The sequence below is a fragment of the Ictalurus furcatus genome, chromosome 10, assembly GCF_023375685.1.
Source record: "Ictalurus furcatus strain D&B chromosome 10, Billie_1.0, whole genome shotgun sequence".
Classification (NCBI taxonomy): domain Eukaryota; kingdom Metazoa; phylum Chordata; class Actinopteri; order Siluriformes; family Ictaluridae; genus Ictalurus; species Ictalurus furcatus.
Window position 1 is genome coordinate 2,595,020 of NC_071264.1, and position 51,503 is coordinate 2,646,522.

The window sequence follows — 51,503 nt, forward strand, 5'->3', positions numbered from 1 at the left end:
CAAAAGACACAACAGACATTACATTAGAGATCTATATGGAGATATATGACTGACTAGAAGCTACTTGGTATTAATATTTTTGAAATACTTTTTTTTTTTTTTATCTATAAGGCTGTTTGACCTGAACATACATCAGTGAGCACTACATGGAAAATGAGTGGCAGTATCTCTGTCTCCTAAACACATAGCTTAATATTGTCTTCTTCATATATACGTAGGCTATTTATATAGTTTATATGTAGATATTATCTTTTATTTAATAAATATTTCACAAAATTCTCCTTCTTTGGTTACCTACTGGTCCTTGTTGGACCATAGGCATTTATTATTTAATTTTTTGTTTTGTTTTAGTTTTTTTTTGTTGTTGTTTTTTTTAAGAAGGGGAAAAAAATAAGCCAGCTCGTCCAGATGTGAGGAATTCATGCAAAGGAGAGAAAGAAGGAGAACAGGAGAGGAGATAAAGAAGAGGAGAAAAGAACACTGGAATAACACAGATAAACACAAACAGCGCATGCAAGTCAGTCAGCTAGCTATTTATTTAGTGTCCGCGTGTTTTTATTTTTCAGGTCGAGAATGGAGAGATGTTAGGCCTAGAGAGCGCGAAATTTTTATGCTGGATATTACATCACTGCTCAACAAAACTATTACAAGTCATAGTCTCCATTCTAAGCTCTTCATTATCATGCAGGCTATAACAATATTTTCTAATTTCTCTTCTTTCTATGTATGCATCTTAACCCTAGCCTATTATTAGCCAACTATTAGAAGGCTATTAGCTAGCTACTTAATAGGCTACAGTACATTCTCTACTGTACAGTAAGAGACAATGTTTATATTATCTGCTAGTATTTGGAACACTATATATTATATGGAGATGAATATTATGAGCCATTTGTATTTGCTTTCTGCACTGTGTAAATACTGTTGTGTTTGGCTATGGTATTCAGACACTTTAAATGAATTTATGAAATAACTGAAGTTTGGGAGAAAGTGAGAAGCTGTAGTTAACGAGTAAGAGTTCTTTGTAGTTAACCAGCTATACATTTCCATTAGTCCCTTTCTCTACATGTGGCAGAGTTTCTGCACCCCCTACCTCCTCCATACTATTCAACAACTCCTACCCAAGACTTTTCATTGGCAGGGAGCCTGACTATCTAGCTCAAATCTGAAGCTGTCCAAAACTCCAGCTCACATTCCCCGAGTTCTCCTTCATTATCGCAGTTCCACAGTGACTCTCTGTGCCATTTAATTGACAACATGCTCTGCCCTTGAAAATATAGAGCCGTAAATATATGCAGAGATTCTCATTCAGTCTCCTGTGTCTCTAGTCACCTACCAAAAAGTGGTTGCTACTGTAACTAACCTGAACTTTGTGTTCTGAAGGAGGAACAGACATTTAAACATGGCATTTTTGCACTATATAGGTTACTCAGTACACACCGATTGTCATCATAGATATTCTTCATTTTCAGAATGTTGTATTTTAATATTTCATAATTTTATACAGATTTCAGGACTCTCTTCATAGTCATACTGTTAACATAGGGCAATCAAGTTACAGCTTGTCCATCATCATTTGTTTTTATATTAATACATCTGGAAGATAAGTGATATTGTTAGGACTATAGGGGCAGGACATTGCATTAAATTCCACAGGTTGTGATTTAATCGATCATTGACCTTGATTACATTGATCTTGTTTTCACTATATTCAGTATAACGATCCATAATTAATGACTAGCCAATGTCTACAAGTAGAATTTTTCCAACATCTTGCTTTTGATGCAGTGTCCAGGGTTAACCTTGGGTAAAGCTTGCTTGTTACTGTCCAATTTAAACTTTGCTGGATGTTTAACTCAAGTTTGGTATCATACTAATATTTGTAACTCTATTGCCACATACAGCCACGTATAGCATTGTTTTACACTGCATTTTCACTTGATTTAATCCACTCTGTTTTCCTAAAGTCACATATCTAGACATATTAACATACAAGACATGGCTGGATCATGACAAAACCCTCCACAGTTCACGTGAATAATATACAGTACTAATGTTGGATGTTAACTAACTTCCTTTTACTTAATTCTGATAAAACAGAAATACTATTATTAGGACCACGTGTAGCTAGAAATAATCCTTCTGATCACATGGTTACTCTGGATGGTCTTTCTGTTTCATCATGTACAGCAGTTAAAGACCTTGGAGTGATTATTGACTCCAGCCTATCATTTGATGCTCATGTAGATAATATTACTAGGATAACTTTCTTTCATCTCAGAAATATTTCTAAGATAAGAAATATATTGTCACTACATGATGCAGAAATACTAGTTCATGCATTCGTCACCTCTAGACTAGATTACTGTAATGTCTTACTGTCTGGATGTTCCAGTAGGAATATAAACAAACTCCAGTTAGTCCAGAATGCAGCTGCTAGAGTCCTAACTAGAACCAGAAGATACGACCACATCACCCCGATCTTATCAACACTGCATTGGCTCCCAGTGGAATCTCGCATTAACTATAAAATACTTTTATTAACCTATAAAGCACTAAACGGTCTCGTGCCACAATATCTAAGCGACCTTTTGGTTTTCTATGATCCGCCACGCCTACTTAGATCAAAAGATGCAGGCTATCTGACGGTACCTCGAATAGTGAAGGCTACAGCAGGGGGAGAGCTTTCGCTTATAGAGCCCCACAGTTATGGAACAGTCTTCCAATTAGTGTTCGGGACTCAGACACAGTCTCAGTGTTTAAGTCTAGGCTTAAAACGTATTTGTTTACTCAAGCCTACCCTGACTAGACTTTCTATTATACTAATTCCCAGTCCTAATAATCTTTTCTCTCCCTCTCTCCTTCTGCCGAGCCATACACGATTTTATGGAGATACTAGAGATCCAGATCCTTTCTGCCTCTGGATGGAGCTCAAATCTTTTCCAATTCCAGACTGGTGGGACTACGGCTGCTTCTATGGCCATACAGACTTCATATAAGTCAATAATGAACTTTTTCACACTATCTGTTGTTACCCAGATGAGGATGGGTTCCCTTCTGAGTCTGGTTCCTCTCAAGGTTTTTTCCTCTTAAAACATCTTAAGGAGTTTTTCCTCGCCACCGTCGCCACTCAGTGGCTTGCTCAGTTGGGATAAATTCGCACCTTTAATATCTGTATACCATGTTGATATTTCTGTAAAGCTGCTTTGAGACAATGTCTATTGTAAAAAGCGCTATACAAATAAAATTGAATTGAACTGAATAATGTACAGCAACATGGAATCTATATCTGATTTTATACATTCAAACAAACTATATTTTACTGTTTTTTCTTCTTCCTATTGTAAGCATGATACAATGGTACAATATTTCCACAGCATTGTGTAGTGATAAATATATCAAAGAGGCCATTTGACTCGTCTGTCCAGTTTCATGAAGATTTCTAACAAACCTGCTTTTTTTCCTGAGGGGGAGAAAATCAGATATTTAAAACAAGATATTTTTGCACTATATAGACACTACGCTGACTGCCAGATATTTTTCATTATCTGCCGTCTATCCCAGGCTGCTAACACTAGATGGCTATTTAGGAACACAGTTACTAAGGAATGCACTTTTATACACACACTCACACACACACAAATTTTGTGGTACTAAATACTGAAAGGAATTCATATACATAGAATATTTATATATATAAATATATATATATATATATATAAGGAGGAAGGAATATACTATTTTTTTTTTTTTCTCATGACACCTCATCTATGACATAATGAGAAAGCATGCAGCAAATCCGGACGCACTCGAAAATCTCAGTGTTATACTTCAGCTTTTGTAGCATTTCGAGCAACTCACTCAACGCACCTAAAGAGGTCTGTGTGATTATTAAGAGCCAATAATATTTGATTGCTTTAGAATTCATTACTTTGATTGGTCACTATCACACATACATTTAATTTAAACAAAAAGATATATTTATATGTTAAACCTCTGAGTTGTAGTAGAAGATAATTTTCCTCATGGCTTCAAATGTTTAGGAATTGTTCAGGAAAAGGAAAAGTCATGGATGTGAGTTATGAATTATGAAGTGCAAGTTGCCTGCTATATCTGTAACATAGACATAGACGTCATATGTCTTTATTGTCCCTGCGTCAGGCTTTAGTATAGTGTGCTGATTAATTTGATCACTAATTGACCTATTTTTTTAGTGAGCATGCTACAAGCTAGCTACTTAATAGGCTACAGTACAGTACTATGTACACTGTCTGTATACCATACTTTTGATTATTGTACACTAACAACAATTGACGACAGGCATGCTGTTCTCATTTGTAGCAACTCTTCTGCATTGAAATAATATTAAATAAAATATGGGTCTGAATAATCCAAATCTGCCCTTCCGGTATTCAATGAGGAAAAGCACATAATCATCTCACTAGAAATTTGATTGTAGAAATATAAAGGGTCATTATCCATCTCTGAAACCTGTATTTGAAAGTCCAAAAGTAATTTAGAGGGTTTTTTTTTTTTTTGCAAATAAAAAGGATAAATGAATCGACTTCTTCGGAAGAAAAAATAAATAAATAAGGCCAATGACAATTATACCTGAGACCCTGTTTCATGGCATGACTTCGACAACAGATGTAAAAGAAAAAGAGAAATATCTACAAACATCTTAGTCCGAGACAAATAACTATTTTTGTAATCTACTGACGTTGAAGGAAGGCGATGACATTTAACACAGAGCTTAACTAACTACAACTCTCTAAAATATATAAATATCATATTTATCAGCCACACAGCTAACGACACACAAGTTAGCACACATGCCACACTGCCAGTGTAAATTTGATACACACACACACACACACACACACACACACACACACACATATATATATATATATATATATATATATATATATATATATATATATAATATGGATTTATATCATAAAGATTCTCCTTCTTGCATAAAAGACACAAGTAAAGATCACGAACATGTAGCGTTAAATATATATGTTTTCACACATAAATGCTACCTGGCCACTGAGTAGTGTTCTAAACATTATGGCTGCAATCGTCTGCTTATTAACGTGAGAGGTTAATGTGCATACAGTTTTGAGAGATTACGTAATTGAAAGAAATCAACAACTAGCTTTGTGCTTCTTGTAATGCAGGAATATAGGATTTAGCAGCTAGCATAATGCTGTCCTTCTAGCTTCATATTTATTCTGAATTGTACAGCAACAAAGAAGAGGTCAGAGGCACAAATTTACGGATTTAAAGAGCAGGTAAAGAGCAGGAATTAGCCTTAAAAAAGAAATAAATAATTGTTCATCTCCCGTACGTGATTTGGGTCTTTCAGGATATGTTTGTGTATGAGAGGGAGAAAAAGTATGCAGAAAGGTGTATACAAGATGTCCACCATTGAAATGATAGCGGCTTTGCAGCCAAGAAGAAAGAAAAAGAAGTTTTTAGAGAAGAGGGAACAGTGAAGACAAAGGAAAGGGTGGACAGTTATAAGAGAAAGAGGTCTTTCCTTCTAGGAGGAAGGAATAAGAAGAACTTGAAGGTAGAAAATTGAAGTTGAAGTGGCTGGAAGAGTTTAAACAGAGTTTAAGCCCCTGGTGTGTTGATAAGTCTGTCGATTAGTGCGTACTAAGGTATTAATAGAAATTGAGGGTAGACAAATGAAGTCAAAAAGTCAGTGGGCGACAGTCATGAGGTCAAGGGCCAGATAGCTGGAAGTCCTTAGGAGGAAGTTTGAGCCCCAATGAATTTGTTCCAAGTGGGTCAATCATGTTTTTATAGCGCTCACCACGATGCTTCATCAAGAAAGGACCCCAATCAGGCTGAGGAGAACATACAAGCTTCAATCGCTGCAGGGAAAGAGAGAGAGAGAGAGAGAGAGAGAGAGAGAGAGAGAGAAGGGAGGAAAGGAGTGTAGTGTTGTTAGTTACTTTTAAAATGCTGAATTGCAAAATTCAGTTGTTCCTTAATTATTATTTCCATCCTATAAAACTGGGTTTACAAATTGTATTGGCAATACAGTCAAAAGCTGAAATTGAAATTGACAGAAAGGGAAATAATATGGGGATACAACCTTAAAGACTACCTGTTTTGGTTCACGCCCATGATTATATCTGTATGATTCATCAATACTGAATATTTCAATATGAACATAAAAGTTCACATGACTTTAACCTGGCTCTAAATATCCTCTGATGTTTGAATACATCTTCAACACAAAAATAACTAAGAATATCCTTTCAGCAAAAACATGTCATATTTCTGAGTCAAACAGTACATTATAGTTACTCGTACATTCAACTTGAATAAACTGTATAACAGGTTAATTCTGTATTATTGTACTCATATTATTACTGATATTATGAATACGATTATTAGTACCTCGATGATGGTTCCTGGAGCAAGGTACATCTTAATGACGAACATGATGGGGATCCAGATAACAGAGCAGATGACCATGAGCCAGCCGAGCACCATGGACCAGGTGGGGTAGGTGTAGTCCTCGTAGGTCATCACCTTCCACTGGTACAAACTCAGCACCAAAATAAACTACAACACAAAACAGAATAAAAAAATAGAATCAATCTAAATTACAACACAGCAGTGAATAAATCTGAACTACATCCAAGTATTAGACTGTCATTCAAGACTGGTCACTCTCCATCTCTACCAGCTTTCTATATAAAATTAATAAATAACAAGATAACAAATAACATTTAAGCAAAAAATGTTTTTGTGCTAAACTGATTTTCTATCCATCCATTTCCGTACCGCTTATCATACACAGAGTTGCAGGGGAGCCTTTAGCCTATCCCAGGGAACTCTGTGCACAAATTTCAGGGAACACCATGGACATTTGCACACACTACAGACAATTTGGAAACACCAATCAGCCTACACCATATGTCTTTGGACTGGGGGAGGAAACCAGAGTGCCCAGAGGAAACCCCCAAAGCACACCTCCTGCCTTTTCCACGTTAAACACGTAAAAATTCAACTGTGTAACTTTTGGATATTCAGAAATGATATCTTCGACAATTTAGACAGAATCAAAATTCATATATCATGCAATTTTAAGTAATCTGGATACTCATATAAATAATTTATGTATGAAAAGGTTCAAGCTGTTGAGCTAGAGAACTCACGCCAAAGTTTTTTGGCAGGCTAGAATACAAAACGCACCAGCCATTATGGTTATGTTCTTTACACTGTATTTCAGCTAGCTAGCTATCATTAAATGACTAGTTTATTCATTAATTTATTATTTGATTCACTTCAGCATTGGTGCCTTTTTTTTTTAAATTTTAGTAATACTACTACATTGTGTGGTTTTAGGACACAGCAATTCATGAAAATGTATGCACTCGCAGCAAACCCACATAATGAAATGTTCTTTCATAAGTCCAGTAGTTAGCATTTTCAAAAATCGTGTATCCTGTAGCTTCAAAAACAGGCTGCTATTGTGTTCAGACTCAAGAGCTGTAATTGTGCCAGCGACATAGTTTTCTCCTAGTCTCAGGCAGTCTGTAACAGTCCATTTCCTGTCTCCAATTTGAGCGTAAATGCTTAGATGTAGGCAGGAAAAAGGGAGGAAAACTGTTATGTATAGAATGAAACATACTGTGAGAATAGTCGGTGTTACAAAAGCCCAACACATCCTCCAGAACCTGTTCGGCTGGAAACCAATCATCATTTCTATGTCCTCGCAGAACCGTTGCAAGCCTGCAGAGAGAGCGAGAGAGAGAAAGAGAAAGGGAAATATTGATTTATTGATGCAGAAGAAAACGAACAACAAAGAACAAAGGAGAAAATAAATTAGGAACCTAAAAAAACTTTCACTTTAGTAAATTAGAGGCACCATGTTTTTGTCCCTCCTGTAGCATGTACTATTTCACACTGCTCCATTTCATTGTCCCAGACTGCCTCTGTATTTTACAGCATAAACATATTTATGTTGCAAATCTCAGAAGATTTGCATTTAATCTATTTTTTCAGTGAGGATGGAAAATACTCCTGATGGTAATGGAGCTCCAGTGATCATCCTCATGCTTATGCCTTCTTCAGATATCAGCTGTGTGCAGTTAAAAGTGGAAACAAGACATGGAATACAGAGAAACCCTCTGTATACCGAATGATCTTCAACGTATACCGAATGATCGTCAATGTATACCGAATGATCGTCAATGTATACCGAATGATTGTCAACGTATAATGAATGATCTTCAATGTATACCGAATGATGTTTAATGTATACCGAATTATGTTCAATGTATACCGAATGATCATCAATGTATACCGAATGATCATCAATGTTTACCGAATGATCTTCAGTGTTTACCGAATGATCTTCAATGTATACCAAATTATCTTCAATGTATACTGAATGATCTTCAATGTTTACCGAATGATCTTCAATTTATACAGAATGATCTTCAATGTATACTGAATGATCTTCAACGTATACCCAATGATCTTCAATGTACACCGAATGATCTTCAACGTATACCCAATGATCTTCAATGTACACCGAATGATCATCAAAGTATACCCAATGATCTTCAATGTACACCGAATGATCATCAAAGTATACCCAATGATCTTCAATGTACACCGAATGATCTTCAACGTATACCCAATGATCTTCAATGTACACCGAATGATCTTCAACGTATACCCAATGATTTTCAATGTACACCGAATGATCTTCAACGTATACCCAATGATCTTCAATGTACACCAAATGATCTTCAACGTATACCGAAAACAATAGAATTGGTCAATATTTTTGGAGGGGACAGTCCAACTTTCATATCCTGATATTTACATCTAGATGTGTTAAACAGCTTAAGTCTTGAAGTAAATTAAAGTAAATAACAATTAATAATTGGTTGCATATCCCTTAATTGGAATAACTGCATTAAGCCGGTGACTTTTGTGGGTTTGTACTGTAGCTTCTTTCAGTTATTGATTGTTTTGCTGCATGTTTTTTTCCCATCAGTCTCCTCTTCAGGAGGTTTAATACATGCTGGACTGGGTTCAAATCTGGAGATTGACTTGCCAGACTAAAACCTTCCACTTTTCCCTCCTGATAAAGTCTTTTGTTGAGTTGGCAGTGCTTTTTGGGTCATTGTCTTGCTGCATTATCTAAGTTCCTCCCAATTAGATTGGATTAATTTCTCTGTAAATTGGAAGACAGGTTGTTTCTCTAAACCTGAGAATTCATTCTGCTGCTACCATCATGAGATCCATTATCGATAAAGATTAGTGAGCCTGTTCCAGAAGCAGCCATGCAACCCCAAGCCATAACACTACCTCCACCATGCTTGACTGATGAGCTTCTATGTTTTGGATTATGAGCAGATCCTTTCTTTCCGCACTTTGGCATTTCCATTGGTAGAGGCTAATCATGGTAACAAAATTTTGTGGCTCATCTCAGTATTTCTATGCAATTTCCAATCTGGCTTCCTCATTCTTATTGTTCATGAGCAGTTTGCATCTTGTTGTGTGGCCTCGATATTTCTGCACTTGAAGTCTTCATCAAATGGTGGATTGTGATACCTTCACCCCTGCCTTGTGACTGTCACTATCTGTTGTTTTGGGGGTTTTTCTTCACAGCTCTCACAATGTTTCTGTCATGTTTTCCTTGGCCGACCCGTTCCATGTCTGGTTGTTAGTACATGAGTAGTTTCTTTCTGTTTCAGGACATTCCAAACTGTTGTATTAGCTATGCCTATGCTTGTGTAATGGGTCTGATAGATTTTTCCTCTTTTCTCAGCTTCAAAATGGCTTGTTTTTCTCCCACAGACAGCACTTTTAGGCTCATCAGAGAAACAGAGTAAACAGATAAAGCTTCATGTTGGAAGCTGTCTAAAACTGCTTATTTCAACCCAATTTGTCATTTCTGCTAAACCGGGAATGACAAAAGCAACATCTAGTGGCCAAAGTAGGTAATGTTCATTCACATCACAATGAAAATACCAACAACAGCAAAAATTTACTAAAACTGAGAGAAAAAATAAGGTGGGAAAAACATTATGGACACTGAGTGAGACCAGTTACAATTGTGGTTAAGTAAAACAAATAAGCAATTATTCAATCAGCCAATCCAATTATGTAGCAGCAACACAATGCATAAAATCATGCAGAAGATGTCAAGAGCTTCAATTAAAGTTCTTCAAACATCAGATAGGGAGGAAATGTGATCTCAGTGACCATGACCACTGCATGGTTTTTGGTGGATTCTTTCCAGATGGGCTGGTCGGAGTATTTCAAAAACTGCTGTGCAAAAAAAACTTAAACATCCAATGAGCAGCAGGAATGAGGAGAATAGCCAAACTGGTTCTAGTTGATAAGAAGGCTACAGTAACTCAAAATACCACACACATTCTCACGATCACCATTGTGAGCAGAAAAGCATCTCAGTATCACAAGTGCTTAGAACAAAACAGGCTAAGTGAAGATTCAATGAAGACCATAAAATAAGGCCAGGATATGAGCCTGTGTCCAATGTAGCCTCAATTTCCTGTTCTGAAAGGAGGGCAACTTGATGTGGTCCTTCTGCTGTTTTAGCCTATCTGCTATTTAAGTTGCTATGTTTTTCTGCTTTTTATGTTTTTTTATAAAGAGTGATGATATTCTTCCTGTCAGATTGAAACTCTTCTCCCCTGATCTCTTTCATCAACAAGACATTTCTGCCCTGCTAAACAACTGGATGTTTTTAGTTTTTCTTGCCGAGAAAAATCCCAAGTGATCGTCAGTTTCTAAAATAATCCACCAGCACCCATGCCAGCATCATCAGTGACATCACCAGAATATCCATAAGTTAAATAATGCACAATAGTTCACCAGTTTAAATGATCTGTCTTACAGACAAATAATAATAATAATAATAATAATAATAATAACAACAACAACAAACAACAACTATTATTATTATTATTATTATTATTATTATTATTATTATTATTAAAGGCTGCATAAAAATGGTTAAAATTACTAATATTTTTCATAAATAGTGAACAGGCTTTTCTTCCATACTGTACTTATATATAAGCTTATATTCTGTGAATTCAAATAAGACTGCTCCTTAGTCATATTATCTGAGGATTTATCATTTGAGCTAAACGCCAACCGAATTAAGTCAATAAAAATACCAAACCAAGCTTTTTGTCTCCAATCTCCATTCTCAGCAGTACAAATGGTCAATGAGTGTTGTGATTGGTAGGATATATTGATGCTGAGTTTAATGCAAAGCCAGTAAATTAATGTCTCTAATATTTGCTTATTAACTTTAGCTCTAGCTAAGTTCACCTCACAATCGCAGTTGATTACGTTTGAGAAAACCACAATTGGTGGTCAAAATTTTTAATCCATATTCATAATAATGGTTCTTGTCTGTTTTTCTTTTTAATCAGCAGGAAGTTAATTCTCCATTCATTCATTCATTCATTCATTCATGTTTTTGAGCCATTAGATTTAGTACCAAACAGTGAAGTTAATGAACTCACCATAGATGTAAGAAATTCCAATTAGCTCAAAGATGGCTATGATGACAAGAGAATACGAGGCTGCATAGGTGTCAACTAGCTGTAGCATGTACATGCCACTCTGTGGGGGTAAAATACACACACACACACACACACACAATGCATAGAGAGAAAATGACTAAGCAAAGTTTATTTTGAATAGAAGGAAAATGTCAGAAAATTCATATTTTTAAACTGCATTATCACATACTTTTCATCATTTTTGACTTTAAACAAAAGCAATGTTTGGTTACTAGCTTATTTTACAAAAAAATTAATAAATAAATAAGGGATTGGAACTTCATTGCTGTGCTTTCTCAATCACTCACTTTAAGTAACCACTTTATCCTGATCAGGTTTGAAGAGGATCCAGAGCCTATTCTGGGAAAACTGGGCTTAAAGTGGGATTACACCCTGGATAGGACACCAATTCATCACAGGGAACAATGCACACACATATTCACACCTAGGGGAAATTTGTTGTAGCCAATCCCACCTACTGGTATGTTTTTAGGAAATGGGATGTAACCGGAAAAAAAAAAACCCATGCAGACATGGGGAGAACATAGAATCTCCATGATGGCCTGAGCCCAGTATCGAACGCAGGACGCTGATACTCACAGAAATGCTACCCACTGCTTCACCTTTCCGCCCTACTTTTCAATTGTGTGTGCCAAGCTGCTTTACATGCCTCGAGTTTAAAAGGAATGCTTACTGAAGATAGCAGAAAGATACATCGGATCTAAGCCATTTAGTGCTTTAAACGTTGAAAGTAATACTTGGTAGTTAGTGCAGCACTTTATAGCTAGCCAGTTAGTTCAAATTAAATAAGAACAGGTTAGATTTTACCCTTATAGCTACGTTAGTTTTATAGCTCCAGTGTAAAATTAAAGTGGTGTTCGCTGATCAACTACATTTGGTATAAGGGGGATATTTAATTTTCCAGTGACCTATTCTTTGAAGCATTTTAAAACATGTACTACTAAGCATTCTCTATTTTAACACACCAACTGTAAGGTGTGCCAATTCAAAAGTCATGATTCCAACCTCAGTTATCATCGGGAAGCCCAGAATATAGAAGCACACACAGCACACGAGGGTGAAGAGAGGCTTGTGCTTTCGCAGATATTTGGGAAATTCATCAGCTACTGATGTCACGATAGTCTCGATGGTCGCGAACTGTAGAGGGGACAAGAGTGTGAGTGTAAATAGAACACACCTGTACCGACATCATTGGCATTTCCGGTTTCTCTCTTTCTCTAATTCTCTCTCTCACAAACACACACACACACACACACACGCACACACACACACACACACACACACACACATTGCATAGTTACCATGGTATCCAGTCCAAGCGTGAGGAGCATGAGGAAGAAGATGATGGCCCAAAATGGAGAGATTGGTAGCCTAGTGAGGGCTTCTGGATAAACCACAAAAGCAATGCCAGGACCTACAGAGAGAGAGAGAAAGAGAGAGAGAGAGAGAGAGAGAGACAGAGACAGAGACAGAGAGAATGTATATAATGCTCAAATTTACATAAACCTTAGGGCAAACCTTTAAGTGAAATTACTTCATTTTAGTTATAATAAGTTGTGCATTAAATATATATATAAAAAATGTTTAATTTTATTAATTAGCTAATAAAGAAAGTTGTGTCACTAAACAGCATCGGTAAAATAAGTAATAGTAGGATTTGAGTAGGAATAGTATCAAAAATAGCTAAAAGGTTCAATTTATAAAGTTTAAATAGTTCTGTAATAATCATATCATTTGAAAGTTAACTTAGAAAAAAACGTAATTCAAAATATAGCCATGCAAAGGCTTTATAATTCTGTATCAAAGCATATTTGTGATAGTGAGGCATTAATAAAGGTTTCATATTTAAGGGTTTTTATAAGAGTTTCATATTGCCAATAAAATTCTGACCACAAACCTGACATCACATTTATGCAGCACTATATTTTTTTTTTAATGACAAAAATACTCTGCTTTCATGGATATCAACAATTGCAAACAAAAAACAGGTTTATCAAAAAATATCTTTGTTAAATATAGGTGTGCAACAATTATTGGCACGCTTTTAGTCAATACTTCGTGCTAGCTCACTTTGCCAGCTCTGAGTCTTCTCCTATAATGCCTGATGAGGTTGGAGAATACACGGAAAGGGATCTGAGGCCGTTCCTCCATACAGAATCTCTCCAGATCCTTCACATTTCGAGGTCCACGCTGGTGGACTCTCCTCTTCAGTTCACCCCACAGGTTTTCTATGGGGTTCAGGTCAGGGGACTGGGGTGGTCATGGCAGGACCTTGATTTTGTGGTCAGTAAACCATTTTTGTGTTGATTTTGATGTATGTTTTGGATCATTGTCCTGCTGGAAGATTCAACCACGGCCCGTTCTAGTCTTTCTGGCAGAGGCAGTCAGGTTTTCATTTAATATCTGTTGATATTTGATAGAGCCCATGATGCCATGTATCCTAATAAAATGTCCAGGTCCTCTGGCAGAAAAACAGCCCGAAAACATTAAAGAGCCACCACCATATTTAACCGTGGGCATGAGGTAATTTCCCATATGTCTACCTCTCTGTGTGCTCCAAAACCACCTCTGGTGTTTATTACCAAAAAGCTCTATTTTGGTTTCATCTGACCATAGAACCCGATCCCATTTGAAGTTCCAGTAGTGTCTGGAAACTGAAGACGCTCGAGTTTGTTTTTGGATGAGAGTAGAGGCTTTTTTCTTGAAACCCTTCCAAACAACTTGTGGTGATGTAGGTGACTTCAGATTGTAGTTTTGGAGACTTTCTGAGTCTCAACTAACCAAGACACAACTAACTTCTGCAATTCTCCAGCTGTGATCCTTGGTGATTTTTTGGCCACTCAAACCGTCCTCTTCACAGTGTGTTGAGACGATATAGACACTCGTCCAATTCCAGGTTGATTCATAACATTTCCAGTTGACTGGAACTTCTTAATAATTTCCCTGATGGTGGAAAGGGGCATTTTCAATGCTTGTGCTATTTTCTTATAGACACTTCCCATTTTGTGAAGCTCAACAACCTTTTGCTGTACATCCCAACTATATTTCTTGGTCTTACCCATTGTCATAAATGACTAAGGGAATTTGGCCTGTGTGTTACCTCATATTTATACTACTGTGAAACAGGTAGTCACGGTTGAACAATTTCCTGTTCCTAGTCACCCAGGTCTACCAAATAAAAATGTAAAATATCAATGGGAATATACTGAAAATTTTAAATATTTTTCTCATATGAATTCACAGGGGTCCAAATAATTCTTGCGCACCTATATTTAACAAAGATATTTTTGATAAACCTGTATTTTGTTTGCAATTGCTTGATATCCATGAGGGCAGAGTATTTTTGTGAATTTTTTTTAACAAAATATCAAAAAGTTAAACAATAAAGAAAATTTTTCACAGCCTTGTTTTCTCATATTTACCAAGGGTGCCAATATTAGTGGAGGGCGCTGTAATTGTTAATCTGAGATTAACATTATTTGTTAGCTGTATGTAGTTCACAACACAAAACTACAGAAAAATGTTTGCATTATTTTTTCGATGTTTTTCCCCCACTAAACTATCCCTTTATTGACCTACCTTCATCTGCCACTTTCTCGATCGGCACCTTAAGCTCATGAGCCATGAAGCCAATGACAGAGAAAATCACAAAACCAGCAAAAATACTGGTAGCGCTGTTTGTACACGTCACTATTATAGTGTCCCTGTTGGGGGAAAAATAAGGATCTATAAGACAAAATGTAATTTTATAAAGCACTTTCCAGAGCTCAAGTCTGTAAAATAATCACAAACGTTATACAAGCATCTCAAGGCAGATGAACAAAGCTTTTGGAACAAACATCAGCAAGTGCTATGTGTGGCAACAAAACCTGATGTGGTACAGAACAAAACCTACAATCAACATCAAAATTATCACACTCACTGATTTCAACTGATTTCAACATGACATTTTGATGGTCCTTAATTTTGTTGCTCCACTTTTGTGCTTCTTGATAATGTTTTTTGTTGTATTCGTATGTTACATGTATAGTAGATTATGCAACATATATAAGTATTTATTCCAAATTTTCTTCTGCTGTGTATTCAAATCAATAATTTATCACATAAGGGCAGAGGCCTTATTCCCCCACTTTGTGCAAGTATCTACATGAAACATACTTGTCTTATATTGTGTTTGTTTTGGGGGTTTTTTGTGTGCTTTTTTAAGTGCTCAATAAAAGTACTAGTTGATTAAACCCTGAGAATAGACTCACGGCATGGTATTGGAAATACCTATACGATTTGTGTGAGTGTGCAAGGCCTTTGCTGAGATACAGCCTCGCTTCCTATTTGGCAGCTTCGCTGGCAGATTTGTTGGCACATTACAGTACATTACAGGCAAACCGTTTGGAATCTCAACATTCTCTTGATAACTTTTTTCCAGGTTGGTCTGATGATTCGTTGGCCCCTTATGGACAAACCATTTGGAGTATTCAAAATTCTTTTGATAATTTTTGTGAAGCTTACTCTGAAGATGATGTGTGCAAATTTGAACAAAATTTGTAGGGGTAGTAGCAAAAAAAAAAAGTTTTTGACAAAAAAAAAGGTTTTGACAAAATCCAAGATGGCAGAAAATCTAATTAGGAAGAAATTGATGGCATAGGGTTCATGCCTTGAAACCTGTCTCAACACAGGGAATTCAGGGATGCCTGGCTTTTAAATTTTGGACATAAGGTTCATGTTCAAGTTATGACCATAGACATTACTTCCAAATTAGGCCCAAATATGACCATATGGTGGCGCTAGAGCATTGGCCACACTTAGCCCAAATTTGGTCAGAATGTTCTTTAGACCCTCTCCAATTAGTGTGTTAAATTTCACAACTTTTTACCGGATGGTTCTATGGGCTGCCATAGACACCCTAGCCACAAGAAGAAGCAGAAGAACAATAATAAGAAAAGGTATAATAATAATAAGGTGCCTACACGCCTTCAGTACCTGGCCCCCTAATAAGAAAAGGAGAATAAAAACAGGGTGCCCACTAATAATAATAATAATAATAATAATAATAATAATAATAATAATAATAATAATATGTGTAATGTATATACTGTATGTGACAGCCTGGGAAAACCCATCTTGTGTCTCTATGGTTCTATTATACCTCTCCTAAACACCAGGGCTAGTGAGAATCACCTACATACACATACTGAAACCTTCTGTTGATAGACCTCTGTCATTTCCTTTATTATTCTGCATTGCTTCAGTGAGTGAATTTTGTACTTTTTGGAAACATTCATACACATTAGGCATACGCATTAGCATAACCGTTCTGTTGCTCAAAAGGTACTCATCTCTCAGTCTGAGCCTGCGCACAGAGTTTTTCACATGGTCCACCATCTGGCCAACTGTTGGCCTATGAAAACATTAGCATGGTTGAGTGTTCTCCCTCACCCTACCTCATTCTCCACCACTGAGCTTGTAAAGTTAACCAGACACCCCTAAAATGCAAAGGGCAGAGTTTGGCTTCCCTCTTTTCCCAATTTCTCTGCTAAGTGGGGCCTCCCTGGGGGCCTCCATCCTTCATTCAGCTTAGCCCCACAGCCTCCACAATCCTCAATATAGATTTCTCTCAATATACTGGCTACTGTTGAGCATGACTGCTACTGCTCTAACTTCCCCACACCCATTAGACCAACCAACTGCCCTGTTAGCATATTGAAACATTGTTCATAGTTAGTTTACTACATTAGCTGGAATGGCATTTCCAATGATAAATCCTCTTTCTCTTCATTGAGGCATTTTCCCTCCCTCTGTAATTCATTTATCACCTCTGATATGCCCTGTCATCCAAAAACTAGCAGGCCCATGGCTATATTCTGCTAGCATGTTCAAGGGTTTTTTGTCTTCTGACATAGCACATGGTTCTCATGGTTGCCCACCAAGTTAGCTGGTTTACACTAGACACAGCTATGGCTCGAAGTGAATAACAAGCCATACTACAGGATTTGTGCACGTGCAGCGAATGCCTAAGTTCCCTGGAAGCCAAGGGTGAACACCAGCTATGTGTCTGCTGTCTTGGCACTGACTATCTTAGAGATGCAGTCTCTGCAATTGGAAGTCCCATACACTGACTGCACAGTGATGCCTATGTTGACTCTGCACCCCTGGCTAGCAGATATAGACCTTGACTTGGAGTCAAATCTGACCAAAACATCTATAAATATCAAAGACCGGTAAGCTAAGTAAGAAGCCAAGAAACAATCAGAATCTTTTTCTAGGATTGTGACTGAGCGAGCATCAGACATTACCCACTTGAACCATTTATCCTGGAAAGGAAGCCATGCAAAGCAAAAAAAAAATCTTTTAACCTTCAGCAGGGTCCTCCTGTATAGCAAAACAACAGTTGAAAGTTACAGGGAAAATATTGCTTACTGGAAAGTGACCACATTAGGCCAGCATTCTAATGATAGTATTGTACGGACAAACTTTAGCTCCACCATCAACCCCAGCAGTTTGGGGGCACACCACACAGTTTACTTTGAAGTTGAAAAGAAGGATGGTGGTTTCCATCTGATTCCAGATTTGAGGTTGCTGAAATGGGGTTTTTTTAAAGCCTTTCTATTTTGCATGTTAAGGGTACCGGATGTTATTCAGACCATGTAGCCCCAGAACACATTCACATAAGTAGATCTGAGCATTAGATGTTTTCATGTTTCATTCATTGTGGAGCACAGATGTTTTTGGAGAGTTGCTTTCCAAGTACATTCAAGTACATCCAAGATTTGCTTTCCAAGGCATTCCTCCTACTCTTTAGCCTCTTTTTAGCAATAAGGGTGTTATAAAGATGCCTGCACTCAACCTAGTCATCTCTGATAGCCAGAGACATAAGAATACTGCCATATTTGGATGAGTGGCTGCTATGTGCCCCCACCAGGAAGCAGGTCATCCAGGACACATCCACCCTGCTCACACACATTATGGTGGTCGATTTTGTATTAATTTAGTAATAAGTGTTCCTAATGTCAAAACAGACCACACAATTAATTACCGTGAAGCTAGAATGCTGGCCATCCTGTCAACCAATATTTGACAGATATTACAAGACGCTTACTAATACTGGGATTCAGGCAGGTTGCTATGTGTGGTACCAGTTCATACTGAAGATGACAGGAGTAACCACAGCTGCAATAGTCCCCTTGGGCCCATTGGAATTCAGTCACTTTTAAAAGTGTAATCTCATTAGGGGGGACACAAGCTCTAACTTGCTGGAAATGCACAGCCTTTCTAACAAAGAGGTCTGTCTTGGAGCAGTACCTCATCAGAGAGAAATTAACCATGGACACGATTGCCTCCCTTACTAGCTGGGGGGCAATGTGGTGCCACAGAGGCACAAGATGTATGTGGAGACACGTTATGAGAAAAGAACACACCAACCAGCTGAGAGGGGTGTATCTAGCCCTTAGATTCTTCTTACTGGTTCTGAGACACTCCATCTGCTGGACCGTTTGAAAAATATAGTGATGGTCAGATACATCAATTACCAGGGTAGCACAAAATTGGATGGTGCTTTTCACCTTACATGAAGGTCAGCCACAAATTAGCCCCACAGAGAACCTCACTTGCCAGTGGTGCAGTGGACCACTGTCGAGACAGCTCATGTGCCCGTATAAGTGTCTTCTGCCCCAGAAGTGGTGTCCAAGCTCTGTGAAATATTTGGCAGGGTGCAGGTGGGCCAAATACATTCACAGTGGTTCTCCCTGGCAGAGCTACACTGGCCCACAGCTGACCTTACTGTCCACTGTACCCATTTCACTTCTACAACTGATTCTGCCCACAGTGCACCGAATTCAGCTATCAGATCACAGACTCCCGCTTGTAACACCAAAGAGGCCTTCAAGGCCTTGGTTTCCATTGCTGCTCTCTGATGGAATGCCTTGGCAGATTCCTTCCCGAATAAATATCGTCATGGGAAAAAGAAAGTACACCCTCCCCAACAAAAAACACTGTTAGTGGAAATTGTTTCCATCTGAGAGCATACAAGGCTACATGTACTAGGGTCTCGTGCATTCAGATGTGTCTCTTGAACTGCTGGGTTGCAATACCCTCAACCTTCACTCCAAGGGGCCAAACCACAGGCACAGGTAACCTGGCCAAAGGTGCTAAATCTTTCTGTCTATTGGAACAATATACAGTCGATGAAATAAGATCATCTCAATAGGGTTGAGGTCTGCACTTGGCCATTCCAACACTTTCATTTTTGTATTCTTTAACCATTCAGATGTTGGTTTGCTGATTTGATTAAGCTGCTGGAAGGATGAACTCACATTTGAAATGGTGTTTTATGTTGTCACCTGAGGTTATTTGTTTGTTTGTAGAAGTTAGGGTTTAGGGTTAGGGCTAGGGTGAACCACTCAATTGTTATTTAGGTGATAAATAAAAACATAGACTTGAAGGAGGATGTACTTTCTTTTTCCCATGACTGTATATTGTTCTAATAGACAGAAAGATTTAGCACCCTTGGCCAGCTTACCTGTGCCTGTGGTTTGCCCCTTGGATTGTGAGAGCAGGTTGAGGATACTGCAACTCAGCAGTTCAAGACACACTCCTGAATGTAAGGTCCTGAATGTACATCACCATGTATAGCATCTTGTTTGTCACAGTTTTCAGAAGAGAGCAAGCAGCCTGGTCTGTCACACTCTACCAAGAGACCAACATAGGATCTGATCCTTATACAGGAGTCCTTCTAGCTGTATACCCAAGAGAGCCTATGGAGGTTGCAGTATGGGAATGAGTATCTCTAAAGACTAGCTTTTTCTAGCAATCATTTTATCCAAAAGAGTGGGAGAACAACATGTGATGGCCTTGGTGCATTGGTGGTCAGATGAGCCCACAGTGACTTTATGGATGAGTGAGCCAGTGACTATAATCCAGAAAGTATTGAATTGAGAAAAACCTTGCAGCAATCCCATTTATCAAGGTAAGAGAGTTTTATTTGAAACAGTGAGTGGAACATAAATTACATGATATTCTAGCATATTTGCTATCATAGTGTTAAGAAACATCTGTGCTTGATCATTTTCCCTGGCCTCTTTCTGAGAAAGTAGATGGTTCCTGGCCATGTTTAGTGATGAAAACGTCTGGGTTTCGCATGTAACCCTGTTCCCTGAGAAGGGAACGAGACGTTGCATTTAGCATAACACTACGGGAGCGCCCTTGTGTGTGACCGGCATCTGAAGCTTGTGTAAAATCATACCTATTTATAGGCCTGCCGTGATCAGGTGACAATTAAGCGAGTCACGTGATACATATATGGCACCTGTGAACCGCGCCGTCAGCCTCTATTATCTGAAGCAAAGACGCAATTCACAGGCCTTCAGTATGACAAAGCTACGCAACGTCTCGTTCCCTTCTCATGGAACAGGGTTACATGCGTAACCCAGATGTTCCCTTTCAAAAGGAACTCTACGTTCCGTTTAGCATAACACTATGGGAATGAGAACACCCACTCCGTCATACCGAGGGTAAGGCCTGTTGAAAAAGACCCAAGCCCGAGGGTCACTGCAAGACACTCGAGCCCGGGGCAGAATGAATATCCAGGCTGTAATATTGAATGAATGTGTGTGGCGTAGACCACCCTGCAGCAGCACACACATCCTGTAAGGATACCCAGTTGGACAAAGCCTTAGAGGAGGCGACGCCCCTAGTGGAATGAGCCCTTATGCCCAGAGGTGTAGCCAGACCGCGCGCCACATAAGCGATAGAGATTGCTTCCACTATCTAATTAGAGATGTGCTGCTTTGACCCAGCATCACCTCTATTGTCGCCGCCAAGCAGACCAGCAGCTGCTCCAACTTACGCCACTGGCCGGAGCAGTGGACGTAAGTACAGAGAGCCCTTACTGGACACAGCAGGTGCATTCTCTCTTGTTTCAGTGTGAGGAACGGAGGAGGGCAGAAAGCCTGCAACACCACAGGGTGGGCAGCAGATGGAATATACTTTAGGAATATAATCTGGCCTAGGATTCAGGAAGGCCTTGGCTAATCCAGGTGTAAAGTCAAGGCAGGAAGGTGCAACAGAGAGAGCTTGTAGATCTCCTACTCGCTTGACAGATGTCAGGGCCAGCAGAAGAGCTACCTTTAGAGTCAGAAGCTTCTCAGAGGCTGACTCTAAGAGCTCAAATGGTGCACCTGACAGACCTTCCAAGACCAGAGAAAGGTCCCAGAAAGTTATGCGCAGCCTGCAGATGGGCCTCAGCCGCCTGACACCACGCATAAACCTCGAAGTTAGAGGATGTTGCACCACAGAGGCTCCATCAACAGGGGCGTGATTGGCCGAAATGGCGGCCACGTAAACCCTGATTGTAGAAGGAGCCCACCCCACTGAGAAACGTTCTTGTAAGAACTCCAGGACTGTAGCTATTGCGCAGTTCACTGGGTCTAGCTGGCGTTCCTCACACCACAAGACAAAAAGCCACCACTTGAGCGTATGCAATTTCCTCATGGATGGTGCTCTAGGTAGGGTTCAATATGGTCTCTACAACCTCAGTTGTAGACTTTCTTGGCAAACTCTGGAACTTGTGTTCGCCAAGACAGACTATGTCTGCTGCTAGTAGCACCTTATTGGCCAGCTCGAATATGGTTCTCAGAGATAATATCCCTGCTAGATGGCACTCCTTGGAAGATTCCCATCTGCAGGGACCTACTGTCAGAGCGATCAGGGGAAAAGCGTACAGATGTGACCTCTGCCACATGTGCACCATGGCGTCCAGACCTACTTGTGCTGGAGGATTGAGGGCGAACCACAGTGGGCAGTGTGTTGTCTCCTCAGAGGCGAACACATGCAGTGCCTCTTGGCCAAACCTCTGCTATATGGACTCCACCACTTGTGGATGGAGCCACCAATCCCTGGGCCTCAGCCCCTGCCTCAACAGGATGCCTGCCCCCACATTCCAGTTGCCCAGAGTGTAGACTGCACTCACTGACAAAACTTTCCCTCTGCCCAGAGAAGAATTAGTTGCGCCTGCCTGAACAGGGACATAATCCTCCCTGGTGGTCAATATATGAGACCACCGCTGTGTTGTCTATAAACACATGGTGACCTCTCAATTGACGTTGGCTGCTGCTGCCATAAGCTCCTTATATCCTTATATCCTTATAAGCTCCAATATCCTTATAACCCCTAGAAAACTTGTCCACTGCACTGGAGAAAGCATACTTTTCTGAGGTTCAACCTGAGGCCCAAGTTCTTCATGTGGGTCAGAACAACATCTCGATGTTGAACCGCCTGTTCCCTGGATCGTGCTAGAATTAACCAGTCGCCCAGATAGATCAGTACACCGATGCCCTGGAGTTACAATGGAGCCAGAATGGCATCCATGCACTTTGTGAAGGTGTGAGGGGATAAAGCTAGCCCGAAGTGAAGAACCCGATCTTGACTATGTGGAAATATGCACCTTTTAGATCTATCGTCACAAACCAGTCCTCAAGCTCAATCTGTGGAACAATAAGTTTGGGCATCAGCATCTTGAACCTGTATGTCCAAAGAGTATAGTTCAGATGACACAGGTCTAAAATTGGCCGCATACTCCTCTATTTTTTGCGGACCAGGAAATAACGGCTGTAAAAACCTCCCTCCCTCAGGGAACTGGGTACATGTTCTATGGCCCCTTTGTCCAAGAGGGATCTTACTTCCTGTGCTAATGTTGGGCTCTGGTCTGTGCTGACTACTTTGGTGAGAACACCTCTGAACCGGGGGGGGTCGAGCTCTAAACTGGACCCGGTAACCCTTTTCTGCGGTAGACAGAACCCATGGAGACACATTTGGCAGTAGTTTCCACGCTGCCAAATGGTCTTTTAGTGACGTTAACTATTCCACATTCTATAGGAGGGAAAGCACAGATTTCCATTGCCCTGTGACAGCTCACTGACCAGAAAACACTGAAAACTTCGGACAGCCTTGGCTAGGGGAGGCCCTACAGTAGCACTGGGGGCTAACTGCTCTAAAAACCTCACGTCCCTTAATACGTCCCTCCATGGCCTCTCAGGACCACTCTACTTTGTCTGTTTGGCCTTTATGACCATTCAGGGAAGGAACTGGCTGAATGCCGCCGTATGTTGAGCTCACTCAGCAGGTCTGCTTGGTTGGCCTGCAACACTGTCATTGTCTGCAGTGACCCACAAGCAAGACTACTACTGCATAGGCCTTGCCCACCAATGCCATGCTGGCCCCCTAAATTACCTGCTGTTGATGGAGAGAGGTAGCTCGCAAGCGCCTCCTCCACCTTCAGCATAGCTAAACAGCCATGCCGTTCATCCCCCACAATGGCCAAATAATCCACCATCGTGGGGTTATAAATGCATGGTCTTCCCCCAGAAGCCTGATATTTTGTCAAGCACTTCTGGAAGAAAGGGGAGTTTTCTGCAGTGTGAAGGATTTACTTTCACTGTGGAGAAAAAAGCTCATCCAGCCTTAGTAATCATTTCAAGCAGCTCTTTATATGCTGCTCTCAGTTTTTAGTACACCCTTCTGGCTCCTCGGAGTCAGAGAGGATTTATTACTATTATTTTTGTGTCTGTGTGTGTTTTGGTTTTTTGTTTTTTTTCCCTTTCCATAGCGGAAGGAGGAGTTGCGACGCGAGCTCCAAAATCCAGCGGAGAGCCGGACCTGGAAGACAGAGCAAGATATAGAGCAGCGCTCGTCTCTGGCTCCTCTTCCGGATCCATAAGAGATCCCCCAAGACCTGAGATGGCTAGCTGCCTCGGCAGCGGCCGGCCCAGATCCGTGAGGCTCTGAAACCCAACTTGCTTCATCTTCTGAGAAGAGAAGAGTCACGAGCGGAGCTGCCTAATGTAGGAGTTACAATGTGCAGTCTGACCTCTCGAGGGTTGTCATCGCATGCTCCATCCCTAAACACTTCACACAGAAAGTGTGCACTATTCCCCGTGATGAAACAGGAGCGAGGCATAACACACTTCCTGAATTCTCTCACTCATATTTTTCTCTCTCGCTCATTCCTTTTTTTTCAGAGATTTTGAGAAAAGATAGAGAGGAAATGAAGCATGTTTTTGTTTCTTTACACAACAATCGACATGTAGTCTCGCTGAAGTTAATAAGGCTGATGGCGCGGTTCACAGGTGTCATATGTATATCGCGCGATGCGCTTAATTGCCACGTCACCTGATCATGGCAGGCCTATAAATAGGTATGATTTTACACAAGCTTCAGATGCCGGTCGTGTGCAAGGGTGCTCCGATAGTGTTATGCATTATTTTACTTCAGTTGTCTTGTTTTTTCCATTAATTGAAACAGCTATACAAAAATTACTTCAGTCTTAATAGACTGCAGATCCAAAATAATATATATTGTGGGCTGAAATTAACCAATTAAAAAATGAATTGGTAAATGAATCAATAATTCAATAAATTTATTGATTTAAATTCATCAATAACGCTTACCGATAACAGTTGTTATGAAATTTATTGTATGAGGAGAGAGTGATTAACCCTCCCCATGCTGCAGATAGGGAGAAGAAGATCTGAGTCGCAGCATCCTTCCATACCTGAGAGAGAACAAAAGAGAGAGAGAGAGGGACAGAGAGAGAGAGAGAGAGAGAGAGAGAGAGAGATGCAGGAAAAAAAAAACACAGTGCACATAATAAAATTAATAATATTACAACCTCAATTCCGAAAAAGTTGGGACGCTGTGTAAAATGTAAATAAAAACAGAATGCAATGATTTGCAAATCTTATAAACCCGTATGTTATTCATAATAGAACATAGAAAACATATCAAATGTTTAAACTGAGGAAATGTACTGTTTTAAGAAAATAAATAAGGTCATTTTGAATTTAATGGTCAAAAAAACGTTGGGACAGGGGCAACAAAAGGCTGGAAAAGTAATTGTTACTAAAAAGAAAATCTAAATAAGATCGTTACATGTCTCCCAGAAGACAAAATACTGGCAATTTACACCTATCATCCTGTTCAAAAGTTTGCACCCCCCTGGCTCTTAATGTATTGTCTTGCCTTCTTGAGCATCAGTGAACGTTTGCATCTTTTATAATAGCCGTGTACGAGTCCCTCAGTCATCCTCAGTGTGAAAAGATGGATCTCAACATCATATAGCTGCTGATGGAAAGGGCTCAAATATGCAGAAGATGCTGGAAAAGTAAAGAATGTGCAGGACCTGGAGGATATTTCTGAAGAATAGCGGGCAGTTTAACTGCTCAGGACAAAACAGTTGTGGATCATCCAGGTAACAACACACAGTATTACGAATCAAGCATGTGTAAACTTTTGAACGGGATATTTTTTATAAATTCAGCTATTATCTTGTCTTGTGGACTATATGTAAACATCTGTTATGTGAAATATCGTATTCAGGACAGAACTAAATAAAAAACAACATAGGATTTTTATGATCCGTCTTATTTTGATAACATTATTAATATTTTAGCAGATTCTGCAAGGGGTATGCAAACGTTTTGGGCACAACTGTATGTACATCAGTCTGTGGCTTACTTTGGCATCATTGAGTTTTTCCCATTTCGGCGTAATGAAGTAAAGAATCCCGGATCCTGCTCCAGGCAGTGTCACACCACGGATCAACAAAATCACCAAAACCACGTAAGGAAAGGTGGCTGTGAAATACACCACCTGTAAAATAACAAAGAATCACAGAAAGAAAGAAAAAAACGCTGAAAATGTTTAATAATGACCTATTCCCGTTTAGAAATCAACAGATGAGAAGAGGAAGCTCTTTGTTTATCAAACATATACATACTCCTCCATTATTATTCACATATCTCTTATATATAACTTTTTATCTATATGAGAGCTGTGAAACTGAAATCTAGACTGACCCTTTCTTTTTTTTACTTTTTAATTGTTGCTATATCGTGCCAATAATTACCTAGCATTCACTCAATTCAAACGAACGGATCGTTTTTTTTATTATTTCAGCTCACTTTTAGTGATAAGTTGTAATAAAGTGAGTCTGCCAAGCGTTAGTGTTTTTTTTTCTTTTTATTTCACTGCACGTTATGTACTGTGTATAATTGTGCATGTGACAAATAAACATCTTGAATCTTGAATATAATGCTGACACAACATTCCTAACATCGCCTTAAAGAAAATAATATTCCAGAGCCCCAGAATGTCCTCTTAACACAATATTCATTTAACACAACATTGCCTCAATACAGTTGCAGTGGGACCTGGAACCTATTTCGGGAACTAGGGACGCTGGAGGTGATGGAGGTGGGGGCATATCCTGAATGGGATGTCAATACATCACTGGGCACTGTGTACGCACACGTTCATACACTTGTTCACGAATAGGGTAATTTATTGTAGTAAATCCAAATACTTGCATGTTTTTTGGGAGGAAACTGGAGGTAACCCATACAGACATGGGGAGATCATGCACAAAAACTCCACACAGGCAGAGCTCAGGATCAAGCTGGGGACCCGACTTACATCAATTTGGGCAAAATAACAACACTCTATATATATATATATATATATATATATATATATATATATATATATATATATATATATATATATATATAGTGAGTATATAAAAATGAGTATATACAATGGGTTACAAGCAAATAACAACAAAACACCAACAAATAAGCAGCAGAGTTTTCTTATGTAATGGCTGAGATGCTAAGAGCAGTGTATCACACCTGCTTGTCCTAATGTTCTAATATTGCCATAGGACACTATGTTCCCAAACTCCTATAGCCTATTAGACGAGCACTGACTTCTTTTTTTTTTTTTTTTTTTTTTTTTTTTGGTTAAACAGAAAACAAAAATAAGTCTGTGCCTTCATTAGCAGGTTTAAATTGAACTGCATTCAAATATTTTTGATATTCGTCAAATTTCAACATATTTCAACCATAGAAGTCAGTCACTGCAGTGACACCTAACGGACACATGGGGGCAGTATACACCTTTAGTGTCTGCATTACAAATCGAAACTCTGGCTAAATGCAAATTTCACAGTACTGAAAACTGCCTGTAAAGAGAAAGCAATTCATTATCAATGACTACGTTTACATGGACAGCAGTAATCTAATTATTGACCTTACTCTGATTAAGATAATAATGTGATTAAGGTGTTTACATGTCTGTAATACACGTCCATAATGTGACTAAAACAGGAATACTCCACCTGTCTTAATTCGATTAGAGCTTAATTCGATTAGAGCTTAATTAGATTAAGGTAATTAAAAATTGCTGTTTACATGGTAGTTTCTTAATCAAAGTATGGTCTTAATCGGGTTAAGAGTGGATTATTGTTGTCCATGTAAACGCACTGGATGAAGACTGGTTGTAGTTATAAAGAGAATTAATTAGTTACCTTGCCTGATGACTTGATTCCTTTAGCCAGGGAAGCATACACAATGAGCCATGCCAGAAAAAGACAAGCGGCCAAGGGCCAGCGGATATCTCCTGGATACTCAATCCCTTTGGAAATGTGCAACACATTATATCTAATAAGAGAGAAATGCAAAGGTAATTTCAGCACATTTTCTTACTTTCAGAAAAATTTCAAGGTCTGTACTACCATTCACATAATTCAAAGGATTCACATAAACATGAGTTTATTAACACTTAATTCTTTTTTTTTTTTTAACCTACAAAATAATTTGTTTTCAAATACAAAGTTGTTTAACAATCCCTCACTTGAAATATTCTTCACTGGGGCTGACATAGGTTCTGTTATCCGTTGTGATATTTAACAGCTTGCTTAAACTCCCAGCAGCATTCGCAGACAAACAAAATGTCGTGTTCTTAATGGAGGTGATGTTTCTGTCTCGAAGGATACAGGAATCTGTTACACAGGAAAAGCAGACGAATAAGAACCACCACAGAGAAATGTGGCTAAAAGAAAGCAGATGGTGGCCATTTTAATATTAGGAAGAGAAATAAAATAAAAAATATGTGTGTTGTTCAATTCTATTATACTGTATAAATCACATTTTATTTTGGAGGCAACAAAGCAATATACATAGCCTATAGGGGACATCAAAATGGAGAACACTTACCATAGCCATGTCTAGGATAATTACAAGTTGAACAATACTTCCAAAGGCCAGTTAAATGGGTCATTACTGAAGGGATTATTTCACTTAATGGTTGAGGTAAGTGGTGAAATTATTCATAAATGAAGCTCAAGTTTAAGTATGAATCATATTAACAACACATTTACTAACAGTGAAACTGTATACACACAATATACAGAAAATATAACTGTCACGTTTGTAAACGTGTAAACGTAAACTGTAAACGTTTGAAATGTACAGGAAGTAGCTGTATCCCAGAAGCTCCACAGATCTTAATCAGTCAGATCTTAATCTTTATCTTTTATAAACCTTTGTAGCAATCATCTGTTAGCTTTAAAAATGACCAAACTAAACACACAGGAAGTTAAGCTGCAAAGCTAGCAGTTTTTAAGTGCAATTCCCCAGTTTGACTCCAGATGTCGCCAATGGCGCTGATTTTGAGATTGCAGTTCTCCAAATGAACGATAGACGGCGCGCGATTCTCACTGCAGCTTCACTAAATCTGTCTAGTAAGCAGCATTTATTGCTGAATCCACCAAAACAAACTTCATCATATAACTTTTTACATTTCATTCCAACATGTTAGATAGATTTTCATTATTAATACTGATTTTCTTACACTATTAGGCTTCTTAGTACACACTCTAATGTACACAAATGACTCAAAGGATAGTTTGCAACAACAATTAAGTAGTAGACTGTTTGTGAGATTGGAAAAAAAAAAAAAGTATATGTAGTAGAAATGTAAATAATGAACCTAATCATGAAGGGCATGTGTGTGTGTGTGTGTGTGTGTGTGTGTGTGTGTGTGTGTGTGTGTGTGTAAAAAAGAGGGGAGGTGAAAAGGGGGAAGAGGTGAACAGAGAACCAAACTTCTGACTTAAAAAGACCTTTATTAGCCCTTTGTTACACAAAGAGTGTCCGTTTTTCTGTGTCCACTCTGTGTGTCTGTCTTTCCAAAAGCAAACCAGTTTAAATTAGATTAGTAAGACAATAACAATCCAGTTCTGCTGTTATGGATGGATGTGTGGCAAATTTGAGTGAAAGCGGAAATAGAAATGAAGAGAGGAAAAAATGGGAAAGGGGCATAAACAAAGGCAGAGAAAAAAACAAAAGAAAAGACTGAAACGGATAGGCGAACTAAAAGAGAGCGCAATAGTGGAATGGACAAGAAGATACATTCTGTTAAGCCGAAAAGGGGACAGACATGAATTAAACTGCATTTATTGTAAATTCACATGGAAAGAGACATATAGATTAGATAGACAGACAGACTGATGGTCCTTACCTAGCTGCAGCATGTCTTTGTCTTTGCACTCAGCTGTGTTCCATTCGTTTGTACAGTAAGACCATGGCAATAAGCCCTTCAACGAAGTGAACGAAGCGAACAGGTAGTACAGAGTCCAGCACATTATTATATTATAATATATGGCTATCAAGACTGATATAATCAACATGGCAATCCCGCAACCTAAAATAAATAAACGAGATGAGATACAGTACATTACTGACCGACAGGCAAACACAACACCGACTTACAACTGAAATTAATGCATGTTTATTTATATTAGCAACAAGAACCTCTTAGGCATGATATATTGTTATGATATATATTATGATCTTGTGAGTGTGTGTGTGTGTGTGTGTGTGTGTGTGTGTGTGCCTAATTGTCACTTGTCAAATGAATATGAGTAAACGGTATATATATATATATATATATATATATATATATATATATATATATATATATATATATATGAATGTTTAATGTAAAGGCAACAATTATAATTATGGTTGATGTTTGATATCAACTGGTGATATCATTTGGTTCCTTGTTCATTAAAGAAACTGAAGGTGTAAAAAACAGTAAAGTAAAGATATAATAAAAAGTAAAAAGTAAAGATATAATTTTTTTTTTAAATAAACTTTAAGCATTTACTGCATGGTGTTGCCTTATGACAACAATGAATTTATTTTCATAATAAAAAATTAATTTTCCAATGTAACTGGAAAAAGGGGGCTTTAACTTTGACATAACAAAAAAAATGGCATTTTACATGGGGCGGAGCAAAACTACTCAAAGAAAAAAATGTAAAGACTATCTGAGATAAGCTAACATTGATTACTTCTTGTCATTTAAACATGTTTATATTACAAGTTTGAGTATTTTTTTAATGGTAAAATGCTATTGTTGGCACTGTGGTATGCACCTTTTTTTTTTTTTTTAAATTATATTTCAAGAGAAAGAACTGAAAAGTTTCTTCACCTAAAACATGTTCGGATCTAATTTCTGTATTTATTTTGAGTGAGTAAATCCATCCACATACTTTTTTACAACTGTAATTCCTTTCTGGAAGAAATATCTTTTACATGCTTACTAAGTGGCAAAAACACCCACCCACCCCACCCTTTAAATATTTTTTTTTCATTGAAATATAGGGTTTTATATATATATATATATATATATATATATATATATATATATATATATATATATATATATATATAGTTATTATTATTATTATTATTGTTGTTGTTGTTGTTGTTGTTGTTTGTTTGTTTGTTTGTTTGTTTATTTATTTAAAACTTTTTCAAGTAATAAAAATCCATTAAAAAACCCAAACATTTTTATGTAAATGTAATAATTCATGCATTAGAGGGATAAAAGTGAAAATTATGTGTGGGTGCAAGGTTTAAAGGTGAGTTTTAATATGTAAAGATAAATATGATTTGTAATGTGTGTAAATGTAAAAGCGTAAGTTTACCTTGTAAAGCTGGAATAGCCTTCCATACAGAAACGGGTCCTTGACTGGCAAACTGGCCCAAAGAAACTTCCAGAAGGAAGATGGGAATTCCAGCAAGACTCAACATGATCAAGTATGGGATCAAAAATGCACCTGCAAATATAAAGCGCACACACACACACACACACACACACACACACACACACACACACATTTACACTAAACTAAAATCTTCAGACCACACACAACTAGCTAGTAGCATAAAGTAAATGTTTACATGCTGATACTGTAACATTCAGATTTTTGGCGTGGACATAACATTTAATAGATAAATGTAATATATGTGGGCTGCTTAGGTTTCTGCACAGACATCTAACTTTAAGCAATAATATGTTGTGAAAATGTTTTATTTCTAGCTGATTCATTTGTTAATTTTGTTGCAGTGTCCCTCTTCTTGTTTCTCTTACCTCCTCCATTTTGGAAGGCGAGATATGGAAACCTCCACACGTTTCCCAAACCCACAGCATAACCAACCATAGAGAGAATAAAATCCAGTTTATTGGACCAGTTCCCTCTCGCTTTATTCTCATCACCTTCTTCATCATCATCATCATCTTGCTCCGCCTGTAAGAGAACAGAACATACAAGTCACTATTTTCTGTTGTTGATGGTGAAACGTTTCTATCCTAATGGGAGTGGTATCTTCCACAGCACACAAGGGTTTACTCAGTGGTTTTATATGGATGATGATGATGATGATGATGATGATGTAGATCATTGTAGCACGTTGTCCTCCACAGTCTCTTAATCTCAAAGTGTTAGACAGTGCTCTCCACCACCAACATTCATTCATCTTTAGTAACTGCTTTATCCTTGTCATGGTGGTTCCAGAGCCTATCCTACGAACACTGTTCATGAGGTGGGAATACACCCTGCATGGTACACCAATCCATCCATCACAGGGTACCATGCAGACAATCCAAATTCTAGCCCGTGCGGACACAAAAAAGACACGCAAAACTCTGCACACTCAGTAGTCCGAGCTCAAGTCTGAAAAACTACTTTCGGCCATTTCAATAAAAATGTGAAAAACTTTTTCTTTTTTTTAAAATTATTTTCAAGAATATTTTCCACCAGAAAGTTGACAATTAGATTCCACAGTCAGTGAAAGGTCGGTGTTATTCACACTGATTACTCACAATCTGTAATGGGGAAGACATCACGGTTTGCAAGCACCGACTGGAACGGTATTGAGGGAAAAAAGAAAAAGCTCAATATTCTGGAGGCTCAAAAAAAACCTGGAATGATTAGCGTTCAGTGAGAGAGTTTCAATCTGGTCACAATATGTTATTGCCGTTGCCATCATTTGTCCCAGCAAGATTTTGGTTACGTGCCAAGATCCAAGGTGGTAATAAAGACGAGGTTTACAACATATGAGGCTTTGCATCCTAGGACAAAGAGCCTTATGAAACCTTATGATACCTTATTAGCCTTATGAAAGTCTGGAAGGACATTGAGAGGAACATAGAGGCCTGATTGGGGCATAGGATGGTAAATATATCCCAATTTAAGGGCAATTAAAAAGCTGATTTTCCATGCATAATTCAACCACCAGCAGGCAATTTGAATTTTTAAAACCAATCAGTGTCCAGTGAATCAGCCCTGTTACAGGGTACCAGAAAGGCTAGTAGGAGTTCTGAAGGAGATCTGCAACATCAGCAAAGGGAATAAGCAAAAAATGTAACCCGTTAAGGGCACGGTTGTTTAGTGGTTAGCACATTTGCCTCGCACATCCAGGGTTGTGGGTTTGATTCCTGTTTCTGCCCTGTGTGTGCAGAGTTTGCATTTTCTCCCTGCTTTGGGGGTTTCCTCCGAGTACTCCGGTTTTATCCCCCAGTCCAAAGACATGCGTTGATTGGCATTTCTAAATTGTCGTGAGTGTATGTGAGATTGTGCCCCACAATGGGTTGGCACCCCATCCAGGGTGTCCCCTGCCTTGTGCCCCAAGTCCCCTGGGATAGTCTCCAGGTTTCCCGTGACCCTGTGTGGGATAAGTGGTACAGAAAATGGATGGATGGATGGGGATGTAACCCCTTAAAGTCTTTGAATATTAACTCTCATTTTAGCCCATTTTACCAATGGATATTGTCACAAAGCAGCTTTACAGAAATCTTGATATGAATTTATATTTAAATTACATATCTAATATACATTAGATCAATTTACATATTATCATAAAGCAAATTTTCAGTAACAACAATGAAACCAAATAGGAACGGTACAGATAGGTGACAAGTTATTGGAAAGAATTTAATAAAGCGGTGTAGAAGCATAAGGTGTGTAGATGCTTCTAGACACTTCTAGCAGTGACCACCGTATCATGCTCTGTATCATGGATCAGAATGTTGAGCAGGTCCAGTTGACCCCAGTTTTAGCTCAAGATGGCAAGAAGAAAGATTAAGTGAAACAAAGTTCATTATTGGGGTCATATAAGTCATCCTTCACTGTATTCTCCACAAGTGGGGCCAGTGCTAAAGGTCTGAATCCCTTTCAGTGCAAAATGTGTGTCAAGTGGGTCTGTTATCCTGTTTCACACATTTTGCTGGCCTTTTTTGGGTCCACTTAGAGGGAAGAGTCACCATCAATCAATATAAAGTCATTCTGACTGATCGCATGATATAAAATTTCTATCCTAAAGAGAGTGGTCTCCTCCCTGCCTTCATCCATAGGGCACGGGGACTCATTTGCTGAAGATGAAAATAATCATCCTGTCAAAATCATATGCTGTGGCCTTCACAGGCACCAGATCTCAACACAAAACAGTGTTAAATCGTGTTCTCCACCACTATCATGAAAACACTGGTTTATCCAGGAAATATCCAGGAACATTCCAGTGGAATCCTTGCCCAGGCTTGACTTTATGTTTTTTTTATCTTGACTTTGAAAGGGCAGTGGAGGCTCAGTGGTTAAAGGCTCTGGGTTACTGATCAGAAGGTCAGGAGTTCAAACCCCAGCACTGCCAAGCTACCACTGTTGGGCCCTTGGGCAAGGCCCTTAACCCTCAATTGCTCAGTTGTATAAATGAGATAAATGTAAGTTGCTCTGGATAAGGGTGTCTACCAAATGCCATAAATGTAAAAAAAAAATAATAAAAAAAAAATTTAATGAGAGTATGGACACACCAGTAGGAGTTTAATTGATTCATGGACAGAAGTATAAACTGGCAATACAGGAAACTAGTTTTTTGAGTTACCAACTATACTGGCATCAAATCCTTATGATTTATGATCCTTATATCCTTAGGATATCCTAGTTATTCAGGATGGCTGTTTTCATCTTCTCGCTGCCTTAATTCTCAAACAGCTTGCTGATTTTGAGCATGTTATTCACTAAGGCAGACGCTAACGCTTTGGATGATACTCAAAAATCTTTACATACTATTAAAGTAAAATTGTCAATCTAGCTCTTTTAGGTCAAATGGAAATTCTGAGAGCTGATAAATTTAGATTCTGATGAACCAGACATACAGTAGACACCAGGACTAAAAACTAGACGAATAATGAACACAAAAACGAGCGCATCCAGGAAAATGATAGATATCACAGGAGAAACAGGAAAAGAACTCACAGAAGCAGTGTTGCGTATTTTGTTACGCAGATATTGCAATAAAGCCTGATTATATATCATATGGCAAAACTTTGCACAGTGACAGTAAAATAACCAGCAACAGCGTCATGGCTCTATGTGAAAATCATGCAGCTTGATGTACCAATACACACGTAGACATACTATCCAATATTGCAACATTGCAGAGCAATATGTGGCACATTTTGTGATTTAACTGCAAATCACACACTCAGCACACAATCAGCATAATCAGTCAGAGCTGCTGTTGTGTGTGTGTGTGTGTGTGTGTGTGTGTGTGTGTGTGTGTGTGTGTACAGCATATGTGTATTTCCTCTATGGAAAGACAATAGTAATTATACTGCAGTGTCACACAAGCACCGTCACAAATGGTTGGCTCCGTCCCAAACCGCAGTGCACTAAACTGCAGCACTGTAATTTGGTGTTAAACCTGCAGTGCAGTGTTAAGTCTGCTGTATGCTAGTGGCGTGCGTTATTACAGATGCATTACAATACAGTGTTTCAGACTTTAACCCAGTAGCACTACAGTAACGCAGTACAGTGTTAAAGCTTCGTATTAAAACTGCAGTGCATTCGTTTAGTGTTAAGCCTGATGTAGTGTCATGTAATAATGAGCTACGGTACAACACCGCCATGTTACAGTAGATCTTCAGTGTTTGGACTTTCATACAGTTGTGCAGTGTTGAGCTTATGGTACACTACTGCAGTGTTAAAGCTGCAGTACAGTAGTGACACTAACTGCCTCTGTGCCACCACTATTTCCAAATGCACTACATATTGTCCAGATATTCAAGAATCATAATCCCCCAAGGCTACACACACACACACACACACACACACACACACACACACACACCTTCCAGGACCTTCCACTGACATAATTATTAATGCAGATAATTAAAGCTATGTTCCACCTAGATCTAACCTCAGTAAAGGAAACCTATATAAATAAAAAAAAACTGTAAAAGCTGCTATAAATAATAAAATGGGGGGGGAAAAAAAACACACACACACAGACACAGAGAGGTGTTAAGAAAAATGTTAGTGTTTAATGTGAGATCTCAAAAACCGAGACCCGATTTTAATTCGCTGCAGAGGAACAGAATCGGTTTAAGACTGCAGGTTTAAGGTGCTAATTAATCACTGTGGGCATTAATTCAACACTGACAGAATTCATTAAACGCTACGTTGTTGTTGTTTTTTTTGAATTAATACCCTGTATTGTGCTAGAGTGACAAATTAAAAGACTAAAAGTGAGGTTCTTGTGTATACTTGCTGAGCTCAGCATTAATAGACATCATTGTTACTACCTCAACAATGTAGGCATTAATTCTCTGAACTAGGTATTAACCAGTACTACAGGAGTTAGTTCAGTACTTATATTATTGCTGTGAATTAAGACCCTTGTTCTCTCTCTCTCTCTCTCTCTCTCTCTCTCTCTCTCTCTCTCTGTCCTTTTGTTATACAGCACATACAGTATGCTGACCTCAGCAATGTAGAAATGATTGCAGCAGTAGTGTTATGACCTTAACACTTTAGGCATTCGTTTGCTATTGTAATTGCTCAATTTCACCCTAGAGGATTTCCTGCTTTGTGACTAAACACTCTATGAGATTTTTATTTTCCAAACACATGCTGAGCTCAGCAGACTGCAGGTGTGACTGATCGCCTTAACGCCGTGTTAGTGGTAGTGGTAGTGTTCGTGTTAGAGTGTTACTGAAGAAGGTTGTTATTTTAAAAGGACCCGTTTTGTATATATTCCTGTGTAGAATAAAGATTCTACACAAAGGTGAGAATTTTCTCCCCAGCACTACATATCATGTGTACAGGTGTATTTTAACCTCATTATTAGGTTGATTGTGTTGATTCAATTCTGGAGGTGATGATATGACAAATCAGATTTCTTTTTTTTTTTTTTCTTTTTTTTGCTGTGAATAACAACTCCTTACTTTACACAATCCTGAGATTCTCTGTTTTCTTTATTTTTGTTTTTTTTATGCTTGTGCACATGAGCACTTTGTTCATTCGAATTTTTTGTTCATTGAATGTCTAATGTAGATTTTTCATTCAGCATTGTATGTGTTCATCTGTTTTTGTTGTACATCCATGCTGATCTCAGCAGTACAGAATAGATTGCCAGGTGTAGCTGACTTTCCTAATTCCATCCTGTAAGTGTTAATTCAGTGTATTAAGAACTCATGCTACATTACAGCACTTGTGGTCTTGATGAATAGACTACAGGTGTAAGTGACCACCTCAACACTGCGGGTAAGTGTCACTTCGATTCTTTCTCTCTTTTTTTTTCTTTTTGTTCCATTGTTGCTGATCTCAACACTGCTGGTATTAATGTGTTAATTCTACACCGCATGATTGGTCTTGCCAGTTCATAACAGAATGTCAGGTGTAGTTTTACCACCTCTAACGCCCCTGAAGCTTTGTTCTCGCCTTACATGCTTTTAGCCCACCCCTCTCCCCCAAGAGGTTAATTCGGGCTTAATTGTCCATAAATGCCTCTCTTTTGAGTTACAAAAAGTGAATTGGACATCCACTTACCCGGTTGAGCTGAACAGACGCAGTGCCATCTGTGCCCAGAACCACCATTGCCCCCTGTTTCGCGGAGGAGGGGCAGTTATTCTGCGACATGGCTTTATCCGTTTGGGGTAAAAACGGCCCGGAGGCATCCTTATGAGGGGCAGGAACCGGGGGAGGAACGGGCGCACCGGTCGGAAACGTCCCGTACACTTTATTGGAATCTATTTCTCCGGATTTCTTTTCCGCGGGGCAGAACGTTTTGCGCTCGGTGATATCAGGGGGCAATTGAACCGCGTCCCCTGGGGCACGAGGGGCAACTCCAACCGCGCCCTCGTGCAGCTGCCTCTGCATGTCTCTCTGCTCGGAGAAATCCTGAAAAAGCACCGGAAACACCGCGTTAATGACAGTCCCGTGCACGCGCGCTCAGAGAATCCTAATGCACGTGAGAGCCAAATAACACTACAACAATTCCATAATATCCAACAAAGATCATATAATAATAATAATAATAATAATAATAATAATAATAATAATAATAATAATAATAAACCCAGGGTGCAAAAAACAAACGCTAATCGTTATGTAATAGCCTTTAAAAATTATTTATCCATTATCATGGTTTATTATTTAAGATTTTTTCGTTTTGGGCTTAATTTTTTTATTTCTCCTGAGCGTCCAAGCAGTTTGGCACGCGTAATATTATATTTTTTTTCAAATGATAAATGAATACAATTTTTTAAACCCAGTATAGGCTAAGAGGGGAAATTAAAACAAATATATAGATATATATATATATATATCTCGATCGTTTAAGATATATCTGCAATATTTTAGCTCATTTTCTGAGCACGTGCTCCTCTCGTTTCTCTTTCGCTTCTCGGTTGTTTTTTTTTTTTTTTTTTTTTACCCCTTAGCGAAAGATGCTTTAATTTTCCGCCCCATTTGCGCTGCTGTCACTCAGCACGCGCTGCGTTTTATGGGCAGCAAAAGAGCGCGAGCGCGCGGGGATCGAGGGTTCTCCTCACACACACACACACACACATACACACATACACACACACCGGCATTAATGCACCACGAAAAATGAAAGAAAGAAAAAAAAAGGAAAAAAGAAAAACCCGACAAAAAAAAAACAAAACCCTTGAGATAATTACAACACTGGAAGATCAAACGGAATCTCACTCATCACAGTGCACGCGGATTTTAAACTTCATAACTTTATTTACTATAAAGCTTTTGAACTTCTTTCAAATAATTACAACTACAAATTATATATATATATATATATATATATATATATATATATATATATATATATATATATATATATATATATATAACGAAAAAACATGTTCCTAACAGTAGCCTAAATATTCTGAGGAAAAGCAGAAGGAAAAGGCTAGCTCTTTATAAACTGGAGGAAAAAGTACTGCAAAATCTTTGCATAACAAAGTTACACATTAAATGCTATAATGCAGACTTTTTTAGGAAATAAATAATAGCTAGTATGCTCTGAGCAAGAAGAAACGAAAGAAAATAGCGCAGTGCACGCGCTCGACTCACCATGTGTGCACCAATGCAGGCGAAATGCGGAGACGGAATAAAAAATAAATAAATAATAAAGGGCCGGCCGGATGGGGAGCTGCACGCGGGCAGGCAGAAGTGAATTTGGTTTGTGCAAAGTGCAAAGCTTTCTATAAGTGTGTGGGTTTGCGTCAGTGCACAGCAAGGTGCCCTTCACCTCGTCATACATTTCCTTCAGCACCCGAGTTTGATAAATCATCAGCCTTCACGTGTGCAGTGCGCTTCTCTTTTTTGTTTTTTTTTTAAGAGGGGGAGTAGTAACTATTGTAACTGGACTTTGTTCACAGTTTGGCAAATAAACTGCTTTATATGCAAAAACTTCAGCTGTTACGTTATCACTTTTATTGTAAGCTTCACCGTTTTCTTTACGTGTAGGATGTAGGCTACTAAAAAGGAGAACAGGGGTGAAAACATTTGAGCATAAAAAAACAATACGAACCCCTGCATTGCGCACCTTGTCCCTGTCCAAATTCCTTAAAACCATACACAAAAGACACATTTATCAACGCCAAGTTGGTTTATATGTCACTTCCGGGTCTCTAGTGAGTCTGGCTTATGCATTACTACTGATGAATAAACTACAAACCCTTCTAAAAACAGTCAGCTGGTGCACTATTTTTTGTTTTGTTTTTAGCTCCACACTCATTTACCTTTAGCTACCAGGGAAAGTAGTGCACTTTATAGGGACATAACTGGATGTTTAGGAATGAAATCAAGTATTAAATAACAAAATAGCTAAGTAAATAACCGGATGTGTGATGAGTCATACCCAGGCTGCAGTGTCGGACCATGCTTGCTTTCACATGGCGTTACCTCTACTGGTCTACTGTAGCCTATATTTGGGACGCCATACGGGTGTGGAATCTATTAGGACCACACCTTATTCGTTATAATAAAACTTGATATATTAGCTTCAGTGAACCTCCGTCTATCTTTCTTGAAGTGTAATAAGACAAAACCTTAATTAAGAAACGTTTAGGCATTAAAAAAAATTATAAATAATAATAATAATATAATAAAAAAACCTCTGCACTGCGCATAATGTCCATCATACCCACGCCTGAGATTAAACTACACAGGGCCATTTAAAACATCATACAAAAGCATTAATAATAATAATAATAATAATAATAATAATAATAATAATAATGTATTCTGGTTTTTAAAAAAATATTAAATTAGGTTAAAATTAGATCAGGCCCGAAATATATTAATATTTATTTACATCACACGAAAGACACGAACATTTTTTTATTTTTTTTATGAAAAAAACAAACAAACAAATGCGTGGTTTATTTTCATCCAATATCATTTTAAACGTGTCTCATTGTTTTATCCCCATTAATACTCCTACTTTGTAGGCTATATAAAGTGTATGAATAAGATCAGATTTTTTTTTCTGATTTTAAAACTATTTCTACTTTTAAAAGAAAATAATAGTAATAATAATAATAAAAACTTTACTTCTACTTTTAAAAAAATACTTTAATCTGTTCTGATGTAAAAGCGATACCACACCGTCTGTTTCGAGTACGTTGGGTTTTTATTTATGTATTTATTTATTTATTTATTTATTTATTTATTTATTTCTTGGGGGGCGGTACGAGTTGGAATAGCCCTATTTTCAGTCGCAGTGATCCCGCCCCTTTTTTCATTGTTAAAGCATATAGGCTTGGAAGCCTAAAACGTAATCCGCTGGATTGTAGACTACATCACGTGCAGTGCTAACTAAACGCATCACTGTAAACTTCATCTATTCTTTGTGCGTCATTCTGTGTGTTCTTCTGATGTGTACAGACGACTCTGCTCCATTCCCCGCCCTGGACTGCGGTGTGTCTAGGATATAGGTGTTTTATGAGTGAACTGCGTCTATACTTACTCATGTGTGTATGTGTGTGTGTGTCTGTGTGTGTGTGTGTGTGTGTGTGTATATATATATATGTGCTTGTGAGTTTATGTTCTCTGGGTCTGTGGTCCCATCTGAAAGTGTGGGATTGTGTGTATTTCTGCACTGGTTATACATTTGCCTTTGTGTGTTTTGGGTCTATTGCTGCAGTGTGTGTAAGTGTTTTAGAGTGTGTGTGTGTGTGTGTGTGTGTGTGTAGTTGTGTGGTGAGGATGATAATCACTCAGGCAGTACATGTCGTAAATCAGAGATAAAGCCACTCCGCCTTTAATTACACTGTCAACAGAGAATAACCGTAATTGATTTCTGCTTCTCCATCCCTCCATCCGTCCCTCTAGTCATGCTTCTAACAGCCCCCCCCCCATACTCATCCCTCCACTCATCCCTTTAACAGTACTTCTATGTATTCATCTGTCTAACTAAACTGTGCTTCTTTTTATCCCTTTACTCATCCCCTTAACAGTGTCTCTACTTATCCATATACAGTCAATATAATAATAAATAAATAAAAGTCTTCACAGGTTTTGTGATGTAAAAAATATAAAAGCAAGATAAACCATGTCAGGTGGGGATCTACTATTAAATTATGAAGGGGATCTTCTGTGCACAGCTCTCTTCAAGTCATTCCACAGCTTTTTGACAGTATTTAGATCTGCGCTCTGACTGGGCTGTTCCAAAATCTTGATCTTCTTCTAAACCATTTCTTCGTTGACTTGGATTTGTGCTTTGGGTCATTATCATGCTGGAAGGTGAATTTTTTTCTTCATCTTCAGCTGTCTTTTGTGGCAAAATAGATTGGTATTTGAAGCTATCCATGATTCCCTCTATCTTTCCAAGAGCCCCAATCCCAGCCAAAGAGAAGAAGCTCCATTACATGATGTTGCCACCACCATGCTTCACCATGGCTATGGTGATTTTTGGGTTTTGTTTTTGCACCAAACATTTTTTTAGCATTATGAACAAAGAATTAAAAGTTCTTTTGAGGTCTCTTTAAAACAGACACGTTTTACCACATGGTTCGGGATGATGTGGGTGAATTGTTTTGTGTGGTTTTTTTTTTTTCTTAAAAAGGGCTTCTGTCTAGCTGTCCTACTCTGTAGGCCGGACATGTGAAGAATACAAGAGATTGTTGTAACATGCAAGGAATGACCAGTACTTGCAGCTCCATCAATGTTACCGTAGGCCTCTTCGCAGCCTCCCAGGACAAGTTTTATTCTTGTCCTGTCATCAATTTTAAAGGAATGTCCTGTTCTTGTACCATTATCTCCACAGTGTTCCATGCTACATCTATCGTTTAAAAATTCTTTTGTACTTCTCTTTGACTGATACCTTTTGACAATGAAATCCTATACAAACTGTGCAAGCTCTTTGAGGACTATGGGTTCAGCAGTCAGATGATACCAAGAAAATGTCAAGGAAAATCCTCCCGAAACAGGTGATCTTTACTTGGGGTTAATCAGAATCACTTCCTTGATTACTGTAAGTTCTTTTTCTCTCTTTTTTTTTTTTGTCCCTAAAAACATTTCTAATTGTTTTTCACTTGCATTTTTTTAAAAGGTGGAAAATCTCTGACATGATTATTTATCGTGGTTTACTATGATATAATGCATCAAAAGCTGCAATGAGATCAATTAATACACATAAGGAAACACAGTCCTGACCCAAGGCCAGAAGAAGGCCATTTACTAATTTAACCAGCATTATCCCAGTAAATGTGTATAAAGTTGAAACGTTGACTTAAATACTAAATGTATGTAATTCCTATGCAAATATGAGTTCTGACAAGGGTCAATGTCAGTTTTTTAGTCAGTGGTTTGATAACTACTGATATATAGGTACATAATCAGTGGTCACTTTTAGCAGAGGTTGATATGCTTCTGGTAGTATTTGTTCCAGAAAATGCCTAGGTATCAGATGCGTAGGTACAGACATTAATGATTTTTAAGAGGAAATCAGTCGAATTAATTCAGACTGTTAGATTGAATTAAAGGATTCTATTTGCTATAGTGATGTGGTTAGATTGGTCTCTACATAACAGACATATGCCCCTGGGGGTCTGTAAATACTAATTAGTGGAAATGATTGAGACAGCTTCACAATAAGTGCTTTAAATCTAAAGGATGTAATATGTAGCAGTCCCAGCTTCAGAATTTTTTCTGTTGCTTCTCATTGGCTCTGGACTATCACTGGTTAACTAGTCCTCTTAAGAGTATGAGGTATGCTACAAGAAATAATAGCAGCAGCTTCCTGAGTGGCATTTGCCCTCAAATGCAGTCCAATTATACATAAAACCCTTTTGAATGTCTTTTGGAGCATCACTTTGACATCCAGCAGTTTAGCAACAATAACCCTCTGTAGGTTACACTATATGGCCAAATATCTGTGGACACCTGACCATCACACCCATATGTGCTTGTTGAACATCCCATTCCAGATTTAGTTCCCCTTTTCTGTTGTAATAATCTCCACTCATCTGAGAAGGAAACAGTTTGGAGAAGAACCAAATTTGGATTTGATGGTCAGGTGTTTACAATCATTTGACCACGTGTCATCGAGATGGGGCCGGAAAATGCTATGGAATTGAACTATTATTATCGACACTAATAATAATAATAATAATAATAATAATAATAATAATAATAACTTACATTTGTATAGCGTTTTATTTCTAGAAACTCAAAGCGCTTTACATAGTATGGGGGGGATCTCATCAACCACCATTAGTGTGTAACCTGGATGATGCGACAGCAGCTATTGTGCGCCAGAACTCCCACCACACACTAGCTATTAGTGGAGAGGAGAGAGTGATGTAGCCAATTCGAGATGGGGATTAGTAGGAGGCCATGATAGAGAAAGGCTGGGATTTTTAATGTGGCGAGTCAGAACCTCGGTTTAATGTCTCAGCCAAAAGACAGTCTTGTTTTTACAGTATAGTGTCCCCGTCACTATACTGGGGCATTAGGCCCCACACAGACCACAGGCTGAGTGCCCCCTGCTGGGCCCACTAATACCGCTTCCAGCAGCAACCTTAGTTTTCCCCAGGAGTTCTCCCATCCAGGTACTGGCCAGGCTCAACCCTGCTTCGCTTCAGTGGGAAACCAGGTGAGATATGGCTCTGACATTAATTTATACACCGCTGCATTTTGACCTCTGACTGAAATGGTGCACATCACTTACACACTAGCAGCCATATGCAAGTCAGGGAGTTATGTAGAGGGATGGCGTTACCGCAGATTTTTCTGGTGTAGGTACTTTGTGTGAAGTCTGTAGTGTGAATATTACTAATTATGTGTAATATTGTTTGCAGTTGATAATGATGGGGAGTGAAGGCTAGTTCATTTGGTCCGAGCCCACAAAAAAGCTAATGTAGCAAAAATTGCTGAAAAAAACTCATGCTGGTTATGACAGAAAGGTGTCAGAGCACACAGCGCATCACAGCTTGCTGCGTATGGAGCTGTGTAGCCGCAGACTGCTCAGAGAGCCCATGCTGACCCCTGTCCACCACTGAAAACACCTACAATGGACACATAAGCCTCAGAACTGGAACATGGAGCAATGGAAGAAGGTGGCCTGTTCTGATTAATTACGGTTTCTTTTATATGGACAGCTGGGTGTGTGTGCAGCTCTTACCTGGGGAAAAGATGGTACCAGGATGCACCATGGGAAGAAGGCGAGCCGGCAGAGGCAGTGTGATGCTCTGGGCTCTGGGAAACTTTGGGTCCTGGCATTCATGTGGATGTTACTTTGACACATACCACCTACCTAATCATTATTGCAGACAAAGTATGCCCTTTCTTGGCAATGGTATTCCCTAATGACAGTGGTCTCTTTCAGCAGGATAATGCGTCCTGCCACACAAAAATTGTTCAGGAACGGTTTGTGGAACATGGCAAAGAGTTCAAGGTGTTGCCTCAGCCTCCAAATTCCCCAGATCTCAATCCGATCAAGCATCTGTGGGATTTGCTCGACAAACAAGTCCGATCCATGGAGACCCCACATCACAATTTACAGGACTTAAAGGATCTGCTGTTAACGTCTTGGTATCAGATACCACAGCACACCTTCAGAGGTCTAGTGGAGTCCATGCCTCAACAGGTCAGAGCTGTTTTGGTGGCACAAGGGGGACCTGTTATGTTATGGCTGAGCAGTGTATGTGTGTGACTTTCTGGTCTATAGAATGTTTAAGTGTTTTTTTGTGAGTGTTTGTGGTGTATATCATATATTGTGTGCTGGACACAGAATAAAGAAAAAAGGTTTAATCTAGAAGCATGCTAATTTAATCAAACTAGCTGGATGATGTGTTATCTAATCTGAAATAAATCACTAAACACTTTAAGAAGAAAAAAAACACACTTGACCCTCATTAAAATGAGATAATAATCTCAGTGATCAGTTGGTCATTAATTACACACTAGGCCAATATAATTAATTTGTCACACCACCTCTTCATTCTTCACAAGATAAGAGGATGATATCGAATAGGCAGCAAGGCACAAAAACAAACCGTAGGCTGCGACTTGCATCCAACATGAATATAGATGTTAAATGTTTAAACTTAGAGAAGTTGCTTAAATGTAGAGTGATTATAGCTGATTAAATTTGGAGTTGTTATACCGGTATTGTTATGTTATAGTGCTATAGATTGTGACATTCAGCAACAATTCCACAAACACAGAGATGGAGGCACGTGTAGATTCAAAGTTTAATGAAAATAAAAACAAAACATAAAAAGACATTAAGCTTACGTGAACAGGGAAAACAAAAATAAACCACGACCTAGCAAACAGGAGAGTGAAACGTGACAACACGAGACACACAAAGCCAGACATAGAGTGCTGTACAAACCCTGACTTAAATACACACAGGTGCTTGTTAACCGGGACGAGAGTCAGATGCGGGTGGTCATGTGACCGTGATGCAGTGGCTGCTGGGTTAGGGTTAGGGGTTAGGGACTCTGGAAGTCCCTATTTCCTTCCGGAGATTCATAACACTGGGTGATCCTTTACATAAAGTCCACAAAGGGCCAGGTGAATGGCTCTGTTGAGCTGATGGGGTGGGGATGATGGAATGTTGGAACCAAACACTTCTATAACTCCAAACTCTGCAGTAATCTATATATTGTTTCCACTGTTTAATGCAAATTGGTGTCACAAAAGCATGTAGTTTTTCTACATAATCTCCATTTCCTTTCAAAGGGAACTCCACGTTGTGTTTAGCATAACACTATGGGGAGCGCCCTCATGCGACCGGCATCTGAAGCTTGTGTAAAATCATGCCTATTTATAGGCCTGCTGATCAGGTGACGTGGCAATTAAGCGCGTCGTGTGATATATATATGTGGCACCTGTGAACCGTGCCGTCAGCCTTATTATCTTCAGCGAGACTGCATGTCGGTTGTTTGTGTAAAGAAACAAAAACACGCTTTATTTCCTCTCTATCTTTTCTCAAAATCTCTGGACTTTTCTATCCCTTTAAAAAAAAAAGAGAAGAAAAAAAGAATGAGCGAGAGAGAAAAGTATGAATTAGAGAATTCAGGAACTGTGTTATACCTTGCTCCCGTTTCATCACAGGGGAGGACTGCACACTTTCTGGGTTAAGTGTCTAGGGTAGAGCATTCGATGGCAAATGTCGAAAGGTCTGACTGTACGCATTGTAACACCTTACATTAGGCAGCTCCGCTTGCGACTTGCTCTCTTCTTGGAAGCCGAAGCGAGTTGGGTTTCAGAGCCTCGTGGATCTGGGCAGCCGCTGCCGAGGCAGCTAGCCATCTCAGGTCCGGGAGATCTTGTATGGATCTGGAAGAGGAGCCGAAGATGAGAGCTGCTCTATCTCTTGCTTTGTCTTTCAGGTCCGGCTCTCCGCTGGATTTTTGACCTCGCATCGCGACTCCTCCTTCCGTTATGGACAGCCAAAATAAATAAACAAACAAACAAACAAATAAATCAATCAATTTTAAATAAATAATAATTCCTCTCTGACACTGAGGAGCCAGAAGGGTGTGCTAAAAACTGAGAGCAGCATATAAAGAGCTGCTTGAAGTGTTTACTAAGGCTGGATGAGCTTTTTTCTCCACAGTGAAAGTAAATCCCTCACACTGCAGAAAACTCCCATTTCTTCCAGAAGTGCATGACAAAATATCAGGCTTCTGTGGGAAAACCATGCATGAGCCCGGATTATTTGGCCATCGTGGGGAATGAACGGCATGGCTATTTAGCTATGCTGAAGGTGGAGGAGGCGCTTGCGAGCTACCTCTCTCCATCAATGGCAGGTAATTTAGGGGGGCCGGCTTTGCCATCCAAGCCACCGTGGCATCGGTGGGAAAGGCCTATGCAGTAGTATTCTTGCTTGTGGGTCACTGCAGACAATGACAGTGTTGCAGACTTACCAAGCAGACCTGCTGAGTGAGCTTGACATACGGCGGAATTCAGCCAGTTCCTTCCCTGTTGTGCCGAGTTCACCTGGGAATCCACGAGTGGAGCCTGGCCCAGCATTAGTGCAAATGTGGAATAGTTAATGTCACTAAAAGACCGTCTGGCAGCGTGGAAACTACTGCCAAATGTGTCTCCATGGGTTCTGTCTACCGTAGAAAAGGGCTACCGGGTCCAGTTCAGAGCTCGACCCCCCTGGTTCAGAGGTGTGCTCACCACAGTAGTCATCACAGACCAGAGCCTGACGTTAACACATTAAGTAAGATCCCTCTTGGACAAAGGGGCCATAGAACATGTACCCAGTTCCCTGAGGAAGGGAGGTTTTTACAGCCGTTATTTCCTGGTCCACAAAAAATAGAGGAGTATGCGGCTAATTTTAGATCTGCGTCATCTGAACTGTACTCTTTGGACATACAGGTTCAAGACGCCCAAACTTATCGTTCTACAGATTCAGTTTGAGGACTGGTTTGTGACGATAGATCTAAAAGGTGCATATTTCCACATAGAAATATTACCCAGTCACAGGAAGTTCCTGGGGTTTGCATTGGAGGCAATGCATGCCAAGATTGGGTTGTTCCCTTCAGGCTAGCTTTATCCCCTCGCACCTTCACAAAGTGCATGGATGTCATTCTGGCTCCATTGTGACCCCAGGGCATACGTGTACTAAACTACCTGGACGACTGGTTAATTCTAGCACAATCCAGGGAACTGGCAGTTCAACATTGAGATGGTCTTCTCGCCCACATGAAGAGCTTAGGGCTCAGGCTAAACCTCAGAAAAGTATGCTTTCTCAAGTGCAGTGGACAACTTGTCTAGGGGTCCGAGGACGAAACCTCTGAGAGTAATCAATGTCACGCTGCGATGCCTACATGCTCTGAGAATTTGAAGTGTCCCCGGGTTCTAGCCTTGGGTCACACTCTAGGGATGTCTCTTTAGCGCAAGATGGTAATGACAGACACCTCCCTCATGGGCTGGAGCACGGTCCTAGACAGCTGTCCAGCTCACGGTCTCTGGAGCAGACCTCATCTGGAGGGGCATATAAATTGCCTAGAAATGTGGGCCATATTTCTAGCACTGAAATTCCTTCTTCCTCAATTGAGAGATCACCATGTGTTTACAGACAACACAGCAGTGGTCTCATATATGGACCACCAGGGAGGATTATGTCCACGCCCCCTGTTCAGGCAGGCGCAACTAATTCTGCTCTGGGCAAAGGGAAAGTTTTGCAGTGAGTGCAATGTACATTCTAGGCAACAGGAATGTGGGAGCAGACACCCTGTTGAGGCAGGGGCTGAGACCCAGAGATTGGTGGCTCCATCCACAAGTGGTGGAGTCCATATGGCGAGGTTTGGCCAAGCTTGACTGCATGTGTTTGCCTCCGAGGAGACAACACACTGCCTGCTGTGGTTCGCCCTCACTCCTCCCACACAATTAGGGCTGGACGCCATGGTGCACATGTTGCCGAGGTCACATCTGTATGCTTTTCCCCCGATCGCTCTGCTCCAACAAGTTCTAGTGAGAGTTTGCCAAGACAGTCTACGTCTGCTGCTAGTAGCACCTTATTGGCCAGCTCGATTATGGTTCTCAGAGATAATATCCCTGCTAGATGGCACTCCTTGGGAGATTCCCATCTGCAGGGATCTACTGTGTCAAGCAGGAGGGCTGATTTATCACCCTCGGCCAGAACTATGGAAACTGTGGGTCTGGCCCCTGAGGGGCACCAGCTCATAAATTCTGGTCTCACAACTGAGGTTTTGAGGATAGGGGAAGCAATATCGTATTAGGTGCACAGTCTGGGCATAAGGGCTCATTCCACTAGGGGGGTCACCTCCTTGAAGGCTTTGTCCCACGGGGTATCCTTACAGGATGTGTGTGCTGCTGCAGGGTGGTCTATACCACACACATTCATTCAATATTACAGCCTGGATATTCATTCCGCCCCGGGCTCAAGTGTCTTGCAGTGACCCTCGGGCTTGGGTCTTTTTGAACAGGCTGTACCCTGGGTATGATGAAGTGGGTATTCTCGTTCCCATAGTGTTGTGCTAAACCCAACGTGCAGTTCCCTTTGGAAGGGAACGTCTGGGTTACGCATGTAACCCTGTTCCCTAAGAAGGGAACGAGATGTTGCATAGCTTTGTCATACCAGGGCAGGCCTGTGAATTGTCTTCGCTTCAGATAATAGAGGCTGACGGCGCGGTTCACAGGTGCCATACATATATCATGCGACATGCTTAATTGCCACGTCACCTGATCACGGCAGGCCTATAAATAGGCATGATTTTTCACAAACTTCAGATGCAGGTCACACACAAGAGCTCTCCCCATAGTGTTATGCTAAACGCAAGATCTCATTCCCTTCTCAGGGAACAGGGTTACATGCGTAACCCAGACATTTCATTCAATATATGAGAAACTGGCAGGGGTGGTGGTACAGGTCTGCTGTTGTTTAGGAGATGATGCTTCACATCTCCTGTCTCATGTCAACATCTCATCTTTCTAATTCCATGCAGTTACCTCCTCGATCAACCTTCTCATCATCTACTACCCTCCTGGTCCCCTAGGAGACTTTCTTGGAGAACTGGACATGCTCCTCAGTCTTTTCCCTACCAATAGCACCCCTCTTCAACCTCACCTCTGACAAGCTTGAGTCCTCTTGTTGTCTCCCTCTTCTGCATTCCTTCTGCTTGACATTCAACAGCTGCCCACCCACACACAAGGGAGGAAACCAGCTATCAATACTTCTCTTCTACCCATTGAAACCTCCATTTTATCTCTCCTTGCTCCATAGCTTCCTGCACCCAATCATCCCTTCCAGACCTCAACTCCTTTTCGTCCCTACTACTGCAGCTAGCCACGGACACTTTCCTCTCCTCACTTTCCTCATCCATAGACTTCCTCTGCCCTCTATCCTCTACACCTACGAAGCTTTCTTACCGTGTTCCTTAGCTGTTGGATGTGTTACACAGCAATCGGAGAGAACTAAGAACAGCAGAGAGAAAGTGGAAGAAATCGCAACTCGACACAGATTTACTCTTACCCTGCTCTCCTGTTAAAATTCTCATCTGAAGTGACTTCTGCTAAGATTGCCTTCTACAAGGAAAGCTGGAAACTTCTGCACAAGACCCTTGCCAGCTCCACAACATCTTTTCTTCACTACTCAACCCACCAGCTCCTCCTGCTCCATTCTCCCTGACTGCTGAAGACTCTGCCATCTTTTATGATGAGACGTATGAAAAAATCTGCTAGACCTTCACTTCTACCCCAAATCCTACACTACCCACTGAGGATTCCCCTTCTCCGTCACTGGCACATTTTTCTAATCTAGCAACAGAAGAGATCCTGCTGGCCATCTGGTCAATCCAGGTGCAATCCTACCACCTGCCCATTGGCTCCAATACCTTCCACAATACTCCAGACCATCTCACAAGACCTCCTCCCATTAATCACAACTATCATTAATGGCTCCATATCATCTGGTCATGTACCAACTGCATTCAAGAGAGCAAGGGTTATTCCCATCCTGTAGAAACCCACTCTGGATCCCTCTGACATCGACAACTACTGACTGGTATCACCTTTCTCTTTTCTTTGTAAAATCCTTGAACGCATTGTTTACAATCAACTGTCTCTCTACCTCTCACAGAACAACCTCCAAGATCCTAACCAGTCTGACTTCAAAGTGGCACATTCCACAGAAACTGCCCTTTTGGCTGTCACTGAGAAACTACATGCTGATAGATCAGCTAAACTTTCATCAGTCCTCATCCTCCTCAACCTATCAGCAGCATTGGAAACAGTCAGCCAAAAGACTCTCTTATCCACCCTCATGATTTTCGGAATTCATGGTGCAACATGGCAGTGGTTTGCTTCCTACCTGGAAGGTCGCTTGTACAAGGTGACGTGGAGGGGATCCACATCTGCTCCCCGCAGACTTTCCACTGATCTCCCACAAGGTTAAGTACTTGGTCCTCTTCTGTTCTCCCTCTATACTCAATCTCTTG

At 39.6% G+C, this 51,503-nt stretch overlaps 1 protein-coding gene across 1 annotated transcript; it reads right to left on the reverse strand.

Moving 5' to 3' along the window:
• Positions 1 to 5,679: 5,679 nt before the first annotated feature.
• Positions 5,680 to 38,769, reverse strand: slc6a5 (solute carrier family 6 member 5). Its single transcript, XM_053634987.1, has 15 exons — positions 37,596 to 38,769; positions 31,875 to 32,021; positions 31,429 to 31,560; positions 29,952 to 30,134; positions 28,284 to 28,431; positions 27,958 to 28,090; positions 26,109 to 26,243; positions 25,043 to 25,146; positions 15,186 to 15,310; positions 12,908 to 13,020; positions 12,612 to 12,743; positions 11,547 to 11,646; positions 7,661 to 7,761; positions 6,421 to 6,588; positions 5,680 to 5,888 (listed from the first exon to the last, which is right to left on the reverse strand). The coding sequence occupies exons 1-15, from the start codon at positions 37,933 to 37,935 to the stop codon at positions 5,736 to 5,738; spliced, it is 2,214 nt and encodes a 737-aa protein (XP_053490962.1). The 5' UTR covers positions 37,936 to 38,769; the 3' UTR covers positions 5,680 to 5,735.
• Between the last annotated feature and the right edge of the window lie 12,734 nt (positions 38,770 to 51,503).

What these genes read in the sequence shown, in the direction of transcription:
- slc6a5 (XM_053634987.1), bottom strand. Translation starts at nt 37,935, where the DNA reads ATGCAGAGGCAGCTGCACGAGGGCGCGGTTGGAGTTGCCCCTCGTGCC. An exon ending in GCTCAACCGGGTAAGTGGAT is followed by an intron (nt 32,022 to 37,595) that starts GTCCAATTCACT and finishes AGGCGGAGCAAG; the next exon opens with ATGATGATGATGATGAAGAA. An exon ending in TAACACCGACTATTCTCACA is followed by an intron (nt 6,589 to 7,660) that starts GTATGTTTCATT and finishes TTTGTGTTGTAG; the next exon opens with TTTATTTTGGTGCTGAGTTT.